The sequence below is a fragment of the Corticium candelabrum genome, chromosome 12, assembly GCF_963422355.1.
Source record: "Corticium candelabrum chromosome 12, ooCorCand1.1, whole genome shotgun sequence".
NCBI classification, from domain to species: Eukaryota; Metazoa; Porifera; class Homoscleromorpha; order Homosclerophorida; family Plakinidae; genus Corticium; species Corticium candelabrum.
Genome location: NC_085096.1, coordinates 7,432,964 through 7,505,052, shown reverse-complemented (window position 1 = coordinate 7,505,052; position 72,089 = coordinate 7,432,964). Strand labels below are relative to the sequence as shown.

The following is a 72,089-nucleotide window of genomic DNA, read 5'->3' as shown; positions in this document are numbered from 1 at the left end:
GTTGTGCACTTACCGTATTACCTCGCTTAGAAGGGCATGCCTTTATAGCGTGAGGTTTAGCAGACCTCCCTTATACCCCAGGGTATAAGGGCATGCCCGTTTACGTGAAAGAATGACTCAACATTGCAGCCAATGTATGCACGGTTCCATGTCAATGCATTCAAACATACACTACCATTAACACAGATCTACTAAGTCACAACATTACTCACCAAAGCGCATGCATAGCTTTTCACATGCTACAAATTTCCACTCTACATCTAATCACTGTTTCTCCTTCATTCTCGTCTTCATCGCTATCTTTCCCATCTATGATGCCAGTGCAAATGCCTTCTTCTGGTTCTGTCAGTTTGCAAACTCCTCCCTTTCTTCACCCAGTTCGAGGTGCATTGCGAGCTTATGACACTCTTATGTTACCATCCTACTCATGGCACTTCTATATGACAACATGCTTCCTGTTCACTGTAGACGTTCTGGCAGTTTTCTTTTCTTATCAGTATCGGCTGACGGTGACTGTTCTTCGAATTCCACTGTTAGACACTCCAACTCCCGCAGATGCAGCGATGTTGCAAGTTGCAGATTGTGCAAGCGCTAACTTGCTGACGGTCTGGACAATTGAGGCCACCTCACGTACAAGGGGTTGCAGAATTTCTTGGTCTCACTTTCTGCTAACCTCACTTATAAAGGCATGCCCTTTTGAGCGGGGTAATATGGTATGTATCTGTACTTAAAGGTACACTCGGTCGTTTAGCACTACGGGCAAAGCTGGATATCAGAGCGTAGTCACCGTAAGGAAAACATACGAGGCAATTTTGCAATCTTGTTGTTGAAGCAAAAGTTCAGGTTGCGTGCAAACCAACTTGTCATCTTTCCTCAGGTCGAAGGCACCAAATCGGTTACGTTTCAACAAAACCAGGTTTGAACATGCGAGCGCTACATATCAGTGTGAAAACAGAGCGCATAAGATGATCACATGGTAAGCAATAAGTAGATCTCGTGATAAGTGGAAGCACACAAATGCAGTGCAGTTGGTTCCTCCACCCTTGCATGCGCATCCATGCCCGTTTCATAACCCATGAGCACATTTTCTCAACGTCTCTCAAGTGACTGCTATCATTTTGAAGGTAGCAAGGCTCCTAGCTTAGTGCACATCAATGGAATGTTTCTCACGTGACTATCGTATGCGCTCTGTTTTCACGCTATTTGCTGCAAATATCTAACGCTCTCGTGTCCAGCGTTGCCTGTAGTTCAGACAAACCGAAGCTATGCAATCAAATTTGTGGGGCGTAGACCTAAACAACGGAGTGTCCTTTACTTAGTGTCTGATAACTTCTTTAGTAGTCCTGTGCCATAGAATTGTTCTATGTAGACAGGGGTCACAGGTTTGCCCGTATATTGAAACAATAAAACAAATTGTCTGTCTGTTTGAATGTCTAACTATATTTGATGCCACTTGAGGCCAATACAAAAAAGCAGATACCATGACAATAACACTAGCCAATTAAATGACTGACTATTTACACCATACCTGCTAGACCTCCTGTGGCTGCTGACAAACCAAAGTATCCTCTGTCAGGCAAGAATACATTTTCCTTCTCCAAACATAAGTCATATCCGTCATCAGAAGGAACCACTCCACTGTTGAAGAATACACTCAATCTATTCTTCACATATTGAATCTTGACTTTGACAGGATTAGGGCGATTGCGAAAATCTCTTAAGCAACCTGCAACACAAGATAAAGATGAAACAAAAAAATTCATAGCTAATACACCACGAACAGAACAATAACTCAGTGATACAAATTTGACTGTACATATGCTGGAAACCAATGCTAAAGGGGCAGTCCCACGGAAAAACAACCTACGCTTTAAAAATAGCTTTTAACGAGAGAATTTGAATGGCGTTAGTTTTACGTCTGTATTTGCCTCCGTTGTTGAGCTAAAAAGGATTGCTTTCTGCAATAAATGACGTCACTGACAAAAGGTGTGTCTTCTGCCCAAACTAATGAGAAGCGTTGGTAAGTGTGGAAAGTGTACCAGACATCCGTTTCTGTTCTTGCCCACCGTCGCGTCGCTAGAATCAGACTCGCTTATTTCTCTTTCTGGCTCATACATCAAGGGTGAGAGCTCCATCTCTTACCAGGCATTGGTCAGCAGAGTGGCACAAATGAGATCAGCTATGCTATCACTCTTCGGGAAACGCCCACCCCACGCACCCAACGCAATGCACTACTAGCATACGTAGGATGTATTGCAAGCAGAAGAACATGCGACTAGAAACTGAAAGACGTACGCTAGCTTGCCTAAATAACTTGTAAACATTCTCTTTCATTGTTATGTTTGCGTAGCAAGTAGGTAGAATGCACAAGAGTTTCGATCCTGCCGTCTAGAAGAGGTCTGCGCATGAATCATGACTACAGTTTCAGTAGCCTTCTAGTCAATGCTGCTTCTTCTGCATAGAAACACGAGTCAAAGTGGATACATAATTACCACTTACCAGTAACGTTTCCCATTGCATCATGTGAAGAATAATCCTTGTTGTTGACTTTGAAACCGGGGTTTCAAAGTTCTTGAAATAGCAATCATTTTTAGTTCAACAACGGAGGCGAATTGGGACGTGCAACTAACGTCATTCGGATTCTCTCGTCAAGACCTATTTTTAAAACCCAGGCTGTTTTTCCGTGGGACTGCCCCTTTAAGACTTGAAAACGAGACAAAGCCATGATAATTGCCACTGGACTTGTGGACTGTCTGTAATAAGAAAAATTCTCACAAAAAATAAGTTGGTATGTGTACTGTAATAACAATAGTCATTGTGCTGACCCCGTTTGCAAAGTGACATATACAACCAAAAAAAATAAAATCATAAACTATCACGTCTCTGCTGCCATCTTGGGGCTGATGGAGTAAAAGTGTCTTGCCTATGTAACAATGTATGTCACGGCACATGCTTTCATCATAGGATAGCACCATATCACATATAAGATAGTGTACTGTACCACATACAGCTGCAACAACAACATTCAATGAGCTATTGCTTGCCTATTCTAGAAAAAACTACTGAAACAGCGATTGTCATCATGGCTTAGAATGCGAAAGTACCAATCACTTTCATCTCACCAGATCGAGTAAGATAAGAAAACCGACCTTTTTAGAAACAAGGCATGGCTCTGTATGAAATCAGATGCCTGTTTGTAAATACAAAACTAGATCTACTAACAAAAAATAGACTCCTCTCTCCAGTACATATCCTTAGTTAGTATCACTCTCTCCATTCTCAAAGTCTCCCTTAATTAATTAACACAATCAAATCAGTAAAAGCAGTGAATAATATAAATTTTTGCATAAGTCTGACAAATGTCAGATCAAAGGCAATTTGTTGGTCAATTGCAGCTAATGATAAAAGGTCACATTCTCATTGCATCGCGCAAGTTGCCATTGTGCTGTTTTAGGTTTTCTCCTTCTCTGCTGAACTTACATCAACCAAAGTGCTAAGTAGGTCAGTGCTAACCCTTGCCTAAAGCAAGTAATTAATTAGGACCAATTAAGTAAACAGCCTATGTTACCCAGATCAATTACTGCTAACTGAAATTACTCGCACTAAAATGTGAATGTGTTTCCATGAAATAGGCAGAATCATGATTCAGAGTGCTGCCTGTGCTGTACCGTGAACCATGGTGAATCACAGGCCAATTATGTGACTACACATGTAGTTACTAATTCCCCGTTTACACGAGCACTTGTAAGCGGCAACACATGTTAATGACACAAATTGGCTCACTCGTACCGTGTGTCGTGCAAATGCAGGCTGGAATACTTGGCTTGCACGAGCTGGCTCGGCTCGCTATGCGTGCTCATGTAAACGGGGTATAAGTACATGTACAACTGCTAAGTTACTAGTAGCCACATTCAAACTGTTGTGGACGAGAAGTTGATCCTCCTAGAAATTTCTCCGGCAAATGTCCGACTTTACAGGATGTCACTGCAAAAGTGGTCAGCATTCCACCGATGGACGACCACAATTTCGATCTCAGCAGAGGCAAGTACCAGTGATTTAACATACATGCGGATAACTAAGACACTCTTCATCATTCTCCAAGATGGCAGCATATGTACAATACTTTATAATTATATTTTTCCATCGTACAGTGCTTTGGAAAAATCACTTTGGAAAAAGATCAGCATAATGGCTACACATCAACTTGTATTTCTCATGCGAGCTACCCTTTAATGCCTAACTTTCCAACTGCTTGTCTGTCCAGCTAAAGAATATCGGTCATCCAAATGTCTGTCTCTCTGCCTGTATACATACAGTTGTATGTTGCATAAGTGTTTTAGGTAAGACAGTACCAAATTTGTAACTGCAGTTCCTTCAAAACCTCTTGTAATATACCATTTATACCAAACAACTAAATCAGATGAAATATAGCCTAGCAGCATTCTTCTAGTCTTTGTACTTATACCAAATACACTTATTTAATGAACCATAGATACACAAAAAACTCTAACACCAAAAACACTGACTGCATGCCATAACATCTGTCTACGTAAGTTTAATTGTGTGTGTGTGTGTGTGTGTGTGTGTGTGTGTGTGTGTGTGTGTGTGTGTGTGTGTGTGTGTGTGTGTGTGTGTGTGTGTCGATATTATACAGAATACTTCACCTCCCAGCTGTTGTCCTGCTCCATCAGTTGAATGATCATATGAGACAGTTCCATTGTTTGTCATAACAAGAATGTAAGGGTTGTTCTGTTGGCCATCATTGTCAAATGAATCAAAAAAAATACCAAGTCCTTTCCAATAATCTGAACTACCAAACACAGGACCTTCCTGACCAGCCTCCTCAGTAAACCAAAACGCCTAAAGCATCAGAGATATGTCAAAACATCCATAACAAAAGGCATAAGACAAGCAACAAATAGAAACAAGACACAAAGTGAACAATAAGAAAGACTATAAAAATGGCAGCAGTTCTTAGGGCTCGAAAAATCGGTCCAACTAGTCGTCATTTGATGAGTTTCCAAAAATTTTAGGCCGTCAAAATTTTTAGTCTAGGATGTCATGTTGATATCAATCATGGTGTTTAGTGGTATACTGCCATTTTGGAGCTCGCGCAAGAAGAGGACAGGGTACGAGTCTAGTGCAAGCATACAGCACAGTATTCCATACTTCACAATGGCATGCAACCAAGAGTATCCAACACATTACCGCTGATCCAATGGATACGGACGTGTTACACTAGGCAGAGTTAAGACATCTTCGCGGAGGCAGGGAAGACAAAGGTGATAGCTAATTGAATTAGTGATTAAACGCATACCACCTCTCTTTGTCAAAACAAGGCGGGTTTCAACCAGACTTCCACATATCACATTGCGGAAGTTGTCCATTTCTTGCTACTAAAATCATATCTACCCTATTTCGACCTACAGGATTTACCATTGTCTCCACTTCCTCACGTCATAAACTGTATGCCTTTACTCTGTCGGAATCCTGAGATGGTTCTCGCACACCCCGTTTCATTATCCGGGATATGAGCAGTTTTGTCAACTTATTCTGCTGGCGTAATAATTTACTATGCGTACAACAAATGTCCCAATGCGAGCGTCAACCGCGAAGTAGCGCATGTTTCAGTACAGTACAGCTATCCACCTGCATACTGAGAACGCCATTACAAACTAGTCATTTGACAACCTAGACTACAATGCTAGTCGTCAGTTGTAAGATTTAACTCGTCAAAAGACGACTTGACAACCTATTTTTCGAGCCCTGAGTTCTCAAAGCAATAGATGGCAATAATCATCCTACCAAAAGATTCTTGCCAAACTCCAGAATATAAGCCAGGAGCTTTGCCTAGTTTGTGTGCTGCCTTTTACACCACTTAATTAAACAAAAGAAAAGCTCAAACTATCAAACTACCCCAAGCCCCAAACATTACCCTACCCAGGTTTACACAAAACTATTGCATACTAGATCATAGTTGCAAGTGTTCTAGTGTATAAAGGAAATGAAAGCAACTAAATGTGCTAAATTTGTCAACATAGTGTCTCAATAATTTTAGTGCTGCTGTAGGCTGGAAAAGCAAAATGACATTTTAAATGAAGCAGAAAATGCTAAACCCTGGGCTGCTAGCTTAGTTACAGAACAGCTGCTGCACACATCCTGGCACCTGCTCATTTGACTGGCACCTGGGATTGTGGAAATCTGGCACACTAAACTAATATCAGTCATAACAATGATAACCATGAGCCCATGCACTGCATGACAATTCGCCAGAGGTCAGTCTGTCCCTCCATCGCTGTAACCTTAGCACATGCAAGCCCAGGGTTAATTACTTCCTCCTCACTTTAATCAATCACTTCTGCAAACAAAAGAGGTTTCATGTGTTCCTTAGGCGTGTGTTTTGCTACATAAACAAATCATGCAAACTTACCAGTCCATGAAGTCAGCCTGACTATAATTGTAGTTGCGTAAGCCACAAACAGCTTGATCTGGCTTGTCTCAATAAGGCTACTCAGCATAGTCTACCAGGGGCATTCCAGAGTTGTACATTGTTGGTCTGCGCAAATAAATTGTTACTTCCAACAAGACCGTGGTTATTGCCAAATAGTCAAACACTCAAGATGGTACAAGGTAAGCATGAGTGTTGTTGTAACAACAATTGTCATACCAAATAGCAATTATTATGCAAATAGCTTTGAGATACGAAAAAATTAGTTTGAGAAGAACAACAACTTGCAGTCTACAATAGCATCAAAGCAACAAAACCCTCTCTTCTGCTAGCTAGAAACCTGCTGCCACCATTTTCTGGTGTGCTATTACCAGCATCTTATTAATCAACCTGAAAGTAGAGAGCGGGCCCGTGGGTGTTGCACTTCACAGAAACATTGCTCGTTCTCATTTACAAAAGCAAAGATAACGAAGTAACTTATACGGATTGATTTGTCTTTGTAAGACCTACTCATACGCGTTAAGTTCATTTTTGTCGGACTTCCCCTTAAAGCAGCTAGATCATGATTACATGAATGTACAGCTTGATAACCGAATCACAGAGCAAGCCTTGCAAACTTACATAACAAAAGTATATTCAAAACAATAATTCAGAGTGAGAAATGACAACTTATACCCCAATCACTATAGCCCATGCATACCAAAAATGTAGACATTTGAATACAACAAAAAAGGTAGACATTTGCATACCAACAATTACATCTCTATATATAAAGGAGAGCTGTGTGTGTGTGTGTGTGTGTGTGTGTGTGTGTGTGTGTGTGTGTGTGTCTGTGTCTGTGTGTCTGTGTGTAAATCAGGATAAAAAGAAAGGCGATTCTGATCTCCACCAAATTTGACTCGCGCACGCCGAAACCCTAGCAGTTGAAAATGAAGCTGTCATCGTCTTCTGGACTTCTCCTGCGACAACGCGATTTCCAGCCGACGGAACCCGCCTCCGCTCGCAGACGAATATCTCTGTAACGGCGTACCGGATCTACACCAAATCTAAATTGTCCGTTCCCAATGCCAGACAGTATGCACAAAATGTGTCAATTAGTGCGAGTGACGTCGGAAAAGGAAAGATATTTTTGCTAATATCCGGGTCTTGAAAAAATACGTCCACAGTCGTTTGCCCGTCTACACTCGTCGAAGAGCTGCCACATTCGATACACCTGTTCCCCGTAACACCAGCAAAGTCTTCGAAGTGACAATGTTCAGCGGAACTGTCAAAACGGAGAGAGTCAAACGAGTTGTGACTTCGTAGATATACGAGGACCAGATTATTCGGGTAAGTACGTAACTGCACGTGACTTCCAGTTCATACTGCTGGGGATATTTCCGAACGAGAGTCGTGTCGAATAGATGCCAGGTTCGATACACCTGCTCCTCGCAACAGCAACAATGTCTTCAAAGTAACGCGGCATCCAAGTCGAAATGGCTTCAACCAATCACTAATCCAATCAACAGCATTTTGGAAACAGGACACTCCGTTACATTTTCTTTGTCTTCAACGGGATACTAGCTAAATAACAATCAATAGTCTCAGAACAGGATACCATTGACCGGGATAGAACTCTGAACAAAATTCTTCATGAGAATTCTGTCAGGCTGATAATTCTTCAGAGATACACTTCATAATAAATTAGAACGAGATACTCATGCAACAACATATAAATTTGCATACATTGGGATACTCAATTCTTGCTAATTTCTCAGAACAGGATATAATTAAATGGAATATAACTCTGAATGAGCATTCCATCTGGCTGCTAATTCACTAGACTAATTAACTTTACTAACCATTAGTAATATCAATAGATAATATGCCTGTGCGGAGAACAGAATGGAGGGCTTATACTATATAACAATTACATACTATATTGTAGCTGCCTGCAATGCTGACTAGTAATGGGCGTGCATTCTAGTGAAATGTTGTCTCTCTCTTAGTGAAAACAGCTAGTTTATGTTATCGGAAGAAAGGAAACAATTTGATATTTTTGTTTTTTCATTTCCTTTCAAAGTAGAGAGTTGAAACATGTTCTATTTTGATGACTGATGTCAGATGGCATGTGGATTTCACAATATTAGTGTGTGAGCTAAGCTAAAAAAGATAAACACTCTGTATGCTCCAGTCTCCAAAAAGATCTATGTTGTGTGGAACAATAGAAAATGAAGCTGAAGCTTTCTTCTGTGCTAAGTCGTACAATCAACTGCACGTAAGAGTTTAGACCACTATTGCTTACTCTCTTATGGTTATGCCATAAGTGTGGTACTCTAAGAGCATGGTAAAATACAAGCACACTAACAATTGTCTGAGCTGCTTTTAATTGTCCTATGCACTGTCCTAAAAGAATAAAGTGCAACAAAACCATCCAACAAAAAGGTTTCAAGCTGCGAGTGCACATAATTGATCCAGCTGCTTTAGCTTCTAAACTTAATTAAAGAACTACTAACAGACTCCAGTTCAAATTGTCAAATAGTGCGTCATAGTGCAACTGTGACAGCAGTTAGTGTATCCACAAAATATGCAGCCACCAAGATAAATACCTAACTGCAATAGTTCAAGCATAATGGACTAGCTTCATCATAAACTAGTGCTCCTAAAAGACCCTGTCAAATTCAATGCCCAGGTGGTCTTGGTCACTATGCCATATAGAAAGTTACACACAGTCTTATGAATGGAAATGCAAATCAATGAAAACAATCATATGCAAAGCAATACATTGATATTAATATAACATCAAAACCATTTGGTTACTGAAACTTTTCTTAGCTCATCAAATTATGACAATCAGTGTGACTGATTTTCTAGCTCTGTTCAAGCCATGCTCCTCATCCTTGTAACAACCCATTGAACCCAGCATTCATTACCCAAGGCCCGGATATCCGAGCTAAGGGTACAGTAGTCGTCTGGCGACAACCGACTGTATATACGTACAACCGTATTTATACTCGATTAGCGCAGATGCACATAAAGCTATTCCGACCAATAGCAGGGACGTGGTGTCATTACTGACCAACAGACAAACGTGATGTCGTTATAAGGCTCCACCTCTCTGATTGGTAGCTGCTAACGAGAATTCGGCCATCAGGTCGTCCATCCTGTATATGGTGTTTAGTCCTTTGCTCTAGATAAGGGTTTAGCACTTAGAAACAACGCCTAATCTACATTTGTAACGTGCATGTTTTCCCAACAACAACCAGGCGTCTAGTGAACCCTACATATGATCATGTGTGTTACTCCACCATGTAAAGCAAAGATGGCCCAGCGTCAAGACTACCTGACTTGTAACATTTGGCTTGTTCCACAGTGTTTCTGCATACTAGTAGATAGTGGTTCTGCAGTCTGACAGCTTGAATTTTTTCGGTTTGCATGGCTAATCACTAGTGTCGTCTTCAACAGAAATTTGGTGCTCCACGAGAAATCATGAAGGGGAACGTGCATTGTTAATGACAGCGCGTCTGTTTGTCAGACGAAGCGACTGACCTGTAGCTCTGCAAGTCCGGACCCTTTGTTTACACGCCTGCATTGGAAACCTTACTCTGTTCATGTTGACTTTGCGCTTTGAAAATCTGTAATAACTTCTGTGTAATAGGGCTGACAGTGACGATCTTGGTATCGTTCGAAACCGCAAGTTCCCAGATTTTTTATAGCTAGGGTAACGAAGACATATGTATTACACAGGCGGTTTGATAAGGCTTTTGCATATCAAGAGTCGTTAGAGTTTTGACTTACTAAGAAGGTACGGTCTTACAACAAAAATGCTGCTAATAGAGGAAGTAGCCAATTAGCAAAGGTCACTAAACGGTCCGCTGCCTTGACATAAATACACAGTTGCTCTTGTTTCGCGAGTAGTTGCTTGGTATTTCTGACTCCTCTGCTCGTTCTGTTTCGTCTTGATAGCCTGCGACTTTCTCTACTGTTACCTAACATCTTTGTATTAGAATATGACCTCCAAAATGTACAGTTAATGGGATATCACTTAACATCTGAGTGTGCAAATACAGCTGTATCATTAGTCACTTCTAAGCGCAAAGTCAACGCGAACAGAGAGTAGCTGAGACTAATGGGTTGGGCTAAATACTTCAGTATGCAAAACGTTATCATGTGATGAGATATGGTTACATACACTGGCCAAGGGTTTAGCACTGTAGTGCTTCTCTATTCATTTCCATGTTGTTTTAGCAAACACTTAACCTTTTAGAAGGTCTAAGTTAAGAAGGTTCTAAATTATGCTAAAATCTCTTTAGATTCTCTCATAATGGTGTCTTCTAAAGCATTCAACTTCCTCTCCCTATTGTCAATTAACACCTACAACAACTAGAAATGTCATACTACCATATGGAAGAAGTCAGGTAGCAAAACAAAAAACACTAAATGAGGAATCAGTAAGTGCTAAACTCTCCCTGCTATCCACCTTGAATCTAATACCCCGTTCACACTAGCGTTTGTAACCACGCCAGCACGGCTCAGCATAGTTTGGTTCAGTTTCACTCCGTAGTCTGAAAGCTGGCTGAACCAAACCAAACCGATCTGAACCGTGCCACTTCAAGTTGCCGTGCCAGCACAGTTTGGTTTGGTTTGGTTCAGTTCTGTAGTGTGAACACAAACCAAACTACTCTGGAGTTGGCGCATGCTCTTGTAACAGGATGTAACAAAAACTAATTAAGACTCAACCTGAAGGTGATGACTCAACTGGAAGCTGACTCCAACTGTTATGACCTAGACACTTCGCATGACTTACACAATTCATATGACTTACTACACCTCACATGACTCTGACACAGTAAGCCTCTAGACGCTAGGTATTTAGTGGACACGTGTAGCTAGAGCACTCACTATAGTGCGGGCACTAGAGTTGTTGCAGTTGTTGTCTTAAGACGGCGTGGTCTGAAAGCGAAACGCTCTGTCTCATCCAGTTGTGAAATGAGGGCAGCAAACAGGCCCAAATTAAAGAATGCAAAAGAAATAAAGAAGTATTTTCAAAGCTGGCTGCTCAAATGCAAGAAGTGGGTTACCAACAAACTGGTCCACAATGCCGAAAGAAAATAAAGAAACTGAAAGGAGACTAACGCAAAATAAAGGATAACAATAACGAGTCAGGTAGAGCTCGGCATTGCAGCAGAATTTGAAGTGATGGATAGAATTCTTGGGCACAAGCCAGCTACGCATCCTTCAGTTGTTCTGGATACGCTTTCGCAGAAATCAGTAGAAGACAGTCAAAATACAGAGGCTGTTGCAATTGATGTTTCTAGACCTTACGATGCCACTAACACTGATAGCTACTTTGACCAAAGCTCTTGTACAGAAAGTTCAACTCCATCGAGATGCAGCTCAGCTTGCGCTATGCCACCACTGCTGACAGCTACCACTGTCAATTCAGAAGGTGCAACAATCACGACTACTACAAAGAAGAAAGAAGTAAAGAAATCTCACGAGGGCCAGGGCAAGAGTAAACGTAAACACCAGATGAGAGACGTCATGGACCCTGTGGTAACGATCATGAAGGAAATGAAAGACTCTGACACATCACTGTTGGTAGAATTAGAAGAAAAGAGGCTCAGGTACGAGAACGCCCGAGTGAGAGAACAAAGAGTATGAGGAGAGAAGAAGAAGAGAAGAAAGAGAGTCTAAAGACAGCAGAAGAAAGGAGAAATGAGATTTTCAACTGCAGATGATGCAGCTGTTAATGGGGTCTAGACAGCAACAGCCTGCTCAATATCCCCATGGTCGTTTACAAGTATGCTAGAAGATGCCAATAACAGCTTATTTCAAAAAGACAAGTTGTGATTTCTGTTATAGACTGTTGTCCAAATGCAGTAGTTTAACTAAAGTATCTAGCTAGCATGAATGGAAAGCAAATAGTTGACAGACCACACATTTACTGTCTAGTGTGATAGATACCTAACTAGTACATCACGAACTTGTGCCGGCATGCATGTAATGCATGTATCATTGGTAGAATCCCTGGGAGACTAGACTTCATCTGGTTGCTGAAGATCTATATCATTCTCTTCCAACCAGTTCTCATTAAACGTATCCCTATGTATTTCAGACATGTTGTGAAGAACACAACATGCAGCAACTGTATCTGAGACATTCTGAATATCCATATCAATCTTCTTCATCAGCCTTCGCCATCGAGCCTTTAGTCTACCAAATGCGTTTTCTACTACTATTCTTGCTCTTAAAAATCGAGTTGAAATTTTTCTGATGGGCAGTTAGTCAGTCATTGTCTGCAAATGGTTTAATAAGCAGCAATTTTTTCAGTGAGTAGGCTGAATCGCCAATAACGAAAATTGATATGTTGAAGGCGTTGATCTTCCTTTCCTGCCCTGTTAATATTGATCCATCCATCTCGAATACAAAGAAGTTCGCCAGAACCCATGCATCATGCACACTGCCTGGCCATCCGATGTAGATATCACGAAACAGATATTGGTCATCAACAACTTGAAGAATGACTGAATACCAGCCCTTCCAATTGCAATACTGTAAATCCAGATATTTTAGTACTCATAAATTTTAGTACTTCTGCCCATGAAGTAGTTTGCACATGTTATTTTAGCACAGGACATCGGTACTGTACTGTAGTCAAATTCAAGTGCATCTATCTATAAATATTAGTATTCATTACCCGAGGCCCGGATTTCCGGGTGGAGGGTATAGTAGTCGTTCGACGACCCGACAACCCGACGACTGTAAATATAGTTGGTTAGCGGAGATGCAAATGAAGCTATTCCGACCAATAGACGAGAAGTGGTGTCATTGCTGACCAATAGACGAACGTGATGTCACCATGAGGCTCCACCTCTCTTTCTTTGGTAGCTGCTAACGAGAATTCGGCCATCAGGCATCCGTCCTGTACATGGTGTTTATTTAGTCCTTTGCTTTAAGGGTTTAGCACATACATTTGTACATGTATGTTTCCCCAACAACAACCAGGAGTGAGGGTGTGTAGCTGTACTTGACTTGTAACATTGTGCTTGTTCCACAGTGTTTCTGCATAGTGGTTCTGCAGTGTGCCAGCTTGAATTTTGGGTGTGCGTGGCTGAGCGGCCATGGTGTTGTTGCAAAGATCACTAGTGTCGTCTTCAACAGAAATTTGGCGTTTGACAGGAATTTGGGAAGAAAAACGTGCATTGTCCATGACAGCGTCTGTTTGTCGGACAAAGCGGCTCGGCTGACCTGTAAGTACGCTAGTGCGTCTCTATTCATTTTGTTTTACGGTATCCAAAGTCAGAGCGAACAGACGCCTAGCTAATCTACATGTGCACGTGCATGTTTTCCCACATTGGACGTTTTGTTTTGGCTCTGTGGTCACCTCATTACAACAACCAGAATCGGATAGCTGTGTAAATACAATACGTAGAGTGAGCGACGTCTAGCTAGAGAAGCGACACAAACAACAAGACGCCTAGAGAAGCTGCACAAACAACAAGACGCCTAGAGAAGCTGCACAAAGAACGACACTTTTACATTCTTGTGAGCTGGATAATCGGTGGTGAGCTGCTTGTTTGGTCTCCATTTGTAACCTAGGTTTCCCACCAATACAACAACTGAACAATGATCACGCCCATTACTTCATCACGTAAGGCAAAGATTGCCAGCCGGCCTAGCTTCGAGGCTCTCCGACTTGTAACATTTGGCTTGTTCCATCACTTGGAAACAACTACATTTGTAACATGCATTTAGAAACAACGCCAAATCTAGCTGTATTTGTAACGTTCCCACATCTAATTTTGTTACCCACATCATGCGTTTCTGTCATACGATTTTGTCATAGCGCAACTAATTACCTTCAAGGTGCCTACTGGCCGAAGGTTTGTACTTCTAGTGCTTCTTCATGTTATTTTAGTACAACCAGGTATCTGTATGAAAAATAACTAAAATTTCATGAGTACGAAAATTTCTGGATTTACAGTAATCAGTATGATGGAGCAATGGCGGTAAAACTGGAATATGAGAACCATCAATTGCACTTGCACACTGTGGAAAACCGAATGACTCATAAAAATCATTGACTACTTCCAACAGTTTCTCGCCTACAGGGCATTGAATATATCTTGCTAACATGAAATGGACTATAGCTCAACAAGTCGTTTGCACCATGCTGCAGACAGTTGATGTCCCAATGCCAAAAAGATGAGATAATGTTCAATATTCCACTGTTGTCGCAATGCACCAGACAGTAATGGCTACTTGCTTCTCAAGACTGATAGATACTCTCAGATGTGTAGTGTGGTTCAATATATAGTCTTACTTGTTCACATAAATATAGAAAGGTCTCTCCGGTCATTCTGAAGTTCTCCAACCAATCCCGCATAGTGAACGTGCCTTGTACAATAACCTCTCACCAGCGATTTGACCTTAAAGACGTATATAAATTATTGCATAAATACCAAACTATTTCTGATAGACGGATTCCTGTTATAGTGTGTCTTATTACCTGAGGTAGCTCCATACATACGACCAGTTCACAAGGAGAAGCAATGTAGTTATCAATTCAATTCTTTACCTCCTCTGCCTCATGCAGCATAGCAGTCGACAAAGAAACGGTGGCATGATAAATCGCCTCTGAGACCTACAGAGACTTCTTATCGGTGTTATACATGTCACTGAGTTGCACTGTTGAGATGCCAACGAAAAACAGCACAATTGCAGCTTGCTGACGATCCATAGTCAAGCGAAAGCAAATACCCGAATATGCACAGGTAGCATGAGACACGCCCACTTGCTGTGACAACGCACTCTCAACTCGCTTTCTCCCACTCACAGGGTGAATGCGGGCCAGCACGGTTACCTAGTACTGTTCGGTTTGGTTTGATTTTGTTCGGTTCGGTTTGGTTCAGTTACGTAACTGTGCTAGTGTGAACAGGGTATAATTAGTCAGAGCCAATAAAGAGCCTGAAAAGAGAGCTGGACACATTGACTGGCAAGTGGGATTTTTGACATCCAATAGCTATTGGATACCTCTTGAAAGCAAGCAATATATCATCACATTGACTGGCACTAATTAACAACAGTGATAACAATAAGCAGTGGGGTGTGCTGCATTCCAATTGACTGTCCATTGGTGGCTTGGTCCCTCCACTAAGGTACTTACTGTAACCCTATTGCATGCATGCCTCGGGTAATAATAGACAAGCTGCCATCTGGGCCTCAGGAAAACAAAAATACAAACTGAGTTTCTATACCGTCAAATCTCACTACCAATTGCTTTCTCTTTATTCTAAAGCCACTTTCAGCAAACTATGCTCAACTCTTCAGCCCAAAGCACCTCTAACTCAGCAATTACTATGATATACATGTACTATATTATACTACTGTCCCACTACCCATGGCCGACCATCATCAAAAATGCAGTATGGGATGAGGCCTTCGTTGAAAATTGACACCTAAAGGATTTATTTGGTGGGAATGATTGAAAGTAAACTCAGACAGCATGCTGCTACTCTAACTGCTAAACTAATTTTTAAAGCTCCAAACCACCGCCACTAAAATATACATAAAATATACATACATAAAACATAGAAACCTAATCTTCTATACTGGTATCTGAGTCAGTCATTGTGGAAAGACCTATTAGCATTAAAACACTAAAAGGTGTGAAATTTTTAGAGCCTTGGTCAAAGTCAAAGCTGGGAGCTTACTGGGCTAACTTGATGATAATCAAGCAAGTAGGGTATGCACAAGTTAAATAATCGGTACATCTTAAACGCATCTAACTAAACCAAAGTGTTTACTGTCTACAACTGTTAAAGTAAAATGGTTACAGTTTTGGCTAACCAGCCCATCTGCTCCAACACGAGCTCTGCCTGTCACACGAAACTTCATTTCCGCCTCCCAGAATTCATATGTTGTCTTCACTTTTGTCCACATCATACCTGTGCATGAGACAAATACATGTAATGACAAATAATGTTAACTTAAATTAAAAACACCCTGTTGCACATGGACCAAGTCAAATTAAATTGCAACATTTCAGCTTTAAGGCATTCTTCAAACATTATTATCAGCAATACATTCAAAAATAAAAATAAAAATATGTAATGATTATATAGAACATCTACAAGTGACACTTTGCAGTTGACCTTCTTCTCAATTCAGTGTCACTGTGTGTATGACTGTCCATAGAAAAGACTACCATTGACGTGCTACTGTACAGTTAGTGACTCTTCAAATCACATACCACAACTAGCAGCCATCCACAATGATATTGCATAACTCACCAGTCAACTGTACATTTATTAAACTTGACCAAGATTTTGGCAAAATTATTCTTCATATCTGAAAATTTTAGATCAATATGTCAAGCTATTCAATAGATACCGTGTTTACACAGTCACAACAACAAAATAAAAATGGACATATGGTCAAAGCCCTTCAGATGTCCCTTATCTGAAGATAGCTCCCTCTGCCTAAACAAGGGCTCTGGCATTACTCTGAGGTTCTGGCCGCACTGATGTATCCCTAGAAACTTGGCCAGAAGCACCCAAGGGCACTGACTTTAGTGCAGCTTTTATTTGGACCTCAAGCCGACTAACCTGTAAAAGCAGATTGGGTACGCGTGGATATTGGGTATAAGTACGGCTCTAGGAAATCCAGTACAGTCTGTCAGTAGCAGGAAATCTTGTACGGCTGTACTCAATATTTTAGGAAATCTGGTACGCCATACTAAATGTCCTAGCAAATCTCACAGCGGCGTCAGTTAGCATACGACTCTTTGAGCATGCGCAAAGTTATGAACTAGCAAACAGGCGGTACATGTATCGTCCAGAAGTATGCAGCTAGTATACGTTTATGTCCCAGCATAAGTTACCTGGCTGCTAAGTTTGATAGAAACAACTCGCTAGTAGTCGGACTGACAAGTTTCAGGAAGGTACTCACTTACTGTCACCGTCCTAGATGCAGACTCAATTCCTAGGCTGAACACGCGGGTGTACAGAATATTTGGTATGCCGTACTTGTTATTCTTAGGATATTAAGTACGACTGTACACGTGTACCTAATGTCCGATATTAGATACCTAATATCCAATATTAGGTACGACTACCTAATATCCGCATACCGTAAAACCAGAAAATCGTGCGGTACATTATATCGCTCATTTCGTGCGGTCAAACTGACATCGCACGAATTGCATCCACACAACATAAAACCTATTGCTCATGCGTGATCCTTTAGCACCTGTTACCGAACAGCATCCGTTTCTTCCACGTCGATCCGTGATTTCTTTCAGCATATTACGCCAAAAGACAAGGGCATATTTGTCCCTGTTCCGTTTAATGCAGAGGAAGAGGCCGCCAATGATGTCATTGGAGATGAAGCTAACAACCTAATAGCTACGGTCAAATGAAGAAAGATGACAAGCCAGCACACGTACAGTGAGGAAGTGAGGGCAGCTATTGGAAGGTATACAGCCCACCAGGGGCCTGCTGCAGCAGGCAGACACTTCACTAGGCAACTGCGCTGGAACGTGCCTGAGTTAACAGTCCGCAAGTTCCGTGATTTGTACAAGGTGGAACTGCAACGCCAAGAGTGTACATGGCTGCCAATCGCATAATTTAAAACCGTACAATAGAGTTGAAGGAGTGATTTTGGACAAAATCGCATAATATTATGTACGCAAGATTTTCTGGTTTTATGGTATCCAATTTCCTACTACACTGGTTTGCTGCAGTATGTAATTTTGCCAAGCCAGTGGTCTGTCCATCCCCAGTCAATTGACCAGTTGCAGGCACTATTTCTAGTCAAGGAGTGCAATTGTGTGTGATTTCCTTGCCCAGGGGAATTATGAATGTGCTCATCCACCTGCCACCCGAAGGTCCCGGATGTCTCTACTCTCCGAAATTGCAACTATCAAAATGCAGACACAGACACACACAAACAAACATCTCTAAAAACATTGCAACCTCGCTCCGCTTTGCTACAAGGGCATTACCCCTCTCTCCCTCCAAATCGTGCCTTAGACATACCTTTCTGACTCCTCAACGACGCCGTTATTCGCACTTGATCAGTACTAGCTAGAGCATCTACGAATACCATCAAGTTATAATTCTATCTGAATAGAACAATGTAAGACTGGTAGTCTGACGTCCTGACAAACTCCAAAAAAAGACTCGTCCTCGATGATCAGACAGATGAGGTCCTTTGAAGCTCTGCTTGTATTCGAAACGTCTTCGTTGAGAATCATCAGCACTACATGCGCAGGAAAAATATATTAGCAGCAACAACTGACACGTAGACATCATTATACGGGGTAGCCTATTGTACAGCGTGCCAGTGATATTCAGTGCGCACGCGCAAAATTAGTATTTGGTGTGTCAGTCGGGTTCACTGTGCTAACATGTCAACTGTCTCGGAAGAAGAAAAGAAAAATGACTTTAAAGCTCAGAAAGTGATTAAAAATTTAATTTGATTTAGTTAATTAAAAGATACGCCAGGAGATATTGATAAGGATTATTCTGCCCTGATGGCAGTTGGTAGCCACGACATGGTCGTTGAAGTCTCGTAAGCACTTCAGAACTAAACTCAAGAGTTGGAGGAAACAGGAAAGAAGATGCTTGGCGAGTATTTAGTAGAGACCTGAATCATGATCATTTCTGGGGTAGACTGAAGAGAGGAATAAGGCCAAACTCGAGCTCAGGGCGAGCGTCTACAATAGGGATTGGTCAAGCCAGTTCTGACAGGGATATTCTGTGTCATTAGAGAGAGCATTTTGCTGCTGTGGCTATTAGTGAGCCTTCTCGGAGGAGAACCGGAGAGCGAATGGAGTTTGAAAGGTGATACAAAAGCAAATGGGTGGGCCCAATCTTCTTTGGTGATGTGTTGATATCAACCTTGTTGAGGTCAAACTTGTCTAGCATCTTAGGATGCAAAAGGCGGCAGGTTTAGATGGTATCCAACTGGAGCATACCAAGTATGGTGGAGGTATGCTTGCCTTATATCTGAGTAACGCTTTAACAATGTTTTTCAGACACTTGTTTGTTCCACATCAGTTCCTTTCGTCAGTCATGGTCCCTGTCATCAAAAATAGATGTGGAGATATTACAGACGTGAATAACTATGGAGGCATTGCTATATCTAAGGTATTAGAGTTAGTTCTGTTGGATCAGATAGAGAGCTTGCTAGTGTCTAAGGAGCAACAATTCGGTTTCAAGCGTGAACACGGTTGTGCAGATTGCTCATTTGTGCTTAGAAGTTAGCCTCAGCCTCCCAGACCTGTGTAGCACCAATGGAGGACGACTTTGAATCGGCACTACACAGGTCTGGGAGGTCGAGGCTACTTAGAAGTGCCGGCAACTATTACCTGAAGAGGGGAAATGCTAAGGTTTTCGTATGTGCTCTGGACTTATCTAAAGCCTATGATAGAGTGCCGTACTACAATCTTTTTATCAAGTTATTGGAAATGGGAGCACCAGTGTGTAAGGCTGTTGTCGGTATGGTATGAGAAGCAGACCATGCAAGTCAAGTGGAAAACCCAACTGTCAGACAGGTTTACTGTTGGTAACGGTGTCCGAAAAGGAAGTTTTCTTTCTCCGTCCTTTAATATTTATATTGAGGACTTGATGAGGCTAAAGAATTGTGGATATGGTGCTATAGGGTGGGTGCTGCATTTGTTGGCTGCCTGGCTTATGCTGACGATGTAACTTTGATTTCCGCTACTGTGAATGGGACACAGAGGATGCTTGACATATATATATATATATATATATATATATATATATATATATATATATATATATATATATATATATATATATATATATATATATTGTATATACATCATTTGCACCTGAGAAGGGATTAGTGTTCAACAGCAAGAAAAAGAAGAGCTTTGTAACTTAACTTGTTCGTCAGGAATTGGAGGATCTCACTTTTTGATCCCCAGTTGGCACTTGGTGGTTGCATTCTTCCATTCAATTCAAACATATTGCATTTGGGCGTGAGTATGGATTCTACAACCTCAACACATGGTGGAGGCCTGAATTACAAAATTCTTTGGAGCGGTGACTGTGGTTCTGGGACAAATTGGTGGTGTGTGTAGATATGACAAAGTATGGTTAAAAATTGTGGACATGAAACTTTTTCCGGTACTGGCATTTGGCTCTCATCTTTGGAATGTATCATACATGGTTAGTGAAGCATTTCGAAGGGTGACAGACGCGGGCTTGGGATGAGGAAGTGTGAATCATGATTGACTTAATTAAGGATGGTTTTCAAGAAGCTATGACAAGGGCTAAGGACATGAAGCTAAAATATTTACAAGAGCAGGACAGTCAGTTAATTATGTAGCGAGAGGTCTATTTATATTAACTGTAGATAAAGTTGCATCAGGAGCATATAAAGAGAGGTTAGGGTTAGAGTCAGAGTTAGGGTTGCATGTAGGAATGGTGTAGATATTGTAGTTTGTGCTGTCTGTAGCTGGTGTATCTTGTAGTCTGTTAGCTGTCTTATGTCTTAGTTGTTTTATGTATGCCCCCGACAGTGTTCTGCCCAGAATATTTAGAGTAGTGGTAGGGTATCCATTAGGGCGTGGCTTACACGATCTGCTACTACTTGCAACCTGTCATCGCTACTCCCTTTGCTTTCACTGATACTGGAAGTCTCATCTGGCTCCAATCGTGACATTTCCAGAAGAAATATTCCAGTAAAGACATTTTGACTGGACACCTCAACGATATCTGGGAAAGAAGTAGATCAAACTCCCAGACCATCAAGCATGTAGTCACAAAACAGACAAAGAAAGCGCCAAACAGACCATAGTGCTCTGTTGATGGTCCATGATCTGAAAGAGCAGACTGAGAAAGCTGTAACTTCGTCAACAGTTGGGAACTCTATGTTGCCCAGTCTCACATGTATGCTATGGTGTGGTTAGACGTCTGCCAGCCATGCACCAGCTGCAGATTTTGAACAGCCAGTGCTCCTGTTTAGCAAAGAAACCCTGAAGACAACTTTGACTGGCTCTGACACAAGGCGCTTAGGATATTGCATTGCTCATCGCTGAAATCAGCAGACTGCTGTGTTGGATCTCACACTACCTTAGTGCCCAGTCTCCCGTGCCCAGACCTTCCGGCGTACGCGCGCGGGGACACGTCTGGGTGCGTGAGGACACGTCGAGGACGGAATTTGTATTGTACCTGATATATAGTAACAAACGAGTTCTGTTGATATTTGGCCCTTCCTTTCCTATGTAGGTTCTCAGCTTGTTGAGGTCTTGAAATTTTCCATTGGTGCATAAGACATGAGAGAAACTTTCTTTAAAAATAATTAAACCACTTTTTTTTTGTTCCTTTTGTGCCTGAACATTCCATAACAACCGTTTGTTGCATCTCAGTGTAAGTAAACATGCATCAAAACTTTCTGGGGGCGGTACCATAAAAATTGGAATGGGTGGTGCCAAAAATTTACGGTGGGTGTGGTTATAATAATTTCCGCTGTCCCTTACAAAAATCTTGTGGACACCCGTGATCTGATGTTTGATTTCTTCTACTAAAATTTAGTAGTCTAACTTTTCACTTGCATGAATGCTTATGTCAAATGGTACATCAGATCTTTATGCGCATTCATGTCACTTATCTGCTACATAAAGATCTCAATCTCCAGTGGCAAGTCCAAAAGCCTTTGCATAGTTTGAAATCGTGGTGTATACCAGAACTGCGCAATGAGGTCTCCAGAATAAGAAATGAATCTCCTCTAAACTACTTGTGGCAATCTAATATCCCATGTAAGTCACAGCATAGACTTATCAGTGTGTTTGATGATAATGCAGCCAACTATACATGGTTAACCACAGTCAACACTTCTGATATATTCCCAAACTAAAATACATAATTTCTGAATTACAAGGCACAACCATAGAACTACACATTCAATCACTTCACTTCAAGCTAAATAAATACACAAAAATACAAGACATCTTGTGCCAATAAGAATACATTTCTATGTTTCAGTTGTTATGACTGCATACAAGTCATACCATGCTCAATTTCTACGTGATAGAACTCTATTGCTCCTTTGTCCCTTCCTAGCTTTCTTCTCCATTCACTTTCACCATCTGTTCCTCTATTGCCTGCAACTGCTGCTTCCTTTTTTTGCTTCTCCTCTGCCTAAGCTTTTCTTTCAAGTCTTGTTCTGTTCTTGCCTTGCTTCTCTCTCTGGCCTTGTTGAATTCTTCCAATTCATCTTCATGCTGCTTCATCAGCTCATCAACATTGCCAAACACTTGATCTTGGGAAGGAGGTGGGGCCAGTTCTGACAAAGGAATAGGTTGGAAATTTGGTATGTCAGCAGCATCGTTTTCAACATCTGAGTTGGAGACTTGCTGCTCGTCAAGGACGTTTTGAGATGACACAGAAATAGTGTCAGCTTCAGTTGGACCTCCATCTGGGTTGAGATGATCGTTACTACTGTCCTAATGGAAGAAAATGCAATGTACAGTATACAATTAATGGGAAACATGCTGAGGTACACACAGACAATGCTGTTAGTCTTTCAGTTGAAGCAAACATTCCCTAAGTAGACATTACGACATACATTTATTTCTTATACTGCAAAAATGACAGCAGTGTCAACGTAATTACACTCTCCCTATGGTACACATAAAAAAAATGCTGTAAAGTAATCAAAGCAACAAGCACATGCTAAGAGAGATTACAAAGCAAACAACAAAGAAGAGTGATACATTCTAACTTTCAATTTAACCAAGTTATATACTTGAACTCATTAAAAAGAGAATAATTTTCCTAACACGGTGTCTTTCTCTTTGTCAATGTAACAATACAAAATGAGGGAGATCTTGCAAAGTCTGAAAAGTATAACTGTTACAGACCGTAATCTCTTCTCTGCAAAGCAAAATAAGTTGAGACGTTTCATCCAATTGCGTGAAACTATGTTCTTATTCATTTTCTATGCATGAAACTAAGTTCATACTCATTTTCTACTCTTCTCTAGTTCTAGCAGCTAATCCATCTTCTTTGCTTGCACGTTTCAGAGTGTCCTGCATGGCTCCATGGGCGTGCCAAGCATACATCAACATCTGTAGTCCGTCCAGTTTCTGAATAACAAACTATTGTATAACATGTTATTTTCGGTGTTACTTTATTTTCGGTAAATTCAGTGTGACTTTTCTTTACCTAAATTAAGATAACACCTAAAATTTTCAAAGTTCTGTACTTCAAGTGCTGAAGGCACCAATAGCATGAAAGTAACCCGGATACTTCACAAACTCCCGGAAGTTTTCCGCACAGCGATGAGAACCGTCTGCTTGGAGAAACAACAAGCCTGCAACCCACAAATGCAAGAGCCAAGGTGCACCATGTTCATGACACCATATGTAGTGGGCCAGCGGTACTAGATCTCACGTGATGCCCAAAATCTCTTCTACTTCTGCCACACCAAATCTGTGCCTCGCCTTACCAAAATTAGGTTACACAGAAAGGCATTTGCTTCTGAATTACTAAAATCTTAAAACAACAAAATTTTGCAACACCAAAAATAACAGGTATATCTGAGTAATCTTTGCATTTACATATGAGTTTCTGGATTCTTTCTCATGTGGAATGTGACGATCACTCATGCACTCACTTCAACCATTGAGAATGGAGTGATGAGCCTAGACAAATCCACCTCCATACTGTACTAGTGGGCCTATTTCTCAACTACAGTCCCAAGTGCTAAACCCTTGGCGGCTAGCTTCCCTTACAAAACAGCTGCTGCACACATATTGGCACCTGTTAATTAATTAACAAAAAAAGCATGAGAAGGGGACTGAAAACATACAGTGGCAGGTGAGATTGTCAACATCTAGAACACTAATTAACACCAGCCTTAACAATGAACCAATGAAATCAGTTGTCCGGTCATCCATTCCGTGGTTCACAGACGCACTACTGTATAACCCCTATCGCATGCACACTTGGGTTAATCAGTGAATGGAAGAGGCAATCCCAGTCTCAAATAGGACGCTATAGAAAACTCATTTGATGTAGGTGCATGCTTATTGGAAGACGAACCAGACAGACAGATAAACAGAGAGACAGACAGACAGATAGACATACATACATACATACATACAGACAGACAGACAGACACATGGCTCATCCTTCAGCCACTTTAAAGCAGGCAGCTTTAGAGGAAGGTTTTGTTGCAGCAAGAAGGGAGGAAAGGAAGATGATCAAATACAAAAAACAACTTGCCGGTAATCAAGCCTCAATTTCACTCCTCTGGTATTTGAACATCTTGGAACTTGGGGATCAGAACTTCTGAAGCTACCAACTATTTAAACAAACTAGCCAGAAGATCAAGAGACATTGAAGGCTATACAAATGAAGCTGACTTTAGAGGTTTCTGGAGGAAAAAATTCTCAATAATATTACAACGATGCAACGCTAAAGTCATCCTTCACAAGCTGACTCGTGTCTTCCCTGGAGAAGTAGATGAGAACATATACGATAGAGACAATCAAAGTAGCTAGGATTAAACTAAAGCTGAACTCAGTAGATTGTTTGCATTTAGTGTTAGAAATGTAATGTAGAGTTTGTGTTTCAATAAATGAAATTGGCAGACAGACATACAGACAGACAGACAGACAGACAGACAGACATACAGACAGACAGACAGACAGACAGACAGACAGACAGACAGACAGACAGACAGACAGACAGACAGACAGACGGACAGATGGACAGACAGACAGACATATCAAAAACAAAAACGTGAAAAGCTAAACAATCCTCAAAGAACGCACACAAACACAATACCTCTGATGAAGCAGACAGCTCATCTTTGTCTTCAGTTTCATCGTCAGAGTCATCAGCATCCTCTGTTGTCTCTGGACTGCCCTCTCCCTTGATCATACACAACATAATTCTCTTCCTCTCTTCCACAAGCTTCTTTCTCTTTTTGTTGAGCTTCTTGGTAAGAGATGCCAATTGAGTAGCAATGTTACTAGTGACAACATGGGAAATCCATTGATGAAACAGACACATCCTGTGATATATCTGAACATAGAGATCATATGCAGCTCTATGTGAGACAGGATACAGCATGTCATGGTAGAGTCGAGCAATGGCAACGTTCAGTTTATTCATATCAGTGCTGTTGCAGTAAGGAACTTCCAAAGGCGAAGGAATGTATTGATGAGCACTATAAACATTCTGAGAAGAAGCACTCAAGTTGTTTCGAGCCTCAGTTGCAACACGATAAAGCAACTAAAACAGAAAGCAAAGCATAACTTAGGTGGGATAGGTATACAGCAAGACATAAACACCAGTCTGTCTGAGTACTGATGATGTATTCAGATTACCTGCCTGCCTTCCTTCCTAGTCTGCATGTCTGTTTGTAAACACAAATGTGTAATGCAAAAACAAGTTAATTATGTCAACACAATCGTGAAGATTATCTAATTTTCTCAATTTTGCAAGATTGCCTCTTTGATTAAGATACCTATCCAGAAAAAACAGATGTCTCGTAAGTTTACAAGTCTGAGAGTGTTAAAACTATAGTCATCCAGTTGCCTTTCAGTCTATTGATACACATGCATAGTTCAACATCGATCACTACCAAGTCATTCTAAAATGGTAGAGCAAAACTAGAACAATAAGTCTCCACTCATCACTCATAACAAACAACACCAAAAGCTATTAGACCTTCCACATCATTCCCTAGCAGTAAGTTAGGCCATACAAACTACATATATAGTTTCCCGTCAGCCTCTGCCTGAAGTTAGATGCAGGCAGGCGGTACACATGTAAGTAGTATCTGTTTAACACATTCTTCTACTCATAATTTAATATTAACACGATATTGCCTGGTCGACTGACGTGATCATCCAGGGAATTGCCTGTCTCCTACCAATGCATATGTGAATGCACATCAAAACCATAGCGTTGTTGGCAGCTGCCGTGTGGATGAGATGGACATGTGACAATATGGCGGCTGGCACATGCGTAAGTATCTAGGGGAGGAGCATGCAGGAGGTTTGCAAGTGATGTGAGCACTGACGTGAAACTACATATGTAGTTTGTACAGCCTTATGACACTATGTAATGCTTCTATATGTGACCAAGTAGTCCTAGAATAAAGTATTCCTGAGCAGTTGAACTGGAACACCTCTGTACCTATATGATAGTGTAATGCATTGGATATCTGCTTCCTGCAATAACAGTTGATCTATCTGTCTATCTGTCCACCTGCCAAAGGCAAATATCTTGACTAACAACCACAAGTGTATTATTATATTTATAAACAGTTAATGCAATGTTTGAAGTAAGAGGAAATAAAGTTGATGGTTTTTATCATAGCCTGTTGATTTGTATTAAAGAACTAATGAAGTTGTTTAATGCATGCATGTCTTCTTCACTAAGAAGAATCGCTTTTCACAAAACGTAGTCTCTTCTATGTCGTTACTAAGAAAGCTATTGGGATGAAGGTGGGCTTCTTGTCTTGAAGAAGTTAGTCCTTGAAGCAGATTTGAATAATTTACATTTGCTTGTTGTTATGAGGCAACACTGCTGCCTGTTTATTTTTGTAACCGCCTATTCAATTTGATAATTAATATTGAGCAACACAGAAAATGGCAACTACTGTTAGTCCATCTGCAACTTACTCTATTAGTAATATGAGCATCACACTATAAGTTATGCAACCATAAAGTAAGCAAAACACAGTACAGTACACAGATGATAACCTGTCTATTAGCAGGGTGTATTCTTCTCATGTCAACCCACTTGGTAATTGCATGGTGCAATTGTTTGATGGCATGGCCAACCAGAACACGTGCATTACTCCATCGAAAATGAGCTGTTTTCACCTGGCCATGCTTATCAACAAAGAGATTCACCTAGAGGAATCAAAATCATCAGCCAGTTTTATAGGAAAGCAAGCTAAATAAACAGTATCCAATAAAACAGTCAGTTTTCTTGAGAGAAACATAATTATTATTACAAAAGAATAGTCTGCCACAGTACCAGAAACTATGAAACTAACATGAACATCTCTACACTTATTTTTAGTATGGTTGCTGTACAAACACTCAATCAACAATTTATTCTGTTATACTGTATAACTTTCTGTTTGTGAAGAAACAAACTATATAACAGTCATAGCTGACCTTCAACTCTAGCTCTTGTTCTTTCTCACTGCCATAGTCTCCATCAAATATCTCACTTAGTAAGTCTTCACGTTCCTCTTGCCTTTTGATCAACTCATCAACTTGACTTCTCAGCATGGCTACATGATGACTGGTTTTCTCGTACTGTTCCTCCAAATGTTTCTTCTTGTGTTCCTCAAGATTCTGCTCATTTAGAGCTGCATAATACTCATCTTCCTCTTTACTCAATTGCTGCTCATAGTTATGGACCACCAAACCTGAACACAAAGTACAGCTACATGATCTAGTCACAAATTTGTCTATGAAGTCAGGCAGGTAAGCAGACAGACAATAGACAGACACACAGACACACAGGCACACAGACAGACAGAAAGCTAGAAATTTTCTTCAACATCTAAGCAAACGATCAGTAGATAAAGTTGGCAGACCTAATATTGGCAAGCTCATAGATTTTCGGTAAAAGAGATTTTCGATACAACTGCAGAAATGTAATGCAAAGGTTATTATAAGAAAACTGTCATTGCTCAAGGCTGAAGATGTGAGTGCTGAATCATTCACAGGGTTCTCGCTAGAGATTTTTGGGAACGTGGCGGGATGGGTGGGTCCACCGACACCTGCAGTCTGCTCTTAGGTATAGAGTTACACAGTCCAAGTTGGACATGTGCACTTGAGCCGATCTTAAATGAGGTATATTTTGTATCGTAGCTATTGCTTGTAACATGCGTTCAAGTGCCCTGGCAAGAAAATCAACTTCGATCGCCAATAACCCCTTCTGAGCGATGTTCATAGGTTGCGCATGCGCAAGTTCCATGGATGAAACTACAGAAAGTCTGTCTAGTCAGGCGGTGATTGACGTGCATGACCACTGTTGTTAATTGGAGAGAAGCCATGACTAGTCTAGAGTAGATTCTACACTTCTCGAACAAGAAGTGTGCATTCTGTGTCACAGAAAGGGCGTCCGGGACTACTATCAATGGCAGCGCATCCGGGACTACAATCAACACAAGTACACCTGGAGCAGTCTATTATCCCGCTTTCTCTTGTAAGAGCCTGGATTTGTGGCTATTGTCGCCTTTACCAAGAGTTCTAGAAGATTCCTCTAACTGTCAAACTTTGGACTACCAGCTACCGTTTCTGAGCGTGCTGCACTCTTACTGGAGCGTGCTACGCCACACTGTAGCGAGAACCCTGCATTCAGTAACCAGTTTTTCAGTCATTGACTACAGGACTTCAGTTTTTAGTTTAAGTTAGATTTCATTAGTGGTTGCGTTTTATCCCAACTTTAGATCATATTGTTTTTAGATTACTTATTAGTTGTGGACTCGTAAATTTTGTGATTTAGCAGCAATGTATAATAGTTTGATGTTGGAAAATATATAAGACAGACACACACACACAGACAGACTATTCTATTCTTTGACAAACCCCATTACATAATCAAGTTGCAAGACGATAACAGCTCTAGAATTACAGACAGACAGACAGACAAATATAGAAACATAGAAACCAGACAGCCAAATAGAGAAACAGAGATAGAGAGCTAGGTAGAGACAAACTCACAAACATTAGCTTAAACCGTATTTCATTAATGTAGCTAGAAGCTGGGTTTCTTGTTCGGTGTTCCGTTTACATGTACATGCCATTGACAACAAACAGAGGAAAGAGTAATCAGGCAAATTTGTTTACTGTCAACTCCTCTACAGTGGGAAACATCTGGGGTTTTAGGATCAAATATCTAAAAACATGCTTGGTTATCCAGTAAATACCGTAAATGCTGCTCTCAAATAAATGTCGCTCTTTCTAAGCCCCACAGAAAGGGCTCAAACATAACACTGCCATCAATAAATGCCACAGTTTATTTAGCAACAACTTTTCAGTGATTTCAAAACTTTCACTTTGTAGCAATTTCACCACTAATTTCCTACATCCAATATGTACTAACTGTTCATTTTAGATTCTATGCAAGCATACCCTAACACAGTGTAACTTCCCTATTCAAGATCAATGCTATAAGCAAAACTAGTATCAGTTAAATTAATTAAAGAGCAATAACCTGAATTTGTCCAGGAGCAGACCAAACCTTGTGAAACATTTCAAAAGTCTTATGACCCACTCGTACTTTGCATTCATTAGTCAGAAAAGGTTGTTGCTATGTACTACCTACAGCATTACAGCATATGCTGGAAATTACAAGAGAACTCTCACCAAAATCAACCATCTCTCAGATGAAAGCTGTCACTTCATGACACAACCCTTTGCAATAGGTTTAAACAAAAGCATCGAAATTACCTGTGTGGGTGCATTTAGTACCCGTATGTGTCGTCAGAGTAACTCTGATTGCTGGTTAGCCAGGAAGACCTGTGCACTTCTCAAGGTAAGGACTGTGAGACAGATGGTGGCAAATTGTGATTTATTGACTAAAACAAACTGGGACCATACACTTAAGATGCAAGTATCGACTGTGTCAATACGACCATGGAGCCTCAAAAGGAGATCATCTTAGATTAGTTCATAGATCATGTCTTGCTTCATTTTGGGAACGTTAGGAGCACTTGGTATGGTTAAACCTAAAGCATATTTACTTCCAAACAAGAAAAGAGAGTAACTCATACGGGGAATCATCTGAACTTGTGGCCCATTCTCTGCTTCTGTGGCTGGCTGGACCGTAGGCTTCCTGCGAGAAGATACTAGGCCTTGTATCTTTCTTCCAGCAAGTTTTAGAACTTGGTGAGAGTTCCCATCTAATTGTTGTAATTGCATTCCAATGCACCACTAATAATGCAGAAGTAATGCATTTATCCCAGTGGGACATGAATAAACACTTACTAAATTAACTTAATTAAAGGAACACTGTCCAGATGTTTTGCAAGCTGGCGCCTCGAATACCAGTTTTAAAAATGTATATACACAAAATCAAAATCTCAAAATCAGAGAAACTTAGCACGACAATGCTGGAAAGACATAATGCCATACCACAAACTCTATGTTCTTACTGCACAGAATTTTTGGACTCGTAAGATATCGCAATTTGGGCAACACGCAAACAGCGATGGTGAGAGATAGCATATTTTACAGATCCTGCACATGGAAACGTGTGAAATACCATTCAGAAAGTAAGTGTTCACAATGGTGTTGTTCGTGTGCTTCAGAGTGCATTTAGGACGGAAATGGTGAAAATATCATATTCTGCAATGGCACGCAAATGGAAGCAAAACTGCAAGGGCCGTGACAGTGTTTTCAGGAAGAAACAGCTGAGAAGAATGCTCCCACATTGAATGTGGTTCAATCCTCACACATCCGTCACACGTACCTACAATCCTGGTAGATCTATACTACGTAATGCAGGGTTATCGCTATAGCGTGGCAGTGTGGTGTTGCGCCATGCTCCATGAGTGCGCCACGCACAGAAACGGTAGATGACTGAAAACTCAATACCATACTACTTAGAAAAGGTGACATTAGCCACAAATCCAGGCTCTTACAAAAGAACACGGGATAATAGCCTCGCTCCAGACGTGTGCACGTACCTACTTGTGTTGATTACAGTCCCGGATGCGCTGCCATTGATAGTAGTCCCGAATGTGCTGCCATTAATAGTAGTCCCAAATGCCCTACCCGTGACACAGAAAGCACATCTCTTGTCCAAGAAGTGTAGCATCTAGAACATACTCTGACTAGTCCTGGCTTCTTGCAAATCAACAACAGTGGTCCTTGTCAATCAACGCCTGAGTAAACAAGACTTTTTGTAGTTTCGTCCATGGAACTTATGCTTGTGCAACCTATGAACATTGCTAAAAAGGGCTTATTGGCAATCGAAGTTGATTTCCTTGCCAGAACACTTGAACATATGTTACACGCAATAGCTATGACACAAAATCTACCTCACTTGAGATCAGCTCAAGTGCGCATGTTCGACTTGGACTGTGCAACTCTAGAGCAGAATGCATGCATTGTGAACCTGCCCATCCCGCCACCGCTTCCACAAATCTCTAGCAAGAACCATGGCAGTGACTACATCTAACACTAGTTAGAGTACACTGGTACAATCCGCATATTTACACAATCAGATTCTGAAAAATGTACCGCCTATCAGAATGCACGGCACTTTACTTATTGACTCACAACCACCCATTTCCATATCTCGCGCACTAAAAGAGTGTGTCTTTGAGTATGCGCCTAATGTGGACATTGCTCCTTTAAATTTTCAATATGAACACCAACAGCAGTTCAGCAACGCTGTCATTCTCCTTCAAATGAACAGGCTTTCTAATACCTCCTTTGATAACAGTTGTCCTCAGCATAGGCTCATGTCAAAGCATGGATGTGTCGACATAAAGCACGCCTTTCAACTCTTTCCAGTCCGACATAAGGACTGGAATTTACTTGGCCTTAAATGGAAAAGTTTATGTGGACAAACGGCTTCCTTTCAGCTTACGTTCAGCGCCATTCTTATTCAATCGGCTAGCTGACTCACTGCATTGGATTTTGGTTATTGAATGTGGTGTCGTAAACGTTATACACTACCTACACGATTTTTTCACTGCTGCACCTTCTGCAGAAGAGTGCAGGAAATTGTTGTAAACTGTTCGCGATATATTTCACGTCATTGAGATCCCACTCGCCCCTGAGAAGGTCATTGGTCCAGCATCAATCATGACGTTCCTGGGCATCGAGTTGAATGTTTTCCAACAAAAAAATTGCGAAATTGGCTTGAACAAAAAAATGCAGAAAGCATGAGCTACTCTCTCTGCATGGGACCATAAACTTTGTATGCAAGGCAGTGCCTGCAGCTTGTTTCTTCATGCGGTGTCTCATTGCCCAGCCTCAGCATTTTCTTCCCTCAATCAGCAAGCACGACTCGATTTGGCGTGGTGGAACACTTTTCTCCCTACATGGAACGGTCACTCGTTCTTCCTAGATTCAGAATTGCCGAGGTCGCCTGACATGAATCTGTTCACTGATGCCTCTCTCACAGACTACGGTGCTTTCTGTGGCGAGGCCTGGCTTTTGGGTAAATGGATTGGAGCACAACTCAACCATCCGACAGCTTGAAAGGAACTTGCAGCAATCATCATAGCCTCTCTAACATGAGGAGATCAGTGGAAAGGCAGGAGAGTCTTATTTCATTGCAACAATCAGACAATAGTCTATTCATGGCAAAACAGCAGTTCCCGTTCCCCAGCCATCATGGGTCTTTTACAGTGATCGTTCCTGATAGCGGCAAAGGGCAACTTTGCTATCAGACTGTCGCACATTCCAGGCACCGATAACAGTATTGCTGATGCCTTATCTCGTTCACAGCTGACACGATTTCGACAGCTAGTCCCACGAGCCCTTCCCGTTGCAACTCCAGTTCCACAACTCGTCCTGGATCTCTGACCACTGAGGCACACTACTTTATGCAACAAGAGGTGGCAGCATCTACAAGTAGTAGCTACCAAGCCGGCCTCAAGCGCTACCTTACATTCTGCACGATGGGGTATCATATTTCTTTCCCTGCCTCTGAGGAACAAATGATGGATTTCTCTGCCTTCATTGCACAATCGGCCAGATATGCAACCATCAAGGTCTACCTGGCAGGAATCCGTTTGGAGCACATTGAAAGGAGGTTCTCACACCTGTTCGATGTCTCCCCTCGCCTCAAACTGGTGCTGAAAGGTATCTGTCGCAAAGGCGCAAACACCTGTCAATTCTGCTTGCCGATCACAATGGATGTCCTCCACAGCCTAAAAAGGTCACTTTGTGATGTATCGGTCATGAGCTGTTATGACATTTGTCTGATGTGGTCGGCTTGTACACTCGCTTTCTTTGATTTCTTGCGTTGCAGAGTTTGTAGCGACTGGCACGAGACATTTCTCGGAAACTGACCTTCAATGCTCCGATGTTACCACTTCAGCCAACGGTTTTCTCATGTTTTGCGCAGCTCCAAGACAGACCCGTTCCATCTGTGACACACTGTTTGCATTTATCCATCTGGGCGTTCTGTACGCGCAGTTCAAGCTCTACACCAGTTTCTGGCAATTCGTAAAGGCACTCCTGGTGAGCAATTGTTTCGACGTGCTGCTGGTGCCTACTTAACTCGTAGATCGTTTACTGCTCATCTATGTTCACTGTTACATGCAGCCAGCATCAAGGAGACACTCTACGCGGGTCATAGCTTCCACATCGGTGCAGCAGCAACTGCTGCAGCTGCGGGTATGCCCATCGGTTGATCCAGACATTGGGTCGCTGGTCTATCGACTGCTACCGACACTAGACGTCCGCACCTCAGCGGAGACACTCAGGGGAGTCCCTTTGCAACTAGCAGCCATGTCTGCCCATGGTACTCCAGCTTGGTGTCCGCTTGCTTGAGAGTTGCATTTGGGTCTTGCAGGCTGAACTCTGGAGGGAATGTGGGGTACGGTTACGTAAGCGAGTTCAGCCTTACAATCTGGGTGAGCTCTACTTGGATTTGAAGCCTGGCGACTCAGGCGGTTTAAGAAACCCAGCGCTCCAAGTGGTTTAGAACCAGTGCTCTGGTTCGGATGTGTTTTGTGTCTGGCGCTCCGGACGGTGTTGTCTGTGACGTGATCAATCTGGTGCTCCGGATGATCATATGGTTCAATGCAGTTCGGTGCTCCCAACGGTGTTCAGCATTCGAGTTCGACGGTACAGTACCCCCTACTGTGAACCCCTCCCAATGCAACCCAAATCGCATTGCAACGCTCTGAAGCATGGTGTTCTCGCGGGCATGGTGTTAATAGTAAGGATGAACACATACGAGGAAGTACTGTACTTATCCAGGGGATAGATATACTTATCTAGCTTGCTCGGGAAGTTCAGTGTTCGACAATACAGCACATACTACAGTGTACAAGGACTATTCTGTTCACGGGAACTTCCTGTTCACGAGGACTATTCTGTTCACATAAACTAGATCTTGTTCATGTCGACTATCCTGTTCATGGCGACTATTCTGTTCACGTCAATTAACTATCCTGTTCACGTGACTATTCTGTTCACTGCCTTCACGGCGACTGTTCTAGCTGTTCAACTTCTATTCACGACGACTCTAGATTCTGTTCATGGGCGACTACACTGTTCATGACACTTACGCGGTAGACCGTAGAACGTATACTCTCTGGCTCAATCTATGACACGTGGCTGTACATTGCTTGACAACATGATGATATCAAATAACTCTTCTCTGTGCTCATGCAGTTGCGGTGGTCCTCTTTGGTGTACGAATAATAGGAAATACTTAATTATGAGAGAAAGTTGGCGAGTGGTTTAAAGAAGCTAGTGATTATTAGATGTTTCTGTATAGTGCAGTTCACAGCCTCTGCAAGTATGCGATGATAACAGGGATCGTTGTAAGCAAGCTCCAGGAAGTCACGCAGCTATAGGGTATGGAAAACAATTGAAGATGGAACAGAATAGTCTCCGGTGAACAGAATAGTCCCCATTATAGTGGGGACTATTCTGTTCATGGCGACTATTAGGGTAAGTGACGTGAACAGTTTAGTCGCCCGTGAACAGAATCTATAGAGTCACCGTGATTGAAGTTGAACAGCTAGAATAGTCGCCGTGAAGACAGTGAACAGAATAGTCACTGTGAATAGGATAGTTAATTGACGTGAACAAAATAGCCACCGTGAACAAGATCTAGTTAATGTGAACAGAATAGTCACCGTGAACAGGAAAGTCCCCGCTATAATGGGGACTATCCTGTTCACCGCGACTATTCTGTTCAATAGTCTCTGCTAGGGTGGGTTCACCTAGCATGAACAGAATAGTCCCCGGTGAACAGAATATGAGCAAATGAACCTAATAGAAGCAAATATGAACAGAATAGTCCCTGTGAACAGAATAGTCTGTCAACAGAATAGCCAGCATGGATAATGACTGAGCATGTGTACTATGTCACAAATACACACGCAGAGAAAAAACCACAAGAAATAGAAGTCAGGACAAACAGGTTGTCATCACCTAATATCAGCGCTGTCTGCCTAATCCTAACAAGCTATAAACATCACATACCTTTACTCGCCACGAAAAACCTCAGTTTCTTTCCTAAGGCGCTCAATCTTGACTTGCGTATGCCGAATGTAAAACACAAAAATGCATTATGGTATCAAAACTGCCTCTACATGTATCTCCTGGAGTTGCTCCCCTCCCAAGTGTTCAGCTGTACATGCACTCATGGGGCAACACAAATGGCACTTTAAATACACATATATGATCAGTAACACAAGCAAGAAATATAAATTGGAAACCTCTGGACCACTGGTCAACGCATCATGTATATATAACTAAATGACAACAATTCAATTTCTTCTTTACAGAAGTGTATCAGCTCACATCAAAGGTACCACTTAGTCTATAGACACCTCAAAGGTAAGACTATTTTCAAAACATTTTTGCCGCATTGGTCTCAAGTAAGTCAAAACTTATGAAACAAATACTACTAACACTTCAATTTCATCATCTAATCCACACACTAGAGCTGAGGTCACCTCTCACAATGACAAGAAAACCAACCAAGCAAAATATGGATACAATAATATACAGACAAATAAGTAGGATCAGTTCTAACCTTGAAGACTGGCTCCCTTAAGTCTCACCACATCCTGAAATTCTTGGGCTGTCTTTGCTTGCAGCACTTTGAGTCTGTCATCACTGTCAGCAAGACTTTGGGTAACACTCTCCAACCTCTCCTCTGCAGTCTTCAGTTGACTGACTACATCGTCCTTTGTCAAACGATCAATGTCTGCTTCAAGAGACATAAAATGATCCATTGTTGCCTCAGTGATGTGACACCCTAAATTGAACACAACAATAAAAGAACCGTAGACAACTAAGCAGACTGGCTGGTACGCATGCAGACTGTGACACACACATAGAGAAACACAATATGCAAAGCAAAAAATTATGTTTTCCAGTTGGCAAAACTCCAAGACCTGCTCCAGGTCTTTCAAATAATTAAAGGATAACTGTAACGCAAAAATCAAAAATTCTTTTTATGTTGGAAATTGATAGTTCTAATTGCATACATGACAGGAAAAATAGTTTTAGATTTTTAAGTTAAGTCTTTGCTGAAATATAGCAGGTCAAAGTTGCTTCCGGTTCTTCAAGTTCCGGAAGTGCGTTATAACGGGCGTGGTGTAGTGTGACATCACAGAGGGGAGACTCCATGCTAACATGTATTGTAAACAAATGAATCTGTGGTGAAAGAATGGTTTGGTGTTACGTGGCTGCAGGATGCGCCAATTCGTGCAAGTCATACACAATCGTGTTTCAATTTCCGAAGATCCCTAAGCTAAGAAAAGCGTGGGAATCGCAAATACGGAAGACAATTGCAGAGACACTTGTGTCGTCCGGGCAACTACTACTGAGTACCACGCGTCCTACTGAGTGGACAGGAGTCTGTAGTAGCCACTTTTAGCCTGATTGCTTCGAGATATGTACAGCCAGGTCTATTCAGAGCTTGGTCTGGGTTGTAGAAGAGTGAGATTGAGGCCACCATTTTCCAACTACCTGCCTCCACACTTCAAGGTTGCAGTACTCTGGAACCCCTTTGCAAAAGACAAGGAGAGCCGTATTTGAGAAGCGGGAGGGTAAGGAAGACTCTTCTGCAGGACTAAAAGTACTGCAAATGGCTACGAGGGGTCAGACTCTTGATGACTATAGATAGACTCACTTCTTGATCATCATGTGTAGTGAATGCAGTCGTATGCGTTAAAGTATACTGTACAGGGAAGTCAAACCTTGTGTCAACATGAATTCAACGTACAAACTTCAACTCATTTTGTTCTCTTTCTCAGAGCACTAGAGTTTTGCATGAAATCACCAGTACACTGTGCCACTATTGCTGCTAGTATTCGACATTATTATCACGTCATTATTTGAGACAACCTCAAATACATTTTGAAAGCACACGCACTCCACACAAGTGCGTATCCATCATCTCACAACAAACGCAGCTGCACCTGTGTTAGTTGTTTACTCACCCGAATGTGCATCGATTACATTTGCTACTCCTACTTGTAGCCTGTCCTCTTCCTTGTCCGCTTCCGAGGCAGCAGGGAATCTTAAAGCTTGAGAGACACTGTCGCTGAACTCGAACCTGTGTGGTCTAATCACTACATAATGGCTCCCAGCAGATCTTCTTCATCCTGCGATTCATGCAATGACGAACATTATCATCACATAAGAACCTCCAGAGGGCTCTTCAGAAGACTCGCTGTTGCTGCCGTCGCCTCTACCCTAGCTGCATTGACTTGGATATAAAGATGTAGTCATTTTTACAGGCCGCTGACTATACAGATGTACATGCGTCTCCCCTCTGTGATGTCACACTACACCACGCCCATTATAACGTGTTACCAGAACTTGAAGAACCGGAAGCAACTTTGACCTGCTACATCTCAGCAAAGACTTAACTTAAAAATCTAAAACTATTTTTCCTGTCATGTATGCAACTAGAACTATCAATTTCCAACATAAAACAATTCTTGATTTTTGCATTGCAGTTACCCTTTAACATGATCACGAACAGTATGATGAGACACAAGAGGAAGATGCATAAATAAACAGACTGACCAACCTTCTGCTGTCCCCTTTCCTTCAGCTGTTTCCACTTTGTTACTTTCATCACCTACAAGAAAACACAGAATTAAAAACATTATTAACTATATCTACTCATGCACTCATGCCACTGTCCATTATAGAAAAAGTTACCTACAGACATTGCTATAATGTCTAAAGTTTATAACTACTTATTTATCTGGTATACGTAGCATCAATTCAATCACCTCCAAGGCAATAATACACTTCTTTAGCATCATAGAACAGTCACATACCAAATGCTAATTTAGTCAAAGATTAATTAGACCGTAAAACTTGTCATTAACAAATCACATTATCATGCACAGTAACAAACATGTCCTGGTGCCAATGTTTCTGGATGTTCAGACTACAATAAATCACCATACAAAAGTAGAAAAATTTTGTAGTCATGTATCAACCATCAAAATTTTGACCACATAATTAACAAATTTTATACATTCATCTATTACCTGATGCACTATCCCATTAGGGCCTGTCCCTAATCATCAAATAAACGTTTACATTTCAAGGCGCCCGCTCACGATTCACCTGCAGGTGCAGATCGACACACCCATCCAAACTTGAAATCATGCCTTTGTCCACACATTAACCATTTACCAACTTTAGATAGCTTTCTATTGAACAAGAAAGCAATTTCTTGATCTTTTCCTTGATACACGTGACCCAAAAATGGGTGAAGCATAAAGCACTAATGCGAGGGCATCCGGACAAACATCTACCATGTATGAAGTTATAGACTAGCTTATCAGTTTACCAATGCAGTTGCTAAATTTCTGTAAAAGAAACACCGCTACCTAAAGACATTGCTACAACAAGTCTGTCACTAATGCTCAATTCTAACCGGCCCTTGCAGCTATCATGTAAAGATAGATGCAGGATCTGTGTTGTTGGCGACATCCAACACCTCTCCATGGCTTCTTTCACGCTTTCAGATGCCATCACAAATAATGCTCTGTGCTCCACCTATTTCCGGGTCACCACCTATTTCCGGGTCACGTGCAACTAGTAACAATAGAGAAATCACTTTGTCATTCAACAGCAAGCTATCTCAAGATGGTAAATGGTAGATGTGTGGATAAAGAACCTAACACACTTGTCGTTAGCTTTCTCGAAATGTCAAATACAAGTAGCGAAATTGTCATAGCGAACAAGGACACGATTTTCATGCCTCTCTATACCAGGAATAGAGACTGTACAGTACGTCATAGAACGAGGTGCACCTTAAGATGTTCCCTTGTTCTGGTTCGTTATGACACAACTTGAAATTGTCCCTATTAAATCGTTGCACATGGGCAGGTTCTACACGTTTCATTGCAAAGTGATAATAAATTGACTTTTTGGTGTATATGATAGAGGAACTTAGAAGAGAGAGTCTTTCTTCCAGACGACAGCAAGAGTGACCAGCAGCAATATGCATGCAAGCTTCATACTTGTCAGCCAAGCACTACAAGAGCATTAACGTACATGACAAATAGGCCTACTCATAAAGATAACAGCTAGAGCAGTGAAGTTCAACAGAAAATTAATTAATGCATAATATAATGGCAGCAAGAAGCTGCATGGATATGACCATGCAATTACTTCCAGCAACTGAATTTTAAAGGTCACACTCACCACTAACCTGGTCAAGGGTCTACAGTGTGAGTGCTAAATGCATGTTTCTGGCACTAGACTGTTAGGCAACGGATGACAGACTGCACGTGCCTGCAAGACCAACCTTTCTTCTCTGACGTCTGTTCACCATTTCTACCTTCTCCTTGTTTGTCTTTTTCCGCCTGTGCAGGTACAGCTTCGTTTTCGGTAGTTACCATGACAACCACCCCGTCTTTTCCTTCACTTTCCTCTGCCGCGTGTGTGTGTCCTACTCCATCTTCTTTCTTCTGAATATCTCCAACACCATCCGTCTCGTCTTTCTCGCTCTTTGTTCCTAACTTTTCATTTTCCGCTTCTTTGCTGTAGTCATCAGCGCTCTTGTTTCTATCGACGTGATCATCGCGTCTGTCAAGCGTCAATGTCCTAAGCGCAGCGTCGTCTTTGACATTCAGCTTCACACATTCCTGTTCCTTCTGACGATCAGTTCTTTCATCCGCTCTGACCGGGTCTCTAGGCGCAGGTTTCTCGCTTTCTCTAGACTGACGAGTTGTGGCGGCCGCTGAACCATTAGGCACAGGACTAGTTGCTACAGGAGTCGTGGATGCTGATGACGATCCGCATCCCATGGCGATTAGCTTTTCGAGTGAAGGAAATCGCGACACGCTGAGAGAGGTACAGTAAACACAACGAGAGTTTCCACTCGTTACCGTAGTAACAATTGCTCGCGCTAAACTGCGTGACGTCTCGACATGATCACCATTAGATGTGTCAAAAAGATGACGATTATGCTAAATACTTTACCACGTGTCAAGCAGCGTAACTCCTCCTCATTTAGTTTTTTGTGCCAACACTATGATCAGTTACCGTCAAATCCTCTAGAAATGCAATAAAGGGCGGTGCATAGCAAGCTCTTGCCTGACAGTCAAACAGTCAAACCTGAAATATTTCAAATCTCCCAAACCATGAGATAGACCTTCCTGCCTACTAGGTAGTAGACATTCCTGCAGACAAAGACTTGCGCCTATGGGCGTGGCATAAAAGATACAGCAGATCACCATACAGGTTTACTTACTACTCAGAAGTTCAGGGGTAGAAATAGTGTTGCTCTCAATAAATACTAATAAAGGGTAACTGCAACGCAAAAATCAAAAATTCTTTTATGTTGGAAATTGATAGTTCTAGTTGCATACATGACAGGAAAATAGATTTAGATTTTTAAGTTAATATAGCAGGTCAGAGTTGCTTCCGGTTCTTCAAGATCCGGTAACGTGTTATAAAGGGCGTGGTGTAATGTGACGTCACAGCGGGAGACCTCTTTGCAAACAAAGGAATCTGTGGCGAAAGAATGGTTCGGTGTTGCGTCGCTGCGGGATGCACCAATTCTCACAAGTCATACGCAATCGTGTTTCGATTTCCGAAGATCCCCAAGCTAAGAATAGTGTGGGAATCGCAAATACGGAGGACAATTGCAGAGACGTTTGTGTCGTCCGGGCAACTGCTAGTGAGTATGACGCGTCCTACTGAGTGGACAGGAGTCTGTAGTAGCCACTTTTAGCCTGATTGCTTCGAGATACGTACAGCCAGGTCTGTTCAAGAGCTTGGTCTGGGTTGTAGAAGAGCGAAATTGAGGCCACCATTTTCCAACTACCTGCCTCCACACTTAATTAATTAAGGTCGCAGCACTCTGGAACCCCTTCGCAAAAGACAAGGAGAGCAGAATTTGAGAAGCGGGAGAGTAAGGAAGACTCTCGTACAGGACTAAACGTACTGCAAATGGTTAATTAAGAGAGGTCAGACTCTTGATGACTAAAGATAGACTCGCCTCTTGATCATCATGTGTAGTGAATGTAGTCGTATGCAGTATACTGTACAGTGAAGTCAAACCTTGTGTCAACGTACGAACTTCAACTCATTTTGTTCTCTTTCTCAGAGCACTAGAGTTTTGCATGACTCACCAGTACACTGTGCCACTATTGTTGCTAGTATTCGACATTATTATCACGTCATTATTTGAGACAACCTCAAATACGTTTTGACCGCACACGCACTCCACACGAGTACGTATCCATCATCTCACAACGAACGCAGCTGCACCTGTGATGGTTGTTTACTCACCCGGATGTGGACGATTACATTTGCTACACTCCTACTTCTACTTGCAATGATGACAGGCTATCGGGTAGCCTGTCCTCTTTCTCGTCCGCTTGCAAGGCAGCAGGCGATCTCAAAGCTTCAGAGACACTGTCGCTGAACTCGAACCTGTGTGGTCTAATCACTAGTTAGTGGCTCCCAGCACATCTTCTTCACCCTGCGATTCTGCGATGACGGAACGTTATCATCACGTAAAAACCTCCAGAGGGATCTTCAGAAGACTCGCTGTTGCTGCCGTCGCCTCTACCCTAGCAGCGTTGCCTTGGATATGAAGATGTAGTCATTTTTACAGGCCGATGACTCTAGAGAGACGCACACTTGTCTCCCCACTACACCACGCCCGTTATTAAACACGTTATTGGAACTTGAAGAGCCGGAAGCAACTTTGACCTGCTACCTCAGCGAAGATTTAACTTAAAAATCTAAAACTATTTTTCCTGTCATGTATGCAACTAGAACTATCAATTTCACATAAAAGAATTTTTGATTTTTCCGTTGCAGTTACCCTTTAATTAACCAATTTTGTATCATTAGGCAACACAACTTGTACTAAACAGAATACCCTACTTGCACTGTGGTTCAAGAATAAGTCATCTACCTGCATGTAATTGTCACTAAGACCTAGTAGCAGAAGGCTGTCGCTCAACTGGATTACTACGTGTGTCTTCATAACAAGTAAGGAGGAGAGTGTACATCAGTGCTCAATAACTACTTGTATGAGTCTCATTCTTGGTTAACCACAGAAAATAGTCCTTCTGCTGCTGCATTCAAGTGAGGTCATAACACTAAGCGGTCTCTGAATAAGTAAGTCTAACCTCTTATTATTGGTTCCTCGTTTCTTGACACCTTGAAAGTACTGTAACCAAAAAGAGCATCAAGACGCAATTGATCTTGATCCTTCATTCTATAGTTTTGCAGCTTTCCCTCACTGTCTTGGGGATATGCTCCAGTGATAACAGTTCGTGTTAATTCAGAAACTTTTCATAAACAAAGTCAATGTCTACAGCAGAAAAATCTATGGACAGAGTTCCCATTAAATAGCCTATCTGTTGTCATTGAGGAAAATCCAGTCAAGTAGCATGTTCCAGAATTCCTCCTCCAAGGGCACCACTTGAACAGATAGTCTGTTTTGCATACATAGAAGTCTTTGCATATTTTGAAAGCATGGCTGCCTGTCTGAAATGTCTTCATTCTTCAAACCTTGTTAGAGAGACAGCAAACAGAAGTCAAAAACTCATCTGTCAGCCTGACAGCCTGCTATTAAATTAGGCTTCACAAGATTGCCAAGAAGATTCTTGATCAAATTTGTGATTTGTACTTAGCTGCTCCTCTGTACTCCTTGTTCTTCACCTAAGAGCAAGGTGAAAACTTTTTTGAGTGAGATTGCAGAGCATGATGATCACTTGTAACATCTGGAGATTTACCTAAGATCTGCTCAAACTGGAGCTTGAGGCAACTTCATCACAGTCTGCTAATTCAATAGTACTAAAATAATTAAATTTAAATACTCAAGACTCACAAGCAGAGTGCATCTCACATGACAATTAACTACCCATTCAAGGTCCCTTTGATGTACTCAAAGTGTCTTTTAAATCTCTTGGCCTCTTAGATTCACTACATAGTAGCCCCCAACACATCACCTACATCTAACTCAATCATAACTGAAATGTAGCACGAGAACAGTTACATGTGTACAAAGACAGCAATTTCCCAGACCTTTCCGTCCGTGCACTTTGCCTTAGTGCAAGCCTAGTGTAATAAATTCTAATGTAGATATTAATAACTACAAGCCTACTACAAGCCAAATTACATTAATACCTACAAGCCTACTACAAGCCAAATTGAGCACAGTTTGTGACAAGCCAGTAAACATGAGAAATTAGGTTTCACAGTAAGACCACGTGAGATGTCATAAACCGTAAAATTCAAGGTGAAATTATGAAAGTTGAGAGGTCTGGACCTTACGTTTGAAACCATATTCAATGCAGAAAATTTGTAAGTCAGGCATCTATTATTAAACAACAAATATAGACGTACCATTGCCAATCTGAACTTGAATACAGTACTTCCATTTATCAAACATTTGACTTTGCAGATTATTAGATCTAGCAGGTTTAGCCTGGTACTGTCACCAGCAGTAGCAGAATCTTTGTGAGTAGCAACATCTCACACTAACATACAATGTTCAAAACCCATATGCTGGGTTAGTCATTCTGGAGATCTCTTGTTTGGGTTTATGCCTGACAAGAGATCTCCCATTCTCAATGGCGACAGAGCTATTTCATATTGCCAAGCTCTCAATACATGTGGTCAAGACTTTTCCAATTGTGGAACGATACCTTCACACCCTTCAACTCAACAGCATGTCGTGTATGTTGTGCAGTTTTACATCGTACTCTCTTATTACATGTATCAAACATTAGAAACAGTACAAATTCCTCTATATCAAAACGCTCTGTCTATGCCACTCTTATCTTTGGTTTATCAGTGTAGTGCTCTGTTCTCCCTTCAGGTCGAGTTAGATAAACTCTGTGAGAATGGAACATAAAACTGACGACCCCTTTATATGCTGTACGAGGAACAAAGTCCTAACCAAACAGAAGAATTAATAAAAAGATGCAAGATAATAGTAAACACAACCAGACAGAGTAACACATGATAAACAAAGGCAAACAAACTTACTCTACTAAAAGGAGCACACAGGCTCACAAACTGAGATAGGCACTAACAGAGACACAGAATAACTACACTCAAGTCAAGGAAGAAAGATTAGCAAAGCAATTTGGATGCAACAAAGAATTGTGAAATACTGTATACTACTTACACGAAATTGTCAAAGGAAAGAACATAACGTCTGGAGTCATTAAATGACAACATATTAGATAATGTAGTAGGAGCTACTTCTTCACTAATGTGAAATATCGGTTGAATCAACTAAACATCTGTCGCCTGCATCCTGTAGGCCTAGTCCAAATGTTTAGAACAACAGACAGACAACAGACAAATAAAATAAACAAACAGACGCACAGAACAAACAGACAAACAGCCCTACAAGAATATGCTAGTATTGGAATGTGCACAGTTATGCAACAAGCAGACAAATTAACGAGGAACAGCTAAAGAAAGACATACACGCAATAAACATTATAACACTTACCTTGAGATCTGCCATGATTCCAATTCTCTGTGCCAATTGCATGAACTCTGCATTGTTCTTATACTCAACCCGAACTGTACGATCTACAGAGCCTGATAACAGCTGGTCTGCAGACACAAGAGGTGTATGGTACACCTCACTATAAAATTGACGATCATACGTATCCTACCACAGAAAACAATAAAAGTAGCCATCTCTCAATCGATAGGTATAGAAGCTGATATTACAGCTTCACATGATTTGCTGTCAATAGGATAGAAGCCATGCAGTGACAAAAATTATAGGAAAATCTACAAAATTTCATTTGTAAATTAACTAATATACCTACTTGTGCAATTGATCATATAGCTTAGTCTGAGACATTATAAATTATAATCACAGTAGCAAGTAACAATGACCACACCAAACTCAAAAAGTACATCAATGTGACTGTGCTATATAAATGCTCAACACTGATGGTCACGTAAGATAAGATGTCTTACCTATCTATTACATGCAATTACAGAGCTCAAAATAATGTACCACTACTTCCGCCAATTGTCCTGTCAATGCTTTAGTTATCAAAGTTCACCCAGTCACCAGTTGCCATAAAGTGACACCTACTGTAGCACAGTCTTGATAATACTGCAGAGGTGATACTGGTTAATATGGGTACTACATGTACCAAACTAAAGGTGCAAAATAGTACTTAGTAACTACAGTGTCCATCCATAAATCAACACAACAGAATGCCATTAGCCACATCTAGTTTAGTAGATTTGCTATTCTCAAGTACATTGGAATTTGGCACTAGCAAATTTGCATGAAAATCCTACATATTTTTAGGGGCTGAAAGGTATTGTTTTACGTGAGCAACTGAAAAAAAAAGTATGTAGAAGTGGCATCGCTGCCAGTGTTGGTTGTTTGTACTTGTTACTACAGGGTTCTGCAGAATGGGCGTGACACATGAGTCTGGCACGTGAGCGTGGCATGTACATGTGGACCTATGCAAATTTCTGGAATAAAAATTTCTGATGGCTTGGAGGAGTGGTTTAGGATACCTTTTGTAATCGTTTGCTTTTGCTGTACTGACTGAAACTCAGCCTCTACAAATTATACTGAGGCAGACTGATAGTAGGGTACGAATTACATTTTCTTAAGCATTTGTCATTATTATTACAAGGCAACAAATCCAATTACAATACTATAGGTATGCAATTAGAGACTCATGATTGACAAGTCTCCACTTTCTCCCTCATTATCACTGTTGTGATAAACGTTCCACAGGTATGAACAGAGACACTATCTATGCCTAGCCAGTACGTTGGAGGCGTAGCGATCATCTCTGAACGCGTAGTGGGTAGGTTGAAGGGGTAGCGGGCGGTCTGAAGGCGTAGCATCCTGCTACGCCTTAGCATGCCTGGCTAGAACCCTGTTACTATACTGTACTGACCAAGTTTAGGTCACTCCATATAAGTTCCTAGTTTCTGGTATAAAGGTTTTCAAAATTGATGTGACCAGACAGTTATCTATTATATTTTTGCTAGCCCTCACCCGCCCTATGGGCGGTAGGAATTGTGCTAACACCTAGATAGTAGCTACCTATAAGCAAAGAAAACTTTCTGACTGCAGCGAGCACATCTTGCACTCTACTATACCATTAGAGGATGGTGAGACTGGCGAGCTCACGTCACATCGCCCCGCCCTATGATCGGTATCAATTTATCTTCGCGTCCTATTGCTTTATGCATCTTACACACTCCAGACAACGCAGTTTGGATTCCCCATCTCAGACTCTTCCCACACAAAACGTCATGATCTATTCGTGGAGAATGACACCACTTCCGCAATGAACACACACTTTCCATGACCTACACATACATGTACGAACAGACGCACACACAAACATGCAGCCCGGTGAGCCGGCTTAAAACCTCTGACTGCAGTGGACGCATCTTACACTCTACTCTAGACCAGAGGATGGTATACAGTGGCTGGCGAGCACACGTCACATCGGCATACTCGGTTAATTGAACAAAGAAACTCCGGCACATCTCATTTCAGGCCGCCAGAGTCTCGTTTCTGGCCGTCGGAGGCAGTCCGGGTGAAATCTGACTCTACCATTCATTTCCAACGGCCGAACTCAACCGGGCCGCCGCGTTTCTCGACAATCCGAGACCGGTGTCGTGTCAATCGAAGAGTTACAGACATCCAGACATCCAGACATCCAGACGTCCATCCAGACAGACGGAAGCGCGGGTTGGCACATTATAGTATAGGATCATTCAAATTAACCTAACTTAGTCACACTCCCTAATTAAATGCCATTTATCTGCAAGCAGTAGCATATTTAGCCATGATTTCTTAACACACATTACATAAAAAACACTCAACTATCTTGAAAGTAAGAGAAAGCAAAGCCACACACGTCAATCGCCTGCAAAACACACTCTTGTGCACATGCATAATACCAATAAGGGACCACCTTTGTGCAAAGCAAAATAGCATGCAAGAGAACACCAGAAAATTAATAATCTATTTAGAGTGGCTTACGCCAAAACAAATCATCTAACACTTCACAGATTGGTCTACAGATAACCAAGACAAAAATGCCTGTTTACAAGCTTAACATCTACTGTATTAAGAGTATCTACAAACTCCAACAATAACCTACAAGAAGTTCTTGTAAGTCAAAATTAATGTGTACTTCATATCCTGAGAACAAGTTGTTACTCACCTTCATAAGATACGACATGTCCTTGTCATTAAACGACACAGGTTGAGAATTTAGAACAATAAACTTCAAATGTTTATCAAAAAACTGTCCCCTACAACAGCTCATTTTCATTTTTCAGTGACATTGAGATACAGTAATAAAATAACCTGCTAACTCCAATACGACCAAATGTGTCTGTACGTGGAATCTCAGGACGAATACACGCTCTGTACAAACAAATCAGCATGAAGAAAGATGGTGACACAAAAATGCACTAGAACATGCAGCACATTATAATGCAAAAATAGAATAAACCTTTTAATGTGCAGTCTAATGTATTTCTAAAGTTATACAAATACTCTAAATGTCAAACAAGATAACAAGAACAAGGTATTAGTCTCAATACACAAGATACTTGTAAAACAGTTTTATCTAAGAACCTTTACTACAGCAGGCCCTCAATTATCGATCCAACCCTCGATTATCCAACCCCTCGATTATCCGACCGTGTTTGCAAAGTGGAAATGACGTCACAAGCCCGTTTTGTGCAAGCACAGTGACAATGTGCAGTAATGGCAATGAAAGATATGGAGGCTTCTAGAATGTTTCAACTGTTTGGTGATTGTAGTTTGCATATATAGTACCCGTATTACGTCTTCGTGCAATCATTTTATCACTAGCGTATTGCACATGTTCTAAAAGTTCAGACCATGTAGACTGGGACTCAAAAGCGGACAGGAACTCCGAGGTACAGTTAAAACTCCGACGCTTCGATTATCCGTTCTTTTCATTATCCCACACCTATTCCTCCATGGCTTGCCCAAAGGGGTCGAATAATCGAGGGTCTACTGCAGTAGTCTCAAACACCCTCTATAACCTCAAATCAGGTGTGCTAAAATTTGTCATGTAGAATAACACAACTCATACAGAGGTGGCTGAAAAACATCCTTAGAGGGCGATCCTAATCATGTAAAGACTAATCTGCATAACAACCAATATTCTGTACAACAAGATGCTCCACAGCAAAGAAACTACTGTAAAAGATCCATCTCTAGTGCTATTCAGGCATCTGAGTTAACAGTGAGAACATTAAACAGCTTGTTGCTGTTGCAATGCTGGTAGATGTAAGAACCAAGCATCACCTAGCCTGTGCAAATACCGACACCAATGTTTCATCTGCCACGGCGATCACCCAGAGGCAACGCATTTCAGCAAGAGCACCAATAAACAAGCATAAACCGGACACTCCACTTTAGCCTGAGGTTTTTGCAATGTCACTACACAATCACCCTGATTGTACGTTTGTTGAATCACTGCTTTGGTCACTACGTCATAATTTAATCTTGACCACACTGGTGCGCATTACCTTCGTTTATCTTCCAACCTAAAGTCCGCACTTGAGCACAAGGTCACTGTTCAGCAAGGGCTCGATTGAGAATGTGAACGCGGTCACATGGCTGGCCCTTACAACGAACCCCCTCTGCCAACTCTCCAGTGCTCTGGCGTAGGTGTTGTTCCAAAGAAAAAGGTAGCTTGAGACTGAATATGCACCTCTCCATTCCTCGTGGACTTAGTATTAACGACGGCATTGACCCAGAGGAGTACCACTTGCGGTGTGAGAAACTTGATGATGCCATTGCCTTCGTGAAACAGGCTGATCAGAGTTGCTAAATGGCGAAGATGGACTTGAAACATGCCTTTTGTCTGTGCTCAGTCCGCTGAGAGGATTGGGACCTACTGGGAGTTTATTGGGATGACCAATACTACGTTGACAAGCGCTCTCCCTTTGGTCTACGTTCCTCACCAACACTATTTAATCAAGTAGCAGACGCGTTTGAATGGATCCTAGTAACAGAGTGTCACATTAATTGTGTTCTACACGACCTCAACGAGCTCTTCTTTGTCAAACCTGACAACTCCACTTGCCCTGCATCCATGACACGGGTAAAGGACAAAGCCCATCAGCTGGGCATACTGATGGAGCCAAGCAAGGAAACAGGCCCGACTACAACCATAACTTTCCTAGTCGACTCAGAGGTGCTGGTTGCCAGATTACCTCTTGAAAACTGAGGGATCTGATGGATAAATTCTCCAGTGGCTGTCACACTGTAAGGCAACCAAGCGTGACTTACAATCTATAATTGGTAAGCTTAGCTTCGCATGCAAAGTCATTCCAGCTGGCTGAATTTTTCTACGCCAACTTCTTGACCTGACAATTTTCGTCCTATTAAGTCATCACCATGTCTACATTAACAGCAAAACTAGGAAGAATTTTCAATGGTGGTATCGCTTTCTCCCATCCTGGAATGGGGTTGCAATGATGCTGGATGTCCATCTCTCTGCTGCCATAGACATGGAGCTCTACCCAGATGCGTCCGGTTCACAGTTTTAGTGCATACCACAGTGGAGCTTGGTTCCGCGGTGACTGGCAGTTGCACCAGACGCTTGAATCGGGAAATCTATAGCATGGCAAGATTTGTTTGCCATCGTCGTAGCCTGCTTGACGTGGGGTAAGCATGCAAGTTGTTTAAGTGTGTGAACATGCAGTCTTTGATGCACGAACATAACTGCAACTCTGAAAGTGATACACATAACAGCTTTAACATAACAGAAGATCTAGAAACATGTAAAGAAATTTGAAATTTAAAATCAGTTGTTGCTTCAGCTTTTAGAGCAGTCTCATGGTATTACATTAGTTTCACTGTAATACATTGTTATGGTTCTTTGTGTTACTCTACTATTCATTCTTTATTTAACAAACACACTACTATTCAGAAGCACTAAAGTGCTCAACCCTCGGCTGCTAGCTTAGGTTACAGAACAGCTGCTACACACGTCTGGTGTACATGTACTGTACCTGCTACAAGAGCATAAGAAGGGGACTAGACACATAGATTGGCAAATGGGATTGTCGACATCTGGCACACTAATTCACCAGTGATAACAATGAGTGCAAGCACTGCATTCCAATCCAGTGTTCGAAATTCCCACTCGCCTACTCGCCAATGGTGAGTCCAAATCGAAGTTGGCGAGTGGAAGGTAGCTGTCCACTCGCCAGAGATTAGCAGAGAAGCGGGCAGGCATGTTGAGAATTGTAGTCATGAGGTGTTGAGTTTACCTATTCTGTAAGGCTAATTGTGTACATAAGCATTGAAAAGCGGATGTTGGCTTTCAGAATCACAATCTCATTTATCTAAATTGCCATTTATATTGTATTGTGGGAAAGGACAGTTACTTAAAACAGCTGCTGAAACTGCAATCTCATTTACACTTCCCTTGTGTACACAAAGAATATGACTGCAAACCTGCAAACCTTCTTGTGAAACCAGACATGCCTAGTGATGTTTTCTGAGTTATTGCAGTACTACACTCTTGTCATCTAGGCCTAAATGCTATTACCTATCTGTCTGTTTAAATTCACTTGTAGGTTTCTTCCAATGCAATATCATGATCATAGTCTAGAACCGCCTTTCAGAAACCATCTAAAAATGTTTTAGTCGCCTACAATATATGCAGTAAGTTGTAAGGGAGTAGATAGTTTCATAGCCAAATGTTGGTAGCAAATTCAATCTAGTCTGAATCTACTTCTAGGGTCAAGAGCACACAAGGGCTTGCTCACAGATACATGTATATTGCAGTCCACATGCACAAATTTTACAGTACAGCTCAAGAATCTAAGATGAACATGTACATGGTAGGTGTACATGAATCTATATAAAAACAATGGTATAGAGCTTTGTGCATGGTTAGTTTAGGTTAGTCTAATAGATAATGATGGAAATGAACACCATGGTCAGTTCTAAATGTCGAGACCTTTGATCCTACATAGGCTATTAATTAATTTCTATATTATGGTCAAAATTAAGAAAACTTAAGAGGCGCCTTTATATTGCACCTTATGGCAACAAAAATCGTCTACAACAAAAGAATCAAGAATGATGACAAGCATGAGAATAAAATGTAATGCACTTGTATTCTTGTTGTAAACAAAGTCAATCAGTAATACACATAAGTATAGTCTAGTAATCACTGCAGATTCTGTTACACAACCACTACTAACTTTTAGACATAGCTAGCTTGTCAATTAATAAATAATTAATTAAAATGGGAAGTGTGTATCTATCATACATGTAGTTTTAATGATATTATTTCATATCATATAACTTCTCAAAACAAACAATAGAATTTTTACAAGTTTCAACGCAAATTTACTTTTTTATTGTAATTGTACCAGTTACTAAAATATATTAATATAATATTATTTTATGCATGAATTGGAACTCCAAGGCTTTTACTTTGGCGAGTAGAAAATTTTGCGAATTTCGAACACTGCAATCTATATATAATTATGCACAAACAAGACTGACTGGTGTTTGTCACAGAACTTGTGTCATTCTATAGACATTCATCATGGAAGTAGAGCCAGCTGATGCCATCATGGTAACTGGTGTGGAATTTTCCACCTGTCCCACCTAGTTACCATTACGGGTCGTTGCCCCCCCCCCCCCCTACAAAACAGCTGTCCACAGTGGTATTACTGTAAACCTAAGGCATACACGCTCGGGTTAATGAAAGCACCGAGGATGCCCACGCCTTGGTGTACAATCAACTGGGCATTCAAGTTCAGCAGGACGAACACAAGGGGCAGATTACAGTATACTTCTACCTCGCAGTGGCACCAATAATTCACCCATAACTCAAAAACAAAAATGAAATCCAGGAATCAAAATCCAAGAAACATCATGTCTTACACATAGAAGCCCATTTCATCGTTAAATCCTCTAAACTAGTAGACAGATGTAACACATGCACACCAATAAATCACCCATAACTAAAGAACGGAGCTTTATCTTGCAATCCACCAATCTAAATCTAAGAAATCGTCACTTCTTACCAATAGAAGAATTTTTTTGTCATCAAAATCCACCGTGCAAGTAGATACAGCATTAACACAAACACATGGAAACACACACACCAACAGACCACTGTATCCTCCACTGTGCACGTACAATGAGACATTCCATGCACAGTGAGGCACATAACTAAGGTAGTAACGAGTTTTGTTAATACCCTGTCTATAACTAATAAAGTATCAAACACAAATATGTTCATATAAATCAAGCTTCTTAAGAGCCTAGAAAATTGGTCTTGTGACTACCTGCCTTATGTGTCATAAGAGTTATACCTAGCCAGGTCTACAGATCTTCTAGTTTCTGGAAAGCCTAATGCCTTGGCATGTCATAAACATCTAACCCTTCAAGTAAGCTCTTGATCGCATTTCAGCAAAGTTACAAGACTGCAGGTCACAATAGATTGCACAGCAACTGTTTTGCAATGTGGGGCAACCCTACGCTACCTACCACATTGGTAATTACTGTACAAGCATTTGAAAACGCTAGTTGATGTTTGGATGTTTGCTCATGTAAAGCAGACAATACTGTATTAAGAGATCACCATGAGCACCATAAGATCTAACTACATATCGTTGTCACAACCCAAGAACACACTGGTATGGTTGCCCTCAAACTTGGTAAACCTCGTACAGCTAGCAAAAATGCACTGCAGTCACTATTTATTGACAATAGATTGTCAATAGCCCTGGCAATGGCAAAGACAACAAAATGAATGCCTAATAATGAAATATTTATGATTTATAGTACAACTGTCTAAATATACAAGTCAGTGCAACTCTTGATATATTGATGTTCTTGCATAATTACAGAAAAACTGACAAAATTATGACTAACCTTCCTTTTCTTTGAGCAGATTCTCTCATCCAGTCATCCCAAAAACTAACAAAAAGTCAGTCAGAAATGTATACAAGGTTCTTGTACAAAAGCAATGCCACTGACGCTTTAGGCCACCTATCTCTCATTTCATTCCACACAGACACAGTCAACATCCAGCCCAAACCAGGAAAGAAATCACTTCTATACAAAAGGTCTACAAACAGGCATCATCAGTTACACATCCGGAAATACTTTAAAATACAATGCTACTGCAAATAGCTAACGTGTCTGTAGTTGAGAGTTTCTACTATCAGCACAAAAATTGGTTGCGAACTTCAATGCAACTAGTGTTTGTTAGACTGGCCAACATATAGTTTTCGTTGCACTTGCACTGTTGTAAAGCTTGATATCTTTGGTTGTAAGTCTAAATTTTTAGCTCATCTACTTAACCAACACTAAGCATTCTTACAAAATTCAGAAATCCCAACAGCAAATTCAAGCCATTTATGTTTGTAACATTTTTATATATGAGAAAGACAGCAAACTAGAAGCCATCTACGACGAAATCACACAACCCACGTGCCAACTGTAAAGTGTGCTGTTCTGAGTTGGATCCTGGGGCACTTAGCACATGCAGCTACATCTCCATGAACAGATAATTTAGTGCAGAATGCGCTGAATGAAACAGGTGCATACAGAGCATATATGGCAAATTTTCAATACGATGGCATTATGCAATCCTTGTGCATGGCAAAATGTTTGATCAAGGGAAGAGTTGCTGTGATAATGTTGAGCAAGAAGTACAGCAGCTGTACTATCACAAAGAAGCTTAATTAAAATCAGCCATTGTGTGCTGCAAGATTAATTATTTAAAATATTTATTAATCAATTTGTCAACCATGAGTGCCCACTCTCAAACTCATCCAAGATCTTGGCCAGATCTTCATATCCTAAAGATTTCATATTGATATGTTAATTAATTAAGCCAGCCAAGATAGCGTGTTTACACACAGACAAAAAAACACCTCTAATCATAACCTCGCTACACAAGTTGCAATAAAGACAACACACACGAGCAGATGCATAAACTAAGATTTTCATAACTAACAACACTCAATAATCCATGGTGGCAAGAAAAGTTTAACAAAAGTCTAGTTTTGAACTACACTGGCTTAATGAAGACCAACTGTGTATGTCCTTGTACCTCCTTTGGCTTTCTATCCAACTGACTGGTTTCCAGTTTAGAAACTTTGGTAGTAAACATACAAGTATGTCATTACAAACACCCTTCACTGGGCATGCCCAGTAGTCTTTCAAGTCTGTTTGGCATGCTCTTTGAGGTCTTTGATGTGGATAGTTTATTGTGTTTGTGGCTGTCAAAACTACTTTGTCAAAAAATAAGGTACAGTAAATGTCTGAATAAGTGCCTGTCCATATAGCTGCCCGAGGTGGTAAATCAAACAAAGAAACTTGATAAACAAAACGTCCGACTTAAGTGCCTATGCCCACCCTTCTATTTTTTCTGCAGTGTTTACACTGTTGTCTGCAATATTTACACTGTTGTAACCTACCTTGGTAAAAGATAGATCTGGTTGTACCCAGATCTAGTATTCAACTGATTGATGAGTGTTCACATTAGATTACACTGGGCACAAAGTACGCTTTCTCTATAAGCAGCATGGGTTGTGTGTGTGTGGAGTCAACTACTGTCAAGATGCCTTTGTTCATAAGGGCTTCTGCTTCTGCTTATCTAGGCACCCAAACGCTTAATCAGGCACAAATCAACTATTAAATTGCTCTTTAATGAGACCACTACTAAATTTTAGTAGTAGCTCTAATTCATGCATCATTCTATGTTAATGCCCTATGGAACATTACAAGAATCATTTAAGACTCTCTAAAGACTTTACGTGCCTTCAAAACCTTTCATACAAGAAATTGATATCTGCTTTAGGATCACATGATCACGCTAACCAAATGCTTCTGAACAGAAAGACAAGCATGCTATGTTTAGAAATTTACCTGGTCGAGTGGTGTCAATAAAATTCTGCTTGCCATTGTCATTCCATGCTGATACACACCATAGAGTGGGATCTTCCTCTAGAACGTGACGAGTTGCTGTGAAATATTCATAAAAATCGACAGAAATGTCAAGATCATCTAATCAAGAAACACGAACAAAATGTCACACTTGATCAATGTAGCATACAGATATAATCAATGAAGAAAACTGTCAGTGTTGTCTCAAAACTTAACACTAGCAGATGCTCAATTGCTTGCTTGCTTGCCTGCCTGCCTATCGCCTGTCAGTTATGTGTATGGTCCTCAGATTAATGACAAGTCACAGAAATATGTTACTAAGGCCACACCAATAAATTCTTTGTTTCGGGTAACATAGAGTAAAAAATCAGAGTCTGTCAAAATTTTTCATTTTTCACATTTTCTATTTTAAAATGCAGACATTAAATGCATTACAATGTGACCGTCCATCATCCACAACGCACGAGCGATGAACCGCATGATATACGGTACATGCACCAACCGGGAATACGAGACCAGCAGCTCCTGATCAATAACGTCAGCAACCAGACGATCCATCCTCATGGCTGTAACACCAGATCCATGCAGGTGTTACTATGTAGGTGGTTGGGCAAGACGATTGTAGTGATAGATATGTTTGTATAGTTAGATCCCCAGATAGATACGAGGTTAATAATAAATAGAGAGTTCCTGAAATCAGAGTTGGCACACATTCTCGTCCTCTCCCAACAGCGTCCACACTACATGGTGACATGAGTGGGATCCTAAGAAAGTGACAGAAACTGATGGCAGTGTCGGTCCCCATACCAGCTCCCAAAAATTCGATTTCTTTCGACCAGACGTGTGGCCTAGGTGGATCAAGCGATTTCAACGATACCGCATTACTTCGGGACTCGACAAGAAACAAGAAGCGTGCAGGTGAGCACATATATTTACTGTATGCAAAAGGAGGGTGAAGATATATACTCAGTACTAGTAGTCTACGTTTGTCTGAAAAAGACAAGACGAAATACAAACCTGTCATTGCCTGTTTCGAAATCCACTTCGTACCAGGTCAAAACCCCATCTACGAAAGGGCCCTTTTTAACCAATGCAAGCAAGAGCAAGGTAAAATTGTTGATACTTTCTTAACAGCCTTCACGGTCTTGCAGAATATTGTCAGTACGGGGACACAAAGGTGGAGATGATGTGTGATCAACTGGTGGTAGGCCTTTTGGCCGCTGATCTATCAGAGAGACTACAACTGCAAGCAGATCTGACCCTCGCCATCGCAGTGAGCAAGAGAAACAGCGAGGCAGTCAAGCGCTAACAATCTGTTGTCTGAGAATCTCCACAAGTAACTGACACACACCTGCTGTTTCTGCAAACGCCGTACAAAGTCAACAGCCGTGTTACAGCAAACCCGGGTCACAACGTCAACAACAGTAAGGATAACGAACAAACACCATCAGATAGCCAACCTTTCTCATGCAAACGTCGATGGTGTGGTTATGATCGACACCCCAGACCAAAGTGTTCAGCAAGAAACTCAAAATGACTTCGGTGCAATAAACTAGGCCACCTCGCGACGGTCTGCCTTTCCGCAGTAGCGCACTGAGTACGCAAGAATACGAAGAACGACGCATTTCTCAACATCTTGGACTCAGGGTCAGCTTGGACTCAAAGGGTACTTTTTGGGACCCTCTTAGTGATTATGAAAATTGACACCAGTGCCAACGTCACAGCTATTTCAGATAAGATTTACCACGAGCGATTTAGCCAGATATATTTGCCACTTCCTCAACCCCATCAAGTTCTTCAAGGTGCAGATGGTAGAGAACTTCTGGTGTAGGATATTTCAAGTCCCTCCTGACTAAGTCGTCCGACAACCGGACGTCGGAACAACATTTCTATGTTGTACAAGACTTGCAAACACCCCTGTTGAGCCGCCCTGCTATTCACACTTTTTTCAGTCAGATGGGACAAGGACAATAAAGTACCATTGCCCGTATGTTGCCAGATGTTAAGACTCTCTTCCCTTCGCTGTTCGCAAGACTAGGCAAGTTCTCTGGCCTGCCTCACGAGCTCTCACTTCAAGAGAACGCCGCCCCATTCTCCCTGTCAATACCCCGTCGCATATCACTGCCACTTATGTCACGGGTAAAGGCCCCGCTTAAGCGCATGGAGCACCAACACGTCATTAGGAAAATAGAACTGACTGGTGTGCGGCCATGGTGGTCGTACCAAACACAAACGGAAACATTTGTATGTGCCGATTTTACTCAACTGAACACAAGCGTGAATTGAATGTAGTGATGCCTGAGGCAGGAATAAATGCAGATGTGTTGCAACTTAGGGATCGAGCATCTTCTTTCAAACATACAAGGAGCCCGGTTCTTTTCCAAGCTAGACGCCAACAGTGGACTTCACCAAATACTTCTGGAGGAAAATTCATAGCAGCTTACCACATTTACCTCCCCTTTTGAGCACTACTGCTACCGTCGCTTACCGTTCGGTATTTCGTCCGCTTCAGACTACTTCCAACACCACATGTCAACCCTACTTGACGGCTTGGAAGGTACCATCTGCCAAATGGATGATGTTTGCAGTGGATGTGCAGTGCGAACGCCCTCCACACTGGACTGGTAACAATAGAGACATTGCTGGGCAGACATTGTTGTAGAAGTATAGGTTAATTGCGTTTTTATTGCTTAACTGTAAGCTTGACAGTTTGGTGTTGTAGGGAGCAATAATATGGTCGGGGGAGGGAGTTATAGTGGTAGCTATGTTTGCATAGTTAGAGACCGGGATAGATATGCGGTTAATGATAAATAGAGAATTCCCAGAATTAGAGTTAGCGCACATTCAGTCTCGTCCTCTCCCAACAGGGTCCACACTACAATAATGCTCCAACGCCTTCCGCATCAGCATGTCATTTTATATGCACTTTCAGTCGAACTTGCTGACAAGTTCTCAATGTTGAAGCAGCCTACAAGGTAAAACTGCATGACATCTACCAAACTCTAAATGCAATCCACTATCGTCATCCGGCACTGCATCATAGCGAATTCCTGGATCTGATGCTGTCTGAACAGACACCAGAAGCCGCACGCGCATCATCGTCTGACATTACCATGCAAAGAATGTCTTTCAGCAGAGACAAATCTTCGACCTGTGGTACTAAATTTAATAGCCACTGATCAACAACCACGTCTTCCTGTCTGCCAGCCTGTCTGACTGACAAGCTCCCATCCATCTGAAGTTCCTCTGCCTACCCACCTGCCTTGGCTGCTTTCCTTCCTGTCTACCTGCCTCAAATGGACTGCACCTACTAGTAATCTTACCTTCTACTACTATAACAGCCTTGTAGTTAAAGACATCAAAGACTTGAGAAAGAGCCCACTTGTAGTGTCTAGAGATCTTGTAGTAACCTGTCAGCAATTTGTTCTTCACATGACCATCTATTACAATTGGAGACAGATCTGGCTGCTAAACACACCAACACAACACCATAAGTTACCAGAAAGAAAGAACATCACTAATTAGTGCATTCATGTAAGTTGCTATTTTGTGACACTACTGTATAATTAACTAAGACATATATGCCCTCTAATAATGTGTAAACATAAAATTAGTCTTAGTTTCTTGCAAATAGCTTTCCAAGTACACCATTTCCAACACTTTGCTTAACACTTTTACACTTAATTATGATTTAAAATACTGCAATGTCAATGCCTTGAGCCTCCTCAGAAATACACTATGTACCAAACACCAAGTAATAATTATTACTATTTAAAATGAAACATTGTTGGGACAAGCTTTAGTGAGAACAGACACAAAACACAGTGATTTGTCAAAAGGTTTTGCATAGAAAAACTCAAGTAGTTTGGTAAACCTCCTAAACTCAAAACGCAAACAACTCTGTGGCATACATTGATGTGTTGCTCATACTGTACATACTTTAGAAAAGAAACCTGTGTAAATTTGGTCACTTCAATCAAGCTTCAAGTACTTCATTCACAGCCGGATGTGGAAGCGCTTTTGGTCATCCGCACGGAGAAGATGCTCGTATCGAGGTATAGCTCTAGCGTAACTTTTTGCAAGTGACGTGTTCTCACATTTAGTTGCATTTTGGTCACAGTTATCAAGCCATCTCTACTAACTCGATTCGCTTATTAGTCCCGTGGGAAACGAAAAGCGACAACCTGGAGAGTCGTACAGCTATGACAATACACCTGCATTGTGACATCACAAACCATCATGTCTGTGATTGGCTCAAATCAATGTCATTTCCAGTCGGTCGTACCAACATACACATCTCAACACAGTACAGTACACGTAGGAAGGGTCTCACCAAGGCTGTCCCCAATAAGAAAGAAGTCCAACAAGTTACGCATTCTCTCAAAACAAAAATTATACAAAATGACTAAAGTGGCAACCCTAGACACTGATTGTGTAATTATAGTTTGCCTATTTACGGTAAAATGACATGTCGCATTACTCAAGATGGCACAACAGTGCAGCAATGCATTGTTGTTACTTAGAGACAATACGTCATCATCATGTTAATGAAACCTTGAGGCTAGAACTGTCTCAATCAACTCTGGATTCAGGCGAACCCATAAACGTATATGCATGCACAGTAACCTGCAATGCAAGCTGTTCTCTCAAATGAAGCTTCCTTTGAGAAATCAAGCCAATTAATTAAAATGCCTTCTCGTACAATCTAAATCCTATGTATGTTGTTAATCAGGATTTCCTGCAGCCAGGCGAGTAAAACAGCATGATAACACACACAAAAACACACACACTCTCACACTCACTCTCTCACACACACTCTCTCTCTCTCTCGCTCACACACACACACACACACACACACACACACACACACACACACACACACACACACACACACACACACACACACGCATGCACACCCCTACAATCCCCGCTAACAGCTGGGCTCCTGTCAGGAGAAACTCTGGGCATGCGGTACTCGCAGGAGCACCGGCTTGTGAAACCAACTGTGGTGTGAGCATCCAAAGTCTCACCTGAACCCCAATGACTGATGTCACGTCACAGCCAATGGCTGCTTAGGGCCCCAGTCAAAGACCAGATAGTCATTTATACTCCTGAGTCAAGACAAGCAATTATGTGTGACTTTCTTGCTTACCGGAATTATGCCACACACACACACACACACACACACACACACACACACACCACGCCCGCCCGCCCGCCCGCCCGCCCGCCCGCACGCATGCACGCACGCACGCACGCACGCACACACACACACACACACACACACACACACACACACACACACACACACACACACACACACACACACACACACACACACACACACACACACACACACACACAAAAAGCAGCATATACATGCAGAAATACAATTAAATGTACAAACCACAACCAACTGACCAGTATGCCCCACCTCTTAACATGACTTTTTGCTGTTGTCTATTACTTACATATTTTAGTCTATCTTACTTGTATAAATTTGATTTGATTTCCATATGAACGTATCACTTCCGCTGTTTGTTCATGTCCACAGTCTTGAGATACAATAATAGGATGATGTTCCATTGATGGGCGATACCTACACAAATAATTTAACAGTCAATAGTTATTTGTATGACAAGCATCAACAATAACTGAAAAATTTCGAAAAGACAACAAGACATGTAAAATAATCAATCTATACTTACAAGAGCCACAAACTTGTATACATTCATTGTGTACACCGGTAGAGTACCCAAGTATGACAGCGAAAGAGGGTCTGGCTACACAAGACTACCTAGTGCAATGCACGCTGATGTATTCTAGGTTTCCTAGTAGAACCTGTCCTAACTCAAGGAATTGGTCAGTAAGGTGTGTGCACTAGATCTGATTATGCTGGCTTGGTGCTGCTTTGGTGCTGCAAATTTGGGCTTGACGCTAGATGCAGCACATAGCGCAAGTTGCACACCGCTGCACTTACAAATGAAATCTGGTATGTCACAAAACAAACATGATTGTATAATTCATAGCATACAATAGCAGGCATTTGCCGGACATGTTTCCTGCTCCATCATAGGCTTGGCCTCAAGAAAACTACAGATTCAAACCATAATATCTTTCATATTGCATGGTTAATGTGATCTTGTTTGAATAATGAGACAGGGTAATCCTGTGACTCTTTCATCACACACTATACACTACAGAAACTCCTCTCAAATTTCCTTTTGCTTGTCCACAAATCAAACAGTAAAGGGTATTGCTCCCTGCTGTTCAAATCAGCAGCTTCATCAGCACAAATAGCAAAGTATGTATTCAGCTTCACGGACTTCCTCTTGCCTCTGATCCGCTGTCCAATGCACGGAGGTAATCATTCTGAATTCTAGGAGATATGTATTGAGTGTTCTTCTCTGCTGTTCTGGAATGCTCCTCCAAAATAGCATCTCCAGCATCAACACAAACCTGTAGTAATGCTCTAAAATTCCCTTGGTTTTCCCTTTGCAAGTCCATAGACCGATGGTCCTTGTACAGTCATCCTACCCCTATAACGATATCTCCGTTTCACGCTAACATATCTTTATAAGGGTAATATTGTTATAAAGGTAATGCAATCTGAACCACTGTCTGTGCACAAGTTCTTACTTTAAACTATACTTAGTGACATTTAATTGTTCCAACTGTTTAGCCTAATTAATCACAGTACACTAGTCATCGATCCACTGGTCCAAGGTCGCTTGTTGATGATGAACAGAAGTAACCATTCATCTAGTTCTTCAACATTGGAAGATCGCTGCTTCTTTTTCTGCTTATCTCTAGCAGACAAGGCGGTTTCCTCATGATGCAGCCACTTATCACTTTCCTTTAGAATCCCAGAAAGAGTGCCCTGGGCAATGTCTTTACCCCAAGTGTCTTTAAACCACGACTGCAGTTCTTTCTGGCTAGGACTTGGCTCCATAATGATACGACTCCGCTTACCAGCATTGCTTTCTCTGCAACAGAGAAGGCAATAATTGTTTCCTTCTAATGGCCATCTGCAGAAAGAGGCGCGTGATCAGTCGAACCTTCCTCTCCCACTCAAGATTCCGCATCCCCGCAGCAGCACTTGACTCCATGTTTGTTGCAATGCACATGCGCAGCTCGCATTTTTAAGTGCCTCGCAGTATTGTATGCACTTTTAGCACATTAATATCAATGAATATCATTATACAACTACTACAGACGCATTTCATTTCAGCGGCAGAAATCCAAATAGGGGTAATATCGTTATAAAAATATCGTTATAGAGGTAAAGTTTTGTATTGCAAGGTATCGGGAAATTTTGGTTTCAGCAGCTTCTATTGTAACAAAGGTAATATCATTATAGAGGTTATCATTATAGAGGTAGGGTGACTGTAACTCGTAAAAGTAATGTTTGCTTCCCACAGAAAACAAGACTCTTCAGAATGGACTTCAGAATGGATTGATTCCTCTTGACATTTGCTGATGCTTCTGACTCAATCATCTGTACTACAGACATGTCTCCATTCTACATTTGTCTTAAATGTGTGAAGGTATTCTGTTGCTACTACATGACTTCTTAAAATTTAGTCATTTTGGCTCAAGTAAAACTAGTCATAGGGCTGTTGACAAGTTGACCTAGGCTGTTGTGATCGCCCTTGGCAAAGAAAACACAAAGGATACAAAATCCCCCATTCATGGCTTCAGAGTATAATATAAAGGTCAGCCATTAATAAGACTGCAGCCAACAATGCTGAAAAGATCTTTTCTAGTCGTACTCCACTGGACTGGCAATTTGTAATTGAAGCTTGGTCTAAGCGCCTGCTCAATCAGCTTGTACTTGTCGTCATTGTTCATATACTTTTACTGTATGGTTTCGTCACTATAGTGTCCAAGATATCTTTGACCCGAGTCAAGTTCTAGTCCCAGATCATTCACGCACCCACCAGTCAACACAGTGACTTCTCCTACAGTGAGCTTTTGTCCGCTTCGGCTGGCTGTCAATTCAAGTCTCACAAACTCCGGCAATGTCAACTGGCGCTTCATTCCATACTGGCACTTGTAGCAGTGAGAAGACAGTGCATTAGACACGTGCTACATCAATAGCCTCGGTTTTCAGGCATCTTTTTAATGGTAATGCCAAACTCGTGGTTCTGGGTAACCTGGAAACATGCCTGCATACATAACACCTCATGGCCTAACCATGGCCTAAAAACAGTAGCACAGTATTATTACACATCCACTATTCAATGCCAGTTGATCTAGGTGTCGTCGATATTAGTTTCGCAAAATAATCACAAGGAATGGTTTTGAAAGACATGTTATCATATTGCTTAAAACGTTAGTTTGTCCATATGCTAGAAGCACTACATTGTTGAATCCAAAATATCTTAGTTAAACATTACTGATAATTAACGGAGAAGTCCAACAAAATGACCTTAACTTGTATGAGTAGATCTTACAAAGACAAATCGATCGGTATAAGTTACTCCATTACCTTCGCTTTCGTAAGCAAGAACAAGCAATATTTCTGTGATGTGCAATGCCCACGCGCCCACTCTCTGCTTCCTGGGGATTAAGCTCCGCCCACTGCTAACGAATCAATGTGTTTACAAACGACTGCCACTGATAAATCGAGAATGCCGAATGTGAATGTGAAGATATTATGAAGATTTGCCTTCTTGCCGTTAGTGGTTCCTCTCTAAAGTAAAATGGTGTTGGTAGACTCTAAGAGCTGTTTTCTGTCAGACTTTTTTGCAGAATTCCTCATTACTACGGCTTACCCAAAGAACGAGCTTTTGCTTGAGTATTTGATTAGCCTTGTTCTTCAAAATCCGAAGAGAAGTGTTGAGAGTGCTGTCTAGTGTGTGCTACAGAAGACGATCCTATTTTCACATCCAGTCTGTCACTTTCTTTTGCCACTGATTGGGTAGAAAATTACAATCCCGGACGTGAAATTAGGATCATCCTCTGTTGCACATGACAGACGGAGTGCTTAACGTTTCTCTTCAAACATTACAAGAACAAGGATAAACAATTATTCAAGCAAAAGCGCGTTCTTTGGGTAAGCCTTAGTAATGAGGAATTCTGCGAGAAAGTCTTGACGGAAAAACAGTTCTACCAACACCATTTTACGTCAGAGAGGAACCACTGATGGCAAGAAGGCAGGTTTTCATAATATCATCGCATTCACATTCAGCATTCTCAATATATCCGTGGCAGTTGTTCGTAAACGCATTGATTCGTTTGCAGTAGGCGGAGCTTAACCCACCAGGAAGCAGAGAGCGGGTGTGTGGGTGTTGCACATCACAGAAACATCGCTTGTTCTCAATTACGGAAGAGAAAATAACAGAGTAACTTGTACCATCGATTTGTCTTTGTAAGATCTACTCATACAAGTTAAGTTCATTCTTGTTTGACTTTCCCTTTATGAACAAGATCACCTTTATAAAAAGCACCTACGGCTTCTTTAGATGCTATTAATATCAACATATTAGTAATAGCAAATTTCTAATACTGTTTGCCTTGACATGAATTGGAAACTATGAAAGAAAATCCTGCGTACACCTGGAAAACACTCAAAATTCATGTCGTTGCTGTCTGACAATGTTCTGATATTAAAATACAAAAATTTGCCTTACACCAAAGTCCACTGCGTTGTTAGTAATTAAGTTATTAAGTTAAAAGAATTAATTTAATTAATTAAAAGAGAAATTGTGTGCACCAACTTGATGAGAAGATCCAAACACCTTTTGACAGTTGTTCTGTCACAAGAAAGCACCAGCACCGGAAGGATATCCACTCCTTTTCCATTTCCGTCCTCCTCTCCCTTTATGGTTTCTCTCCCTCCAACGTGTGTTTTCGCATCCGGGGTAGTAGTACCTAACATTGTTCCTAGATTGTACCACCATTGACGCTATGAAGTCTTTTGTTGGAACCTTGTTCTGTCCTTGGCAAATTTTTTCTCTTGTTTTCGTTTGTAGTGATAACGGCACGCCCAGTTTCAACTCTAGCACCGTAATCCTCTGGCAGTTGTTTCTCGGTTTGCCAGCTGGATTTTTCACGTACTATTCGATTTCTAATATTATCTTTACCAATAAACACTTCGCCTACCTACAACAAACCCACAACACAAGCACACTTCGCAAAACCATTGGCCCACTAGACAAAAAAACCTCATACATCTGCCTGGTGCTCCTTCACGTGATCATTAAATAAATAATAAAGAAGGAAACCATTCGCTCCAAGAACAACAGAGCCAAACAAAAGAAGCAGTCTCTTTGGTGTTGATCGCATCCTTAGTCTGCGCGCGCTACAAGAACTACCGTATATAACGTGCGCTAATTCACGTATTGTGTTTTTATTAGGCACTAGGATCCATGGCCCGTCCTTCGTACGGGCAAGATACTGTAGTGTAAAGATAGGTCTGTCGACACGTCACGTGCAATCTTTGTTGCGAGGTCCCGGATATGCTGAATGAATTTGAATCTTGCTCTTCGCGCTTGTTTCGATCGAAATCGACACACTCCCCGTGTAGCGCTTGCTGCAGAAAACGTGTAGGTTGGATCCGGTACAAATGCAATCATAATTTGGAGAGAAACGAAAGCGCTAGAAGAGTAAGTTTCGTCGGCAAGAGATATTCGATCGCTCGAAGCTTTGCGAAGGACGACGATGCATACGGTCTACACAGGACTGGCGTGGGCGTGTGTTCGAATGAACTGGAATGTGTAGCGTTTGCGTCATCAAGAAATTTTACGCGTGACTTGATCGCAGTAGTCATTCAGCTGCTGGATGACAATCTTCTCTTTGGATTTTTTGTCGTCATTTTGCCGTCATATTTGCTAAGTACATCAGCCCACAGCCCTATCAGTTTTGCTTCTGAGTTTGGCGACCAAATGACTTTCTGCTTCCTAGTAGCTGCAGTTTCGATTTCAGTGTTAGAAGAGACTGTTTTAGTTTATGCGAGACTAGTTTCAGTGTAGTATAGGCGCGACCGGTACCATTCACTCTGATACGAAAACCAGCATTGTAGTAGCTTGAGCTTCGATGGTAATAGTACATTTGTGCGTAAACGTAGTAAAGGCCATCGTTGGGAACAGTGATAGCATCGTTGCTGTACTGCATGCCACCGCGAAGAAAGGGAGACCAGACGGAACCACTGCTCTTATACCACTGAGTGACAGTCCCTACACAACACAATCATTGCCAAACGGTTCTATCAACAATATTACAATCACATCAATCCACACCGGAGCTCTCAATGTATGGCCCGGCATTGTTACCGTACAAGTGCGCAGAAGGTTTTTCATTATAAGCCTTGAAAGCAAGTTAATGCAATACCAGCACACGAAAATTGATATACTTTTAGAAACAGGTGGATAGCTGTAACTGATGTTGTTATACATTGCGCTCAATCGTGTTAAACTTGGTAGGTGTTCAACCGTCTTCAACATCTTATGGTTTGTCTGTCATATCGTGAAACATACCATCTTTTTTTTATTTCATCACAGATGGCTTTGATGAAGAGATTTGCGGATGAGAAGGTTTGAAGAAAACTTATCTTTGTGAAAGCTACTAGACTTTATAAATTTTGTCATTCTCTTTGGTAATAACATAATAACACCCCTCTCCCGGAAAATTTCTAACTGTACCACCTTAAAGAAACTCTGACGGATAATGCACGGCATCGGAATCTGTAGGGTGTTAATTGAATCCAACTAAAAAACTAAGGAAATGACGCATAAAATTCCCGTCTGTACCGTTGTCTGTGTGTAATTCCCATAATATATGTTTCGCTCTATACAATCTTCATGTCTCCTGAAAACCGATTAAACAACTCCCCGTTGATATTACAAATAGACTCAATCGTTGTGTGGAGCAAGAATGGCTCGTTCCATTAGCCAGTCCAAATCTTGGTAGCCCAAGTTCGGATACGCGGTCAATTAATTAAGGTGTGAAGAGAGTCTGTAATCGTGCGGAGCTGTTCTGGAATGTTGATGATATCGTGTCCCTCAACTACAGGGATACGGCCATTCCCAACGTGTAACAAATAACTTGCAAACTGTGCTGTGTTTGTGTCAGTACGAAGATGCGCTCCTAATTAGCTAAGGAATGTGTCTCCACAAGTTGCCACAGGTGTGATGCATCAAGTTCGTTGGTACGTGTGTACCTCCTCGAATAACTGGTAAAGTATGACGAAATTCACCAGATAGGACAACTAAGATACCTCCAAACGGTCTTAACTTAAAGCACTGCCTTACGTCTTGTAAAGAGCGGTCTAGAGCTTCGAAAGCAAGTTTGTTGATCATTGTCGCCTCGTCCTAAAGATGCATGACAGTGCACTCATCAACAGCGAGGCTTTAGGTGATCTTCGTTTGATGTTACACCTAGGTGAGTCTGTGCTCATAAGATTCAGCGGTATGTTAAAGTTTGAGTAAGCTGTCTTTCCATTTGAGAGTAGTTGTGCTGCAATACCACTGCTGGCCACAGCAAGTGCCGCCAATCCAATATTGTACTTTATTAGGCATATTGAAATGATTAAAAAATGAAAATGGCAAGAGTTCCTAATTACGTCACACAGTTGTTCACCGCATTTGATTGCGCTAAAGTAGTGCCTAGCAAAATAGTGAGAATTAATTTAGTTAATAATTAATTAATTTAAAATGCCGCTCATTAGCGCGACGAACTGATATTACGAAAACACGATGCAGTACATGTACAGTAATCGCTACCATTCTTTTACGATTTCTGTTAGGCAGTTATAATTAGACTTATATAAGTAATGTCTTATTCTTATTAAAATTTAGTAAAAGTGATCACTTCAATTCCACTGACTGCATGTACGTACTCTTAAATATTGTAATTATCCCGTTAAAACCTTTATACTTAATTTAGCACGGTGTACTAACATTTAATTAATTAATTAAACTTAACTAACCTTGTCACGTGCACCAGACTGGCAGTTGTGTTTGACTCAACAATTTCTGTATTATATAAATATAATGTACCATATTTCCGCAAACACCGTATTCGCCCGTAATAACGCCCATACCGAAATAACGCCCTTGCTCGTCTATACGCCCATGTGCAGCAGATCAGAACTTTCTTCTCGAAATAAAACGTCCATTGAGTGTTGTGTCATCCTTGTTTGTTAGACTGAGATAGCGTAACTTTAATTAAATGATCCTGGTGGCGCCGCCAAATTTTGTTGTTCGTCCCTTTGCATGTAAATGTGACAGGACTATGCTGGTCTATAATTTGTGCTGGGAGCGATTGCAGACCTGAGCCAAAATTTCGAACGCACACCAGCCGTCCTACGGCAAAACTGCAGTCCTTCGCTCGAAGGTTGTGGTCTATCTTCTTCTGTCTTGTCTGTTTTTGTACGACACGATCTGTCAAGTTCGGCTTGACTAAATCAAGAAGTGTTTTTGGTCGTCGTCCCAGCAACAACTCTGCTGGTTTTAGGCCAGTTGTGGTATGTGGTGTGTTCCGCTTAGCCATCAACACCTTTTGTAGTTTCTCTGAGAAGGTCTGTTTTTTCGTTTTCCTCAGTCCTTGTGTTTATGGACTGCACTGCTCGCTCTGCGAGCCCATTGGTCACGCGAAAGTATGTAGCAGATTTTAGATGTACAATGCCACTCGATTTGTAGAACAGCTCAAACTCCTTACTGGTGAAACATGAACCATTGTCTGATACCAGAGTATCCGCACGGTATTCCATGGATAACGATGGATGTTTGAAGGGCATCTATGGTTTCCCGGTGGCTGACGCAACTGATTGTACATCCACCCATTTTGAACGGGCGTCGACAATCACCATGCAGTAGCATCCTGCCCATAAGAGGTCCCGCGTAATCTAAATTTGACTGATCTTGAGGGTGCGGGTGATATGTCTAATTATATCCCCTCGGTTATGGGTGTTTTTTACTATCCGGAATTTTTTATAATAGGGAAAGAGGCAATTGTACATAGCAATCGAGATACAGATTATGAAAATTTAATGAATGTTTTAGATTTTTGAGATGTGTCTATTGAAATAATTAATTTTTCTAACATAGAGGCTTTGGGGTGAATTTATATACATGTACTGATTATTTTTATTCTTTTCTTTTAGCAAGCTTTATTGGTGGCTATGATTGGTGCCATTGTTCTTACTCATGAGTTAGGTATAGAATTGAAAGACATGTAAACGCGACCATGGTCTGGTGGGCCATTGCCAAGTGTATAGCGGAGCTACTACAGGCATCCGGCTATATTACTGACATTGGACACAAGATCTCACTGCTTGTTCTAGGTCCTCATTAATCTTTGGCCACCAAATATAACCCCTTGCCAAACCTTAGCTTTGGAAATGCTTGCGTGGCCTTCGTTTAATACCGCCAACATCATTGATCTTGCCTTTGATGGAATTACCACTCTTATATAAAAAGGATCCTTCCCTGCTTGGGCTTTCACTTGGCGAGCTGTCACGGGAGGCGTGTCCAGTTGTTCTATGACCAAAACAATCTGATTCTCCCCTTCCGTCTCGTCCTCGGTCGCCCCACCTTTCAGTGGTAACCTACTTACGGCATCTGCATTACTGTTTTTTAACCTTCTCGGTATTGTAGAGTGTAATTATATATACCCTGCCAACTTTAATTAGGGCCCAACGCTGCGTCCGACTAGATGCCATCTCCGGGATTGCTCTTCCTTCCTGAAACAGCCCCAGCAGGGGCTTGTGATCTGTCAATAAAGTAAAAGGTTGGCCAAATATGTACTTGTGAAATTTTTCTACCCCAAATACCAATGCCAATGCTTATTTGTCAATTTGTTCATACTTTTTTCAGCAGCATTCAAGGATCGAGAGGCAAAAGCTAATGGACGCTCCAAACCATTTGGCCACATATGTGACAAACAGTGCCCAATCCATATGGTGAAGCGTCACACGCCAGGTTCGGGTCATAGCAAGCCAATATTTGATGTGATAACAGGGCGTTCTTGGCTTTCTAAAATGCTGTTTGTTGCTGCTGACCCCAGTTCTATTTTACTTCCTGTTTCAGCAGTTGATGCAATATTATATATATATATATATATATATATATATATATATATATATATATATATATATAAGGTGCCACCATGGTAGATAGCTGTGGAACAAATCGAATGTACAGTGTAGTAATTCAGGAGTCCCAAAAAGCTGCGTAATTCTTGACTATTGATTGTAGCTGGGGCATCTCAAATCGCTTGTACTTTTTCCCGATCTGGATAAATTTCTTAACTGTCGATGTGGTGTCCTAAATATAATGTGTACCGATGTTGCCAAGAATGTATACACTTGTCTCTTCTCAGGCTAAATCCACCCTTGTTCATGCGCTGTAGCACTGCTTTCAATTGTCCCAAGTGTTCTGTCTCTGTCTCTGCTGCAATTAGGATGTCATCGAGGTAGTTGTTTGTGTTTTATGTGCCCTGTAGTACCGACTCTAACACTCGCTGCAATATGCTAGGGGTTGAGGAGATGCCAAACGGAAGTCTTGTATATTGATAAAGTCCTGTGGGCGTGTTAATGGTCGTTGTGATTCTTCAGACAGCAGCTAGCAGTTGGTTGTATGCTTGACTGAGATCCAACTTCATGAAATACTTGCCTTTAGCTAGTCTAGCTAATAGATCTTCCACCCGAGTTGCACGATTGATGGTTTTTTGTTTGAAATCTCCGCATATTCTAATTGACTTGTCGGGTTTAATGACGGGTATACTATGGGTGCTGCCCAGTCGGCATGATCAACTGGTTTGAGAATTCCTGCACTTTCCAGGTGTTTTTGTTGATCTTCTTGCTGCCTGAGAGCATACAGTACACTCCTCGCTTTACAAACCGCCGAGGCTCTGCCGCAGGCCCGTCGGCTGGGGGTTCCGGGGTTCGGACAATCCGCCCGCTCAGCCGTGAAGGTCCGCTTTCGATTCAATGTACACACACACACACACACACACACACACACACACACACACACACACACACACACACACACACACACACACACACACACACACACACACACACACACACACACACACGTACACACACACACACACACACACACACACACACACACACACACACACACGTACACACACACACGTACACACACACGTACACACACACACACACACACACACACACACACACACACACACACACACACACACACACACACACACACACACTGGTGCGTGTAGTATACGCAAAACGCGCCTCTAAATTTGTATGCACTCCTATTATGTCAAATTCTCTCTATTGTTTTCATGCAATCCCTACATTTTTCGTCATTTCTATATAATATGTTTTAATTGTAATGTCTATATATCTAAAGAAAAGTGCTCCATGGACGCAGCCGTATGATTGTTTGTTCCGTATCGTATATACATGTGGTCGCAAACCGCTATCTGCTCTATTTCACTCCTAAAGCGCGCGACCTTCTCTACTTTGAAAAGCAACTAGTGCCCTTGCGTGGCGGTGAGTGGTTTCTTGTACTTTGCTTTGG

At 41.4% G+C, this 72,089-nt stretch overlaps 4 protein-coding genes across 5 annotated transcripts in view; all 4 read right to left on the bottom strand.

Annotated features, from left to right (window-relative positions):
- LOC134187708 (protein ERGIC-53-like) overlaps window positions 1–10,040 on the bottom strand; it is a 12,708-nt gene extending 2,668 nt beyond the window's left edge. Inside the window, exons 1-4 of the mRNA XM_062655860.1 lie at window positions 9,977–10,040; window positions 8,733–8,833; window positions 4,665–4,860; window positions 1,529–1,726 (exon numbers count right to left, since the gene is read on the bottom strand). Of these exons, the coding sequence (XP_062511844.1) occupies window positions 1,529–1,726; window positions 4,665–4,860; window positions 8,733–8,833; window positions 9,977–10,040 (559 nt within the window). The remainder of the gene's footprint in view (window positions 1–1,528; window positions 1,727–4,664; window positions 4,861–8,732; window positions 8,834–9,976) is intronic.
- Window positions 10,041–16,184: 6,144 nt separating this feature from the next.
- On the bottom strand, window positions 16,185–18,780 carry LOC134188365 (protein ERGIC-53-like). The gene is made up of 3 exons (XM_062656556.1): window positions 18,588–18,780; window positions 18,469–18,525; window positions 16,185–16,377 (listed from the first exon to the last, which is right to left on the bottom strand). Exons 1-3 carry the CDS (start codon window positions 18,742–18,744, stop codon window positions 16,205–16,207), a joined length of 387 nt encoding a protein of 128 aa, XP_062512540.1. The 5' UTR covers window positions 18,745–18,780; the 3' UTR covers window positions 16,185–16,204.
- Window positions 18,781–22,272: 3,492 nt separating this feature from the next.
- On the bottom strand, window positions 22,273–41,815 carry LOC134187743 (uncharacterized). Its single transcript, XM_062655894.1, has 7 exons — window positions 39,931–41,815; window positions 38,191–38,241; window positions 36,181–36,405; window positions 27,606–27,862; window positions 27,183–27,335; window positions 25,255–25,704; window positions 22,273–22,907 (listed from the first exon to the last, which is right to left on the bottom strand). Exons 1-7 carry the CDS (start codon window positions 40,430–40,432, stop codon window positions 22,521–22,523), a joined length of 2,025 nt encoding a protein of 674 aa, XP_062511878.1. The 5' UTR covers window positions 40,433–41,815; the 3' UTR covers window positions 22,273–22,520.
- Window positions 41,816–43,381: 1,566 nt separating this feature from the next.
- On the bottom strand, window positions 43,382–65,429 carry LOC134187961 (alpha-1,3-mannosyl-glycoprotein 2-beta-N-acetylglucosaminyltransferase-like). Of its 2 annotated transcripts, XR_009971210.1 has the most exons (11): window positions 65,301–65,429; window positions 61,069–61,177; window positions 58,902–59,046; window positions 55,561–55,698; window positions 53,662–53,752; window positions 53,557–53,601; window positions 47,977–48,036; window positions 47,831–47,921; window positions 45,115–45,279; window positions 43,510–44,545; window positions 43,382–43,442 (listed from the first exon to the last, which is right to left on the bottom strand). XR_009971210.1 is itself a non-coding variant. In XM_062656143.1 (10 exons), exons 2-10 carry the CDS (start codon window positions 61,162–61,164, stop codon window positions 44,417–44,419), a joined length of 960 nt encoding a protein of 319 aa, XP_062512127.1. In that variant the 5' UTR covers window positions 61,165–61,177; window positions 65,301–65,429; the 3' UTR covers window positions 43,401–44,416. The 2 variants fall into 2 exon arrangements, 1 of the variants encoding a protein (XP_062512127.1); XM_062656143.1 differs by having other exon boundaries at window positions 43,401–44,545.
- Between the last annotated feature and the right edge of the window lie 6,660 nt (window positions 65,430–72,089).

Bases quoted from the DNA above. Each gene is read 5' to 3' on its own strand.
- LOC134188365 (XM_062656556.1), bottom strand. From the start codon at position 18,744: ATGATGTCTACGTGTCAGTTGTTGCTGCTAATATATTTTTCCTGCGCA. The intron at 18,526-18,587 runs GTCAGACTACCA...TGGTATTCGTAG, and splicing joins TTTTTGGAGTTTGTCAGGAC to ATGCTCTAGCTAGTACTGAT. The intron at 16,378-18,468 runs GTATGTCTAAGG...TCTCATGCACAG, and splicing joins GTCGTTGAGGAGTCAGAAAG to GTATGATGTGGACAAAAGTG.
- LOC134187743 (XM_062655894.1), bottom strand. From the start codon at position 40,432: ATGGGATGCGGATCGTCATCAGCATCCACGACTCCTGTAGCAACTAGT. The intron at 38,242-39,930 runs GTTGGTCTTGCA...GTTTTCTTGTAG, and splicing joins ACAGACGTCAGAGAAGAAAG to GTGATGAAAGTAACAAAGTG. The intron at 27,336-27,605 runs GTCAGCTATGAC...TGATTCCTCTAG, and splicing joins AACAAGAGCTAGAGTTGAAG to GTGAATCTCTTTGTTGATAA.
- LOC134187961 (XM_062656143.1), bottom strand. From the start codon at position 61,164: ATGGAACATCATCCTATTATTGTATCTCAAGACTGTGGACATGAACAA. The intron at 47,922-47,976 runs GTTATTTTATTA...GAGCTGTTGTAG, and splicing joins GGTCGTATTGGAGTTAGCAG to GGGACAGTTTTTTGATAAAC. The intron at 45,280-47,830 runs GTGAGTAACAAC...TTTCTGTGGTAG, and splicing joins ACATGTCGTATCTTATGAAG to GATACGTATGATCGTCAATT.